At 41.6% G+C, this 72089-nt stretch overlaps 1 protein-coding gene and 1 pseudogene across 1 annotated transcript; one reads left to right on the forward strand and one right to left on the reverse strand.

The window, feature by feature from the left end:
• Positions 1-1828: 1828 nt before the first annotated feature.
• On the forward strand, positions 1829-4442 carry LOC131839685 (nucleoside diphosphate kinase, mitochondrial-like; annotated as a pseudogene).
• Positions 4443-27420: 22978 nt separating this feature from the next.
• On the reverse strand, positions 27421-30355 carry OTUD1 (OTU deubiquitinase 1). The gene has a single exon (XM_059183931.1). The coding sequence runs from the start codon at positions 30084-30086 to the stop codon at positions 28638-28640; it is 1449 nt and encodes a 482-aa protein (XP_059039914.1). The 5' UTR covers positions 30087-30355; the 3' UTR covers positions 27421-28637.
• Positions 30356-72089: the final 41734 nt, after the last annotated feature.

The raw sequence follows: 72089 nt of genomic DNA on the forward strand, positions 1-72089 counted from the left end.
GAGAGAACCACCAAGGACACTGTTCCCCTCATCCCGACTGCAAGATATTTAGGGAAAGAGCCCCAATGAGAGAAGCTCTCGGTAGAGCCAAGAAAGTGAAGAAAACAGTCCAAGGTAGTTGGAGGCCAAAGGGCATGTGTTGATCACAGAACGGGAGCTCTGGACGGCGCAGGGAAGGCTGACAGGCGTATGGAAGGGCAGCTGGAGCAGGAAGCTGTTTGGGGCAATGAGGGCTGATGGGAGGGAACTGACAGTGATCAGGGGATCCAGGAGCTACATCCCAGGCTAAGGCCAATGGGAAGAGGCTGTGAAGGCCATGGGTATATGCCCAACAGAGGCCCCCTACTGGAGGGACTTCTTAGACCCACCTGGAAGAAAACCCTAGTGAGGTCTTGAATAGCAGGTTCCTTTTTCTGAGCTTGCTCATGTAGACAACCCCACAGAGGGGGCAGGTCTAGAAACCTGGAAGCAAGAATGAATTAGCAGGAGCCCTGACTGAGGAGGCTCTTCACCTGCCTTGGGCCTCTCTTTTTTTACCCTGTGTTTCTCCAAGGACCAATCCTGATTTGAATGGACACATTTTTTCCTAAGATATGTAAATACCAATCATGCTGCCTTATTCTGGGGTAGGGTCTAATGGGTCCCAAACCACGGTGCATTACAAACTTGCCTAAGGAAACTGAAAATACAGAAAGGCACTGACCCCAGCTCAAACCTACTGATAAAGAATCTTAGCAGGATAATTGTAGGAATCGAAATTGAAAGCTACTCACCTGCCTCCCCTTCCAGACCCCAGTAATTGTGATACTTGGGCCAAGAACCAAAGTTTGGTAATAGTTGACAAGAAGTCAGTGAATCTCTTTGAGGAGACATTTATTGGGTGGGGGGCGCGCAAGCCCCTTTCCCTCACCACAGGTATCAGAATTACCCTGGACTCCTAAAAATGCAGATTCTTCACTCCTACCGAGGACTTTAAGGGTGGAGTACCTAGGGGACCAGAGCACCCAAACCCTGAGAACAGTTGTTTTAAGGTGGCGTTTTCTAAACTGAGAGAAACAAAGGAATTCTGGAACATTGGCTAAGTATAGAAACTCCACACCCCCCTCTCTTTAGGCCAGTTGAAATAGAATCTTTGGTGAGGGGCCCAGAAATCTTTGAATTCAACAAGTCCCTCCATGTGGTTTTTTATCACTAGGCAAATTAGGAAACACTGGAGACAATAATTCACATTCACTGAATGCACACTATGGTCAGGGTTCCTCCGTCTTTGCTCATTTACTTTGCTCATTCTGCTATATTGGAATTCTCAGTATTTAAGCTATTTTGTTCATTGCCATTTAGTCATTTACTTTGCTCATTTCCCAACAGCAACCGTCTATAGGGCTGTCGTTCCTTCGCAGAACACCCGTCCCTCTTCACCACCCATCGATGGGTGGATTTTTCCACTTGAATCTCAGGGCAGTCTCATTCCACATATCCACAGCCCCTTAGCCTAGATTCTGAGTTCTCTCAGGCCTGGAGATGAAGCCCGATTTCCAGATCTCTCTATTTTACAAAGCACTCCATAAGCTTCATTGCAGAAGAGAGGAGCTCCGTGTGTATCATTGCTTCTAAGAAATTGGAGTCATTCTGCTTTTTGTCCCAGTGCATTTGGCAGCATAAGAGTCTACCTTGATTTTGAAGATGTGGAGACAGGAGTTGGCAGAAAACCTGCTCTGAAAGCAGAGACCTTTTGAGTTACTCTGGCTGCGAGTCAGAGTCCTGCAGAAATTGAACCAGAAAAGGAACACAGAAAGATCATCTGGTTTGGCTGGCCCTGCGAGCCCGGATGCCGGCCAGGGAAGAGAATTTCAGTGCAGAAAAGAAAGGTAATAGATATTTCCAGTTTCCTGTCACACCCTTCTCCCACATGCTTATCCACATTCTGATCAGCCTTCTGAGACTAATAGTTTCCAGCTTTACTAAAAGCCTACACTCATCTTTCCCTTTCTAATTCCTTTTACACTTGCCTGTACTGCACATTTTGTACATTTTAGGCTTCTCTAGTCTCTGATTATTCAATAGCATGAAAGCTAACACTCCCATTCATCTCAAACCTTGAGACAATTACAACAAATGGATATGCTAACGGTTTTCTTATCTTTTCTTATCAATGGTTATCCTAACTCCTTCAACATGAGGATGCTGGGGATTGTTTCGTTTTGTTTTGTTTGCTCTGAATTCAAAATTTCTTTCCTGAATCTCAAAATGTACATTAAGTACATATTACTGTTCACAGTTTTCCTTTTTACTTAAAAAAAAGAAAATCCATTCAGGTTTTTGTTATTTAATCCTAGCAAACGGGAAGGAAAAAACAAAAACAAAACCTCCATTTTTTTTTTCCTTCAGATAAAACTAAAAAAGATGATGAGGTTAGTAATTTGCCTGAAATCATACAGTTGATAGAAGCAAGAAGCAGGATTCAGAGCTACGGCTGACTTCCAGGTCTATGTTCTTTCTGCCATCTTGGAATTCTCAGAGTTCAAGGTATTTTGTTTATTGCTTTTGCATGCTTATCTGTTATATCCTCAAATAGATGAAAAAATGTGTTCACAGAAAATTCAGTGCCTCCCTGTATTGGTGTTGTCCCAAAACAGTCAGTAGGAATAACACATAAAAAGAAGTGATGGCTTCTCTTCCCAGCCAGACCAACCTCACTAAATCATTTCCTGAAAGCTTCAAATCAAAAATCTCCTCAACCAAATTGACCTTTCAGGATGTATATGAGAATCACAAATAATTTGATGACATGGCCCAAATATTGGACTGCTGCTCAGATAACCTCAGTGTCACTTGTTGGCCTTCCCATACCCTGTGCGACTTCCTTGCACGCTGCATTTCCACTCAGTAGAAAATTGGCTTGACCAGCATAGGAACTATGTTCTCACCAACAATTATCCTGGATCATTCAACAGGGAGAAAACTTTACCTTTCTTTCTGCATTGAAAATCACTCACCTGGAACTTTAGAAAGTTCTGTCAGGACATCATTTGAAAATATTTAGTGGTCTGTTTGTTCTGTTCTGTTTTGCAAGCCCTGTCATACAGTTCTGTTCAGACACTTAACTATAGAATGGATGAGATGGCATGATTTGTAGATCTTTTTCCAAAACTTGAGGTTGAAGAATTCAGAAGAGAGGCAAGATCATCTTTCATTTAAGAAAGGAAGGTCTAGGTATTAAGTAGAGTATACATTTTCTGTTTGCTCAACTACCCGTTTCTAGACTATACAACCTGAGGCTGCCAACTTCTCTCCATTGCCCTTGACTCATCCCCAATTTATGCTGCCATCCTTTCTCGCCTTGACTATTGCCATAAACCCTTAACTCTTGCCTTACTGCAGCTTATTCTCTACTCAGCACAGAGATATTTTTAGACAGTAAATCAAATTTTTTTTTTTTTGTTTACTCTCCTGTTTAAAACCCTTCAATTTCTTTCCAAGTTGCTTAGAATTAAAGCCCAAACTCCTTGCTGTTGCCTACAAGACACTACAATTCCTGGCCACCGCCCCCACCTCCAGCCTCATCTCCTACTTCATTACTTAAATATCTGTTGAAAAAATGAATACTTCTCTTAAATTTTCAGGTATATGCCAACTTCACCACAATCACAGTGCTAGAATATAACAAATTTGCTGTCAGGTATTCATGTGGATAGCAACTAATTGGTAAATGTTACAGGCAAACATGTCTATTACCAAAAAACGTTCAGAGCCAGTAGGGGGGTCATGGGTAGCTTCTTGGGGTACGCCTCACTGCCAGGGCTGCTGAGCAGTTCATGGTGTCCCCAGCACTTGGCCAAGCCTGCTCTTGGATCCCAGCTCAGGAGGGCCCTCCTGGACCCAGGAATGGACCCTTGTCATGAAGCCAGATGGGGTGCACTGGTGACTCCTTGTGGATGTGATCCCAAGCTTTGAGAGAAGGGACTTCAAGCTCATAGAAATGAAGATATCGCAGGCACCAGAGAACATCCTTGCTGAGCACCACCGTGACCTGAGGAGGAAGACCTTCTACCCAGCCTCATCAGCTACATGAGCTCTGGCCCCATGGTGGCCGTGGTCTAGAAAGGCCCCAACATGGTCTATGCCTCAGGGGCCATGATGGACCCCCAGCTCAGCTGAGGCTGCCCCAGCACCATCAGGGAGGACTTTAGCATCCACATCAGCAGAACATCACCCATGCCAGTGACTCCATGGAGGGGGCCCAGAGGAAGACCAACTATGGTTCCAGTGAGCTGGTGAACTAGGCAGATGAAGGCCACCAGAGCAGCATCTGTGGCTGCCTCAGCAGCCACCCAAGATCAACTACCTGTGTCCAAGAACTTGAACACACTCCTATGGTCTGCCCATCTGTCCCAGACCACCTTGCTGTCTACTTTCTGCCCTACCCCAGGTCAGAGGGTTGAGCAGCCCATTTTCTGTGCCTTTTAGTATCCTAAGTCAACAAGAGATTGGACCAAAGCATTTCTGTAGCAAAGTGCCAGACAATCTTTGGGATGTCTCCCAAAGTATGTAGTGTAACCTCCCATTCCCCAGAGAGAGAGACATTAAAATTCACATATTGTTTGGGGTGGGGGGTTGCTTATTATAGTTTCTGCCATCTCTGAGGTCAGGATGAGGACTTTATGCAAAGTTAAAAGAGTTTGAGAGTAGAAATAAAGCTAAACCTCCCATAAAAAGAAAAAGAAAAAAAAAATTCAGCTCCATGCCGACCCTACCCTACCCTCATAGGTATTTGTGAAATCTCTTACTGTTTCCTGTTTAATTGACTGACAACAAAGAAGACAAAAATCTTAAAATATATCCATAATATGTTAGCCAAAGAGTCTATTCTATAGGGACACCCTATTTGTGCTAAGGACCATCAGTTACTTGATACCTATTGGTTAAAATCAATCAAGTAGTAGTAGCTGTTCTGGTAATGACAGATTTGATTATTAACTCGTCATTGTAATCAATTAGAGGGTCTTTAAAATTCATACAAAAGGTATTTTTTAAAGACTCTGCTTTTGGAATTTAAGTAAACAACCATCATTTATCATTTTTCAAAGCTTACTACCCTTTTATTCTACTAAAAACACCTAATGAGCTCAATAGCTGGGAATTAGTGAAATTTAAAGATGGGGAAGAGAAATGTCAGCACAGGCGTGACCTGTGATTAGCTGACAAACAATGCTCAATTAGTGGATTTCATGTGGGTGATGGGTGGGTTTATTAATATGCTGCTTCTATTCTGGGAGTCCTCATTAGAAGACACCACTTCGTCCTCAGCATGTCAAACTTGCTTCCAATGGATGAATTATCATGATATAAAAATAGACTGCAGATAAAGCCCTCAATTTCACTTGGGCAAATCCACGAATAAAATAACCCAGATTGTTACTTAAACTTACATTTAGAAAGGTAAGAGATTTCAAATAAAAACATAAAATTAGCTGGAAAACATGGACTGTTACTCTAGATTATGATTTTCTTACCTGTCACTTAACAAATATTTATTTATCCAGGTTAGGTAGGTAAAAGAGCTATTTAACAGTAGACTCTTCAAGTCATGCTTAATGGCTCAAACTGAGTACTTACTTAAACAGCCAGGGATAGATTTTCATGACCCAATAAGAGGTATGGTCCATAATGTCTATCCTGCATCCCATTTTGTTTACTAGAGTCACCCAAATCTCACGTTAGCCCATTCCGCTTGGAAATCCACTTTAACGGGGCACCTGGGTGGCCCAGTCCTTAAAGCGCCTGCCTTCAGCTCAGGTCATGATCCCAGGGTCCTGGAATTGAGCCCTGCATTGGGCTTCCTGCTCAGCAGGAAGCCTGCTTCTCCCTTTCCCACTCCCCGGCTTATGTTCCCTCTCTCTGTGTCCCTCTCAAATAAATAAGTAAAATCTTAAAAAAAAAAAAAAGAAAAGAAAAGAAAGAAAGAAAAGAAAAGAAAATCCACTTTCACATATGTTATAAACCAACTAGGTTATCTCCCAGAGGCAGATGAAAAAACATGCAGAGTCATATTTCCCAGAGATCTTTAATCTAGACTAAAACTAAATCCAAAGGCTTAAGTATTTTAACATAATTGGAAAGGATCATTTCGTTCCTTACTTTCAAAATATGATCTTTTATATTTAGATCTGAATGACTCAAGTGTGCAGAATCAGCAAACACATGCAGAACACTAAGATAAATTTACACTAACAGGTTTTATTATATTAACTGAAAGTCGTAAGAGCTTCACATGCTCTAATAAGCCCAGGGAATGCACAAGAACTAACAATGCCAAGAACAAATTAAAAAGAAAGTTCAGATGTCAGACTGAGTTCAAAGACATCTTTGGAAATGGTTTATTTTCAAGCTGAAAATTTTCTAACAGACTTGAAAATAAATCTTACCTTATTTAAAGAGAATTTGTAAAAATAATTATTAGCATAAGGAAAGGTCTTGGTTTAAAAAAAAAAAGCTGAAGCCTAATGATAACTCTTTTTTAAAAAATCAAATGAAGAAATAAGAGATGGAATATATTCTATAGGCCATAAGAACTTGGGCACAAATTAAGCATTCTTAAAAACTGAAGCATTGACACCTCAGTAATACTCTGCTCTAGGGGTAAATTACTCCAAAGTATTTCCTTTCCCTCACAGGACCACAGCACAACTTGGACATAAAGGAGAGAGCTGTGTCAGAAACTTCCTTCACACTACAATTTCTCCTCCAAAATCCATTCTGCATTATGTATAAATATTAATACGATGAAATGTGAAAAAAAAAAAAACTTAATCAGGTATACAGAGTGAATCAAGAGAACCTTTTCTTCCTAAAATCAGTTTAGTGAATTTGAAAAACCAAGCAGGAATAAACTATTGGTACCTAAAGGAGCTGGGCCCTGGCTCCCACTTTTTCCTCAACCAACTTAATTAACATAACTCTGTATTTTAAATTAACATTAATTTATTTTTTAAACTAAGCTTACGGTTTAAAATGTCTTAATTTAAATTGTTACAAAGAATTTTTAAAAAGATTTTCTTTATTTATTTGACAGAGAGAGCAAGCTGGAGCACAAGCAGGGGGAGCAGCAGGCAGAGGGAGAGGGAACAGACTCCCTGCTGAGTAGGAAGGCAGATGTGGTTCCTGATACTGCACTTGATCCCAGGACACTAGGACCATGACCTGAACTGAAGGCAGACGCTTAACCAACTTGGCCACCCACGCACCCTTACAAAGAATTTTTTACTAAGAATTATCCCAAAGCCAAAGTAAATAACCCCCACCGTGAAAAAGGGATTTAGTCACTGTTGCTATTCATTATTTTTTCACTTAATACTTACCAGCCTACTTATGTTTTCCTCATGTTTTATAGAAAAACATGTATAAGGTATATTTCATTTGACAAAAATCCATATATATATATACCGCAATACATTCCCCCCCAATAACCTAGAAGTATTCAGCGACTTGGCCAGAAAACTTCTGTGTCGTCCAGTCCTTACTTATTACTTATCCAAAAAAACATTGTGAGACCTGGCTCACTCTTGAATGTTGAGGTCCATCTTGCATTAATTAGTACTGATTTAACTGTAAGCATCACAATGAAAGAAATGTATCCCTGAAAGCTGGAGCATTCCACCACCCTGAAATAAGTTTGAACTTTATAAAGCATCTTTATGCTTTACTGTTATTCTAATCTCAACCTGGGAATTTCATGTTCCTTTAAAAAGATCATCTATTTGATGGCCAGTGGTATGCTCGTTAACAGCAGCTCTGTAGAAAAGGAGGAGGAGACAAGTGCTCTGATTTGTAGCCCTACCAAATGCCACGGTGTAAATACTCCCACCGTGGCTGATTTCCAGCTGCCAATGAGGTGTCGACAAATGCAGAGTTGCAAAGAGATGCTTGGGATTTCCACTCTACAGATGCAATTGGCCTAAATAAACTCAAGAGCATATATACTAGCAAAATGACCTAAATTAGTTAAGAAGTAACAACTTGAGTATTTAACATTTTTGTTTTTAACCCAAGTTACTGAAGTTTATTTAATGTGATTCTTTAGTGCTGGCTACTTAACAACCACCTCCCCAAATTCCTAAAAATCGACTGAGCAGCCAGTTAAGGTTGGACTCCATTGCACCTCTGTTATTTTGGTAACCTCTTTCCTTGGGTCTGTTTTATGTCCTTTTTCTAATCTCTTAAGTAGAATACTCACTTTAGGTCTTGTTATTGTCTTTTTTTTATTATTATTATTTATCAAGACCATTAAGGAATTTAATTGTGAGAATGGTTTTGGCTGTCTACCATGAAGATTTCTAAACATTAATTTTCCCTTTTCACTTACTTTGTAAATAGTCTGTTGTTTGTATTATTGACCAAATGCTACTTAGGAACGTTTGAGGTTTTGTTTTTGTTTTTCTTTTTGTCCATCAAATTAGAGTGTTTTAATTTCTAGTTTTACTGCAGTGTGAATTGAGAAGGTAGCTTGTGTAATTTCTAAGGCATACCTTAGACATATGTTTTAGACCACTGCAATACAGCAAATGTATTTTGTTAAGATTTTATTTATTTAGTTGACAGAGAGAGAGAGACAGGGAGAGGGAACAAAAAGCAGGGAAAGTGGGAGAGGGCAAAGCAGGCTTCCCACTGAGCAGGGAGCCCAACGTGGGGCTCAATCCCAGGACCCTGGGATCATGCCCTGAGGTGAAGGCAGACACTCAAAGACTGAGCCACCCAGGCTTCCCTAAAGCAAATATTATAATGAGTCAAATGAACTTTTTGTTTTCCCAGTGCATATAAAAGTTATGTTTACATTAAGTGTGTAATAGCATTATCTCTAAAAAAAAAAAAAAAAAAAAGCACCTACCTTAATTTAAAAATGTTATATTGTTAAAAAAATGCTAACTGTCATCTGAGCTTTGAGCAAATCGTAATTTTTTTTACTGACAGAGGGTCTTGCCTTGATGTGGATGGCCGCTGACTGATCAGGGTGGTGGTTGCCGAAGGCTGGGTTGGCTGTGGCAATTTCTTTAAATAAGACAACAATGAAGTTTGCCACATCAACAGACTCTTCCTTTCACAGATGATTTCTCTGTAGGATGCAGAGCTGTTCGATAGCATTTGACCCACAGTAGAAGTTCTTTCAAAATTGGAGTCGGTCCTCTCAAACCCGGCTGCTTCTTTGTCAACTAAGTTTATGTAATATTCTAAATTTTTTGTTGTCAGGTCAACAGTCTTCATAGCATCTTCACTGGGAGCAGATCACATCTCAAGAAATCACTTTCTTTGCTCATTTCAAAGAAGCAACTCCTTGTCCACTCAAGCTGGATCACAAGATTGCAGCTACTCAGGTCTTCAGGTTCCACGTCTAATTCTAATTCTCCTGCTGTTCCACCTTGTCTGTAGTCACTTACTCCACTCAAGTCTTAAGCCCCTTAAAGTCATCCATGCAGGTTGGAATCAACTTTTTCCAAACTGTAAATGTTTGATATTTTGCCCTCTTCCCATGAGTGAGTCATGAATGTTCTTAATGGTATGTAGCGTGAGGAATCCTTTCCAGCAGGTTTTCAACTTATTTTTCCAAGATCCATCAGGGGAATCAGTGTCTATGGCAGCTGTCTATGGCCTTATGAAACATATTTCTGAAATAATGTGACTTGAAAGTCAAAATGACTCCTTGACCTAAGGGCTGCAAAGTGGATGTTGTATTAGCAAGCATGAAGACCACATTAATCTCACTGTACTTCTCCATCAGAGCTCTGGAATGACCAGGTTCACTGTTGATGAGTAGTACAATTTTGAAAGGAATCTTTCTTTCCTGAACATCAGTTCTCAAAAGTGAGCTTAATCTATTCAGTAAACCATGTTATAAAGAGATGTGTTGTCACCCAGGCTTTGTAGTTCCATTTCTAGAACACAGGCAGAGTAGATTTAGTGTAATTCTTAAAGGCCCCAGGATTTTCAGAATGGTGAGTGAGCTGTGGTTTCTACTTAAAGTCAATTACATTATCCCTGACAAGAGTCAGCCTGTCCTTTGAACATTTGAAGCCAGACATTGACTTCTCTCTAGCTATGAAAGTCCTAGGTGTATCTTCTCCCAATAGAAGGCAGATTCATGTATATTAAAAATCTGTTATTTAGCATAGCCACCTCCATTAATGATCTTAGCTAGATCTTCTGGATAATTTGCTGTGACTTCTACATCAGCATTTGCTGCCTCATCTTGCATTTTTATGTCGTGGAGATGGCTCCTTTGCTTAAACCTCACGAACCAACCTCTGCTAGCTTCAGACTTCTCTTCTGCAGCTTCCTCACATCTCTCAGCCTTCATGGAATTAAAGAAGGTCAGGACACTCCTCCTGATGAGGCTTTGGCTTAAGGGAATATTGTGGCTGGTTTGATCTTCTCTCCAGGCCACTCGGACTTCCTCCATATCAGCAATAAGGCTGTTTTCCCTTTCTTACCATTCATATGTTTCACTAGAGTAGCATTTTTAATTTCCTTCAAGAGCTTTCCCTTTGCATTCACGACTTAGCTAACTGTTTTGCTCAAGAGACCTAGTTTTTGGCCTATCTCAGCTTCTGACATGCCTTCCTCACTAGGTTTAATAATTTCTAGCTTTTTTTTTTTTTAATTTTTTTATTTTTTATAAACATATATTTTTATCCCCAGGGGTACAGGTCTGTGAATCACCAGGTTTACACACTTCACAGCACTCACGAAAGCACATACCCTCCCCAATGTCCATAATCCCACCCCGTTCTCCCAAACCCCCTCCCCCCAGCAACCCTCAGTTTGTTTTGTGAGATTAAGAGTCACTTATGGTTTGTCTCCCTCCCAATCCCATCTTGTTTCATTGATTCTTCTCCTACCCACTTAAGCCTCCATGTTGTATCACCACTTCCTCATATCAGGGAGATCATATGATAGTTGTCTTTCTCTGCTTGACTTATTTCGCTAAGCATGATACGCTCTAGTTCCATCCATGTTGTCGCAAATGGCAAGATTTCATTTCTTTTGATGGCTGCATAATAATTTCTAGCTTTTGACTTAAAGTGGAGATATGAGACTCTTCCTTTTCAGTGAACACTTAGAGGCCACTGTAGGGTTATTAACTGGCCTAATTTCAATATTGTTGTGTCTCAGGGAATAGGAAGGCCCAAGTAGAGGGAGAGAGACAGAGGAATGGCTGGTCGGCAGAACAGTCAGAACACACACAACATTTATCAGTTAAGTTCACTGTCTTATAAGAATGTGGTTTGTGGAACCCCAAAAGAGTTACAATGGTAGCATCAAAGATTACTGAACACAGATCACCATAACAAATATAATAATAATGGAAAATTCAAAATATTGCAAGAATTACTAAAATGTGACAAAGAGACATGAAACGAGCAAATGCTATCAGAAAAATGGCCCCTGTAGACTTGCTCAGCACAGGGTTGTCACAAATCTTCAATTTGTAAAAAAAAAAAACCACAATATTTGCAAGGCACAGTAAAGGAAGTGCAGTAAAGGGAGATATCCCTATCCTTTTAAAGTCCATTAAGATTTTATTATTATGAAATACTTTGGTTAGTAATACTAACTTACGGAGTATAACCCAGAAACATTATATCCTCTTTAATCCCCTCGAGAATCTGATGTAATAGTGTCTTTGCTCAGAATACATACATACATATGAAATAAACCCAGGGCAAAGACTGTATGCAGGCTTTATTGGTGGGTACTAGCCCAGGGCAGCAAGAGTGGGGACTGAGGAGTAGGGAAGGAAGGAAAGCTATCACGACAGTTACCTCATCACACAGGACACCCCCGGGGAGCACATGTGGAATCCGTGCACCTCAGAACAGACCAACGGGGAGAAAGTAGACAAACCGATTGTGGATCTTTCTGTTCTATCTTCTAATCGTCCAAGTTCAGCCCAGTAGGCATTAAAGCTCAGTGGTAGAGTTTGCAAAAATGGCCACAATAATTCCTACCATTTCTGTATACATCCTTGTATGTATCCCTTTGTAATCTGACTTTGCAGCAAGTCCTAGCAAGAGGACAGGTCTCTTTCTCCACCCCTTGAATCTAGTTTTGGCCATATGACTTTCTTTGGCCAGTGGGACATTAGCAAATATGATGCTGAGTGGAGACTTGAAAAGCGTATGTGCATTGGGGCATGCCCTCTCTCACTGCTGGGAACCTCTGCCACCATGTGCATAACCCTAGGCTCATTGTTACCACACACAGAAGCTACATGCAATTGTCCCAGCTAACGTTGAACCAACTGCCAGATGTGGGGGAGGTTCTGCAGACCACCAGCTGCCAACTAACAGGCCTATAACTCCATTCTATACTATCCAGCCAGAAGAGGCAGCGTAGACCAGAACAGCCCAGCCACCCTCAGAACTGTGAGGGGAAAAAAAGGGTGTGTTGTTTAAAGACATTACATTTTGGGGTGCATAACAAAAGCCAAGTGATGGACTTGACCACAGTAGTGATTGGAGTTAGCTGGCCCTTTGGGCAGCTGCTGGAGAAGTGAGATCTTGTGATCCATGTTTCAGTATTTCCTTGGAGTCCAGAAATGGCTGGAGGAGTTGTGGCTTGTGGGGCTCCGAACCAGTATCACTGAAACCATGACAGTCTCCCCATAATGGGTGTGATGGGTGCCATACTGAAGCTGTACTATGGGGGCAGCAGAGGCCACCAGTGGTACCAGGAGAAGAGATGGTGACTGGGATCTCCATCCAGCAAGGACCAACATCAAAATTTGGAGGTTAAGCCAAGCAATATGGGGAAGTGCGTAAGCTATACAAAGAGCTATTTTTATCTCATGTGACTCTTCATTTTAAGTCAATAAAAACTACCTTGAATTAGCTTAAGGGAGAAAGGGTAACTTACAACAAGGCTACAAGACAGCAACAGAGCCCTCAAAAGAGGTCAGGGCTGGAAATGAACATCTGGGGATTCTTGTTCGATCACCCAGCTCTCTCAGCACCTGATTTCATTCTTCTCCTTGCTTTCTGCAAACCAGCTACCTCTTCTGTTTCCCCAGGACTCTGGAAGAGGTTACACACAGGGCCTTCTAAATTCAAATGTTACCCTCCCAGGCCGACAAATTTGCCAAATTTCCAAAAGAACTAAACTGATGAACACAACTTCAGTCAGATGTGTACTCAGAGCACTGGGGGTATAAGGCTTCCCAAGGACTGATCCCTGCAGATGGGGGCACAGGAAAGTTTCCAGGGAAAGGGGGAGAGAACTGAGAAAATCGAAAGTGTCTACCACATTTGTCCAATTTAAAAGATGAAGAAATCAACCAAAGTTCAGGAAGAATAAGGAACTCTTCCTAAGGTCACAGACTACTAGGGGCCATGTTATGACTTTAACCTAGATCTAATCTCAAACCTCAAGCTTTTCCACTTCTAACAGAACTGTCCCATCGGACTCTATATCAAAAAATACCTAAGATGCATGTATTTTCTATAATTAGTAGGTTTAATCCTATAATAAGAAAAAACTAGAATTCTATTTTAAGTCAAGATACATCAAAGAAAAATCACTCCCTTGTTTTAAAGTTGACCATCTTTGGGGTGCCTGGGTGGCTCAGTGGGTTAAAGCCTCTGCCTTCTGTTCAGGTCATGAACGGCTCAGGTCCTGGGATCGAGCCCCACATCGGGCTCTCTGCTCGGCAGGGAGCCTGATTTCTCCTATCTCTCTGCCTGCCTCTCTGCCTACTTGTGATCTCTGTCTGTCAAATAAATAAACAAAATCTAAATAAATAAATAAAGTTGACCATCTTTAATGCATCAAATTTAACCTCTTTCTCCAGACTGTCATTACCTTCTGTAATGTAGCCCTGCCCCACCTATCCAACCATTTCCCCAGTGCTCCACAGGAACTCCTTAAGGGAACACAGAACTGTTTTTCTACTGATCTGAATGCACCACAGTCCTTGCAACAGCCGGCATTCACGGGTGTGTGGGCCCAGTGATACCTCCCCTCTTCCCCCTCTTACCATTCGAATCCTTTCTCCCTTCAAGGTTGCTCTGAGTCCAGCCTCCTCTGTGAACCTTTTTTTTTTTTTTTTTAAGATTTTTATTTATTTATAAAATAAAGATGCCTCAGTGACTAACTGGTGACAACCATTACGGGGGCTTAATTGATCCAGCATGGAATTCTCAGCCTGCTGGACATGGTGGTTTCTTTCTCCTGCCATTTCTCCTAGAAATTTTAGTTATTCTTATGCCCTGAGCATATGTTTTGATCTGTATCAATGAGACCTGAATCTAGCTTCATTTAAAGTTTTTTAAAAATTTAATTTATTTATTTGACAGACAGATATCATAAGTAGGCAGAGAGGCAGGGAGAGAGAGGAGGAAGCAGGCTCCCTGCTGAGCAGAGAGCCTGATGCGGGGCTCCATCCCAGAACCCTGAGATCATGACCTGAGCTGAAGGCAGAGGCTTTAACCCACTGAGCCACCCAGGTGCCCCCTAGCTTCATTTAAATATAGACTGAATATAACTTTATTCATTGCTTTTCTCTCCTGTTACCCATAGATCTCTCATTTATACCATTTCTAGTATCACACCCTAGTACAAGAACTCAGGTCTGGATCATCATAACATAGCATTAAGAACAGTGCTGACAACTCAAATCTGGAACGCAGAGCTTGCAAGAATCTGCAATATATTGAATTTACTCTCAAATTATTATTTTTATTAAGTTCTATATATTCATACTTTTGAAAGTCAACTAGTTCAACACAGTTTAAAATGCAAATAGTTCCCTGCCGCAACCTCCCCCTTCCCCAGAAGTAACTGGTTTCTGTTCTTTAATCTTTATTCTGGTATATGCCTCATATTTAAAAATAATGGTTTACATGTGAATTTATAATATAAATGTAATTTATACACATATAAATATATAATGTAGTTATATTTAACAAAAATATTTTTAAACTTCTCGGTTTTTACTTTTAGATAAGATTTTATCTCTCCTACAGACATATATATACTTTCCCTCCACCTTCTCTTCCCAATTATATATTTCATTTTTACCAAACAATATCCAGGGTGTACATTTTATGATTATGCAATTATGTTTTCACAGCTGAGAATAAACATTTCATATTTTGGTTATATTTCCTTTTCCCGCACAACGTTTTTGTTCTCCCTAAAAGTAATAATTATCTTCTATTTGCTTTGTTTACTGTGTTCCTGTCACTGATCTGTCCCCAAACTATTCAACAGTAGTGTCAATCCCCCTCGTGATGCACAGTTCTCAGAGGCAGCCGCCCCGAAGCCCAGAGCCCCCCGACTCCAGCTTCTCTGTAGACCAGCCACCCAGATGTCAACTTGGAAGTTCCTTCCACCACCATTATGGGGGTTCCCTTTGCCTCATCTGAGATGGATGCCTGTTTCCTAAATCCCATGTCTTCATTTTCCTTGGTTTATACTCTTACATAGGTAGGATGCATGCCAGGAGATTTCTGAGAAAGGCCAAGGGGGTGGTACATTTTTTGAGATACCAGTGTCCAAAAATATGTTTATTCTACCCTTGTTCTTAATAGTTAGCTGGAATAGTAAATATTATTTATTATCAGTGCTACGCAAGATCTTTTGGTCACCTTTCCCTTGGTAAATGTCCCACGTCTTGAGTCTCACTTTTCCAAGGCAAAATCCAGAATGTTCTCTATGGCTAGTAGGGTTAGGGAAGGATCTGTGTAACCTATACCCTTCCAAGGACATACACTTGTGTAATTTCAGCTCAGAAGTCAGCAACAGGAGAGAGTGGCTGTTTCCTTTTTTTTTTTTTTTTTTTTGGTAAACTGTGGAGACAGAGACATCTGCTCCATAGGAGTGAGATGGCTCATTAGCAGACCTTCCTCACCATTGCTGCCAGCTGTGATGCTGTAGTGTCTGGACAAGGTGTGCTAGTGGACAGATCTCAGATGCAGCCCCACAACAGTTGTTGGGTGTGGATCCTGGCAATATGGCGTGTAGGCTGGCATTCTCTTGCTCACCTGGAAAGTCCATATACAAACTAAATAGTGTAAGGTCAATAAACTTCTTATCTGCTTAAACTAACCGTATAGGTTCTGCTGTTTACAATTAAGAATACTGAGATGGCTGGGTATAGAATTATAGCTTGGAAATCATTTTCCCTTGGAATTTGCAAGGCATCCTTCCATGGTCTCCTGGTTACAATATTTCTGTTGAGAAGTCTGATACCATTCTTGTTCTTATGGTTCTAGATATAACTTCTTTGTACTCTCTGAAAGCATCGAGGCTATTTTTTTAAAATCCCTAATATTTTGTGAAATATCTATTTGAAATGACACGGTGTGGGTTGCCTTCATTGGACTGCCACACACAGTTGTACATGTTGCGCACTCCACCATTCTGGAGAGTACTATTCCTATCTTCATGTATAGATACAGCCTATATGGCTATCCCTGATGACATTGAGGACATCCCATAGTACCTTACTGCTGAGAGACTGCTATCCTCAAGTTCTTGGAATTCATTTGTGTAATCTTTCTTTTCAACCATTGTCTTCATTCTTTCTCTCAAATACCTATTAGTCAAATATTGGGCTTTGCAGATTAGTCTCCTCATTTTCTTATTTGGTCTTTATTAGTCATTCCGTGTCTCCTTATTCCACTTTCTGAGAGATTTCTTCCACTTTATCTTCCGAACTTCTACTGAATATTTAACTTCAGCTATGCTATTTTTAATTTACAAGAGTTCTTTTTAAAAATAGCAGCTCTCTGTTCTCCCAGATCCAAGATCTTGTCTTATTTCTCGGAAGATATCAATTAGGAATTTAGTTACTTTTTTCCTCCTTTTAGATTTTCTTCTATGCACTGTATTCGGTTGCCTTTCTCTTTCCTTCTTACTTAACCATTTCTTTTTCATTTACTGGCATCTTGCTTTGATTTTAGAGATGATATGAAATGGCTCATGATCAGTGGCACAGGTATTTCTGGATGAAAAGCTGTTTGGGATGTGTGTGCAGAGTGGCTTCAGGTGGTGACTTCCCTGTAAATCACCTTGCATGCCTGTTTTCCTGAGGATCCCAACTGGGAGTCTCTGGAGGCCTTTTCTCTGGTCTAGTCCATTCTCCCAGAAAGAAATCTGCCTGTGGTTGGCCGTAGCAGGCGGGGAGACGTGTCAGCCTGGCCTGTAGGCCAGGACACTCAGATCCGAGTTCAGGTGGGGGCTGAGCTGTGTTTCCATATACACTGGTTTTAGCCCCACCTGTGCTGTCACCAGCAGAGGGGGACTAGTGCCTCTAGCCTTTGCTCTCTGGGATTCTGCAGAGTGGGGCTGCTTCTGGACTTTTCCCCCTCAAATCTGGTAAGGTTTTTTGGCTCTCCTATCTGCTGAATTATTTACCAACCCTGTTTCCAGTGTCCACACATTTATTTTATTATTGTCATCTCGTTTTCCAGGTTCTTCATCCTTGTGAGATTATGATTCAGTCCCCCTCCCTGGTCATTTTTCACGAAGTATTCTGAGAGGGAAAGGTGGAAAATATGTTGCAAATGCCATTTTTAAAAAATCTAATATTCCCTCTATATGTTGAAAAACTTACATAAGGCCAAATGTATGCGAGGCACTCAACTCTTCTCTTCTTCATTTATACATAATCATAACTACAAATACAATAACAACCTACTGCATGGGACTATCCTGAGGAGTAGGTGAGAAAAGCAGGTGAAGCCTTGAATTTGACTATGATGATGGTGAAAACAATGAGGACGAAGCAATGCAGAGCAAACAGCATGTGCCAAGCCCGGAGGAGAGGAAAAGGTCTGCCCCGCAGTCCTGGCACGACCAGCAGCATCAGCAGTGCCCGGAAACCAGCGGGATATTCAAGCACTCCGTCCCCATCCCAGAGGGACAGAAACAGAAACTATGAAGGTGACTCTGAAATCTGCCCTTTAACACAAAATTTATATGATTCTGATGCCCACGGCAGTTTGGGACCCACTGATCTGGACACGAGGAAATGGACTCCTTTCACTGGAGGTGCTAGCTGGGCGCCAACCGCAGTCACCGGTGTGTCTCAGGTACTAGGAGAATGAGACCAGCATTTAAATAACAGCAGAGGTTTGCGAGATGAAAGCCAGAGAAGAGCCAGGCTTGTACAGGGAAGACCTCATTGTAGGCCCGGCGGGCCCGTCCTGCAGCCGCCTCTTCAGCTGTGAGCTACACCAGGATCCTAACTAGCAACATAGGTCAGTAAGACCCTCCTACACACACACACACACACACACACACACACACACACACACACACACCTGCTTTGCTTGTTTTTCTGAGGCCAGTTGGAATGAAGTGTCTGGCAGTTGGAATCCAAAGGATCCTGACAAATATCAGACCCTTCCTTTTAAGAAGCAGAATGAACCTGACCTTCCCAGGTTGACCATCTCCAGCGACACAGGAGTGGTGGCCAAGGGTGGCTCCCAATGGCCATCCAGCTAGTAGAGTCTGCCAATAGGGCTCTGACCTCGACAGGTTTCACAACGCTCTGAATTCCATGTTTCCTCTGCTTACATATTTTGGACAAATATGATCATGTTTACACATGCAAGAATCAAATCGAATCAATTTACCTTGTTTTGTATTTCAAGATTTGGTGAGCACCACCATATTCACCCTGTTTGTAACTGTCACGATTTTTTGCATTTTCATCAGACTCTTTATTCTTCCTCTTATCTCACTTGATCTTTCTCAACTTCACAGAGCACTTGCTTGTCATGGAGTGAGACTCATAAGATCTGCCTATAATTTAAGGGTCCCTAAACCTAGCTGAGCATTAAAATGACCTAGGAGATTTCTAAACCTATAATCTGCATGCCCCACTCCAGACCCACCACACCTCTCTGAGCCATTTTCTGCACGCACACACACGCGCACAAATAAAATGAAGATATAATAATATACATATACCTACATATAAAAAAACTAATGACCCTTCACATGGCTTCATTTGCATTGCCCTGAAAATTATGTTTTCTTAATGTGAAGAATTTCATTGTCTGCTTCCTTAACAATGAAACGGTGACAGGTGAAGCATGAATATTTCCTTTTTTTGAGAGTTACATCATTCAGCAAAGCTAATTTTTCATAGAGAATCATTATAACTGAAGCTCTCCTCCTCCAGTCTGCAAAGTAGCCACAGAAAAGGTCACAGAGGGGGCGCCTGGGTGGCTCAGTGGGTTAAGCCTCTGCTTTTTGGCTCAGATCATGGTCTCAGGGTCCTGGGATGGAGCCCTGCATCGGGATCTCTGCTCAGCAGGGAACCTGCTTCCCCCTCTCTCTGCCTGCCTCTCTGCCTCTTGTGATCTCTGTCAAATAAATAAAATAAAACAAAAATCTTTAAAAAATGGTTCCCTCCCTCTACTCCCCCCCTACTTTAAAAAAAAAAAAAAAAAAAAAAGGTCACAGAGACAACACAGTCTAACATGGAAAGAGCAAATACCTGTCGTCATGTGGGTTGCCCCTTCCTTCTGCTCTCATGAACTGTGGATTCCTCCCTCCTGAGCCTGAGAAGGCCTTTTCTCAATTCAGGGCTTCTGTCAGTTCAATGGGGAAAACACAGATGCTGTCACCTAAAACGTTCCGGTTTAAAGAGGCCTGGGTCTTAGTCCTAACACTGTCATGGTCTAGGAAAAACTTCTCTCTTTGGACTTCGTCGTTTTTAGAACAGAGATTAGCCCCCTTTTTTTCTTCCTTCTCAAAAGGTGGGGAGGGTAAAATGAGATTTGTGAATATAGGAAATTCAAAATCATGCCTCCCAAATATAAGATCAAATTTGGTGGGTGAGACATTATACTAAAGAGGATATAAACAAAGCAGAATGTTGTATCAAAGGATGGAATCCTGCAGTTCTGAAGCACATGTACCTACATGGTCAAAATTTCACTTAAAATCCCTAGTCCGAGGGAAAAGAATGTATCCATTTCAAACAGTTTTGATAGTTTTCGGCAAATGGAAACTCTCAAGTATTGGTGAACAGAAGATATAAATGTCACAGTGGAGCTATACAATAACCACTCTTTTCGGAAGCACCCTTCAAGTTTTGAAATAGAATGTGGATATTACATATGCCAATGAAATAATATTAAGAGAAAATACTTGTATAAATAAAGAAAAGCAAAACCCTATTCATAAATAATAATGAAGCGTAATACCGGTCAGCAATCAGTATTTAAAAAATCATTTAAATCAGAATAAGTGTAAAATGGAATTCAATGTAAATCAACATAAATCAGAATTCAACCTGAAAGCAAAACTTCAAGCCAGGTTTGATGCACATAATGAACGTGTCCTGTGATTCTAAAGGTAATAATTCTAGAGGTAGCTAACATTTACTGAGTGCTAACTCTATGCTTGAGATATATGCATTATACATTATTTCTAGTTTAATCTTTACTCAACCTTCTGAAATAAATACAGTAACTGTTTCCATTACACAAATGATGCAGGGTTAAAGAGGTTAACTAACTCACCCAAAGTCATTCTTACAGTAAGTGGTTCACCCTCAGATTGAACGCCTGCTAGCTTGACTCCAAAGACATCTCATGAGCAAAATAATATACATAAGGTACGATTATGATAGCCTCCAGTTTTTACAGACCTATTACCATATAGCCTATGAGTTCCCCTGCTACTTAGCACAGTACTTACTTTCAAGGTAGTCGATATTTGTTGGATGAATATTTACCTCATATTTCCAAGAAGTATTTTCCTTTATTTTTCTTACCTATTTGGTGTATTAGTGTGGCTTGCCGAAAACAGTCTCTTATCTAGATAAATGCAGCCACATTAACTAATGTATTGTTCTTTGGCTCTCTTTTCTCTAAGCATCGTACAGACAACTATCCTTCTCTTGTGACAATACATTTCTGTAGCCAACCAGACAAATAATTTGGATATGGACACTTTCATCAACTATGGCTTTCTTTACATCAATTTTTTTTTTTTTTTTTTTTTTTTTTTTGAGAGAGGGAGGAGGGGCAGAGGGGCCAGGAGACAGCGAATCTGAAGACTCCTCGCCCAGCATGGAGACCCATGCAGGGCTCAGTTTCACAACGCTGAGATCATGAACTGAGCCGAAATCAAGAGTCAAACACTTAACCGAGCGAGCGCCCAGGCTCCCCTACATCATCAGTTACTTTCGATTAGTCCCTGCCGAAGCTATGCTTGTAATACAGCTGCCCTGACTCAACCAGGAGGGCCACCTTCTTGACAAGAAATTTAGCAACCATCTTTGGGGTAAGTTATGCTTACAGTTGGCTGCTCTGACCCATTTAGGATTCTTATGGATTCCCCTAAGAAAGTGGGTAAGAGTTACAAGAGTTATACAGAAGGTAAGCCTCATCTTTTGTTTGTTTTACAGATTTTGACCTGATTTTATTTATTTTGATTTTATTTATTGAGAGCGAGCGAGCGAGCAGGGGGAAGGGCAGAGGGAGAAGCAGACTCCCCGCCGAGCAGAGATGGACACAGGACCTGGGGCTCCATCTCAGGACCTCGATATCACTTCCTCAGCAGAAGTCAGACACTGAATCGACTGAGTCACCCAGGAGCCCTGCTTATAAACCTCATCTTTAAATGATACTTCTATGGAGCTTCTAGCCCACAAGAACCCCCTGGTGGTAGGGGGCTTTCCCCCCCTTCTTTACTGGATGAGGTGAGCTTTAGACATTTTCTTTTAAAGGCTGAGTAAATTAGTAAAATCACCAAATTAGTAAAACTTAGTAAAGACTACCTTACTTTAAGCGCAGTAGACCCCATACAAATTTTCTAAAAGAAAACCAAGGAGGACAATGTAAATAAAAAATAATTAGAAAATAGAGAAAGGGAGAGAGGTAAAACCAGCAATATCCGAAAGAAGCAAGATCTATAAAAACTTAAGAGGAAAAAGTTTCATATTGTTCTTTTTGAAGAAAACCAGGGTTTGTGTCAAAGGCCAGATTTTCAAGATATTTCTATATACTAAGGAACAATTAAGAATGGAAAGGAAATAGAAAAATATCAGCCTTCTCAAAATGAGGAGGGCTCTGCATATGTATATATTTAACCCGTGGCAGATGCTTTGTTGAGGAGCTGATAAGGAACCCAAAATTGTAGCAACTATTAATCCTACTTTTGTCTCTTCGTAATGTGAAACAAGTTCAGGCGTATTTTATTCCCTTTATTCCCAGATACTTCCAAACTAGCATTTTCTTCTTAGAGATATTTTCACCCTAACCCATTCCTGACGAATAAAGATTTGGAGAAGATTGCTATTTTCCTGCCAAAAATCCATTTACCCTTCTTCCTGGAACAGTCTGGATGATATTCCCCAGTTAGATAAGACCATCTGACAAAATTCGGGCCAAGGGACGAGAGCAGAAGCGAAGCGTGCCACCTCAGGGTGTGCATGCTCTTTCTAGGAGGCATGGGATGGGCAGGGAGGTGGCCTGGCTTCGAACTCTCTTACAGTGACAGGGTCCTGGGGGATGTGTCTTCTTCTGAGCACAGCTGCCCCACCAGGCTGGCCTGCTCCCTTGGGAACAGTCAAGTGAAAAGAGAAATCAACTTCTGTTAGAAGCATAGCTTAACTATTAAAATCACACTGTCTATTCCTGTAGGTTCCTGTTGCTTTCTAAACCCATCCAGCCATCTCTCTGCAAATTGCCACACTTCTGAGCAGCACTGACTTCCGCCAACAGCCACTATCAATGCTGTGGAGAGGTAATGAAAAATCTGTCAGAGGAAACGACTGTATATTGAAAAGTTCAACACACATCTTCAATCTCTCTTCTAATTCCGTCCTAGAATTCTGTAGACTATGCAGTGATTGAAGTTTCCGTTTCAGGTATCTACTGTTTATTGAGATAGGAGCGTTGTTTAGATTTTAAGTAAAAAGATCTGTTAACTCCCCCTAGGTCTGGCACTTTTCAGCAAGATGACAAAGACAGTGAAGTGACAGCTAAGAACTTCCTCACGATGTTCTCCCACTTCTTCATTCCTATTACATCACCACGACAGGTCAAATTTCACTGTAAGAAACAAAAGGTAAGAATGTCTCCTGTTGGTCCTTAGAACTGAAGGCTTTATTTGAGTTTATTTTACAAATTGGCTGCACAGGTGTTACACGACCCACTGGTATAAATTTCCTTTACAATTACCTACTTTACACACCACCCTTTTGTACCTTGATAAGCTACGAAATACAAGCACGGAGTCTACATTTACCCAGTGGAGACATAATGCACATTCATTATGGGAGTATACAGGAGGAGTTCAAAAGACAGAAGTCACGTTTCTACTAGACCTGTCTATGTGTACTGGAATTTGGAGTCTTCGATGAAGAACTGATGCTTCGATGACCTCATAATTAGCCCATCTTGGTGAACCAGAAAACTAAATAAGAAAAGCAAAAGGCAGGCACTGGCAGGTACCTACTAAAAAGGATTATGTATGGCCCAGAGGAAGCGCAAAGTATTAGCCAGGCAATGGCAAGTCAAGCACAGTTTTGAGGACTGATAGATAACCTCCCGCTGTCTTGTTTTTAACGCAGCACTGCATACATACAGAAGTCCCTTAATTGGACAAACTCACCATTTCCAGGATACCACCACAGAATGCAAAAAAGACAAAGATGAAAGCAAAAAAAAAAAAAAAAGAAAAGAAAAGAAAAGCTGTCTCGTTGACCAAAAACGAAAGCTTATACACGTTCCTCATAGCAGAGCATCCTAGTCTCAAATTAGAAACCCATTTCCTATGATTTTAGAGTCAATTCTGACAAGCACGCTTGTTGGTGTTTCAGACAACCTAGGAAATCATGATGGGCTGTAGGGAGGAGACAGGAAAAGAATAAAACACAAAGAGAACAGTCCTAGCGCTCTGAGGTCCTTTAAACTACAAAGCAATCTGCCAAGGCTTCCGGGCCATCCAGCCAGGCCATCGCGAAAGCCCTCAGTCATTAAAGGGAGATTAAACTATATTTAGTTATTTTACAAAGGCAAATCAGTGCACCATAGATTGCTTCTTAAAAGAATTTTATCAAAAGCAGTTTTGTTTTATCTTTTACACATAAATGGACTGTTCAATTAGAAAACTCACTTATGAAAACCAGGCTAGCTAGGGTTTTATGTGATGACAGTGAACTCTCTCTCTGACCTCTCCTCGTAGAATAACTGTCGCTGACCTAATTTACAGCATGAGGTAATAACACTGCCTCTTTCCCCCCAATAGCTCTGTTTGGATCTGATTTGCGGGCCTTGTCCACGCCCCACTGACCAAGGGCGTAAGCCTGCTGCCCGTGCTGTTGGAACACAACAGTCCTAAGCTTGCTTGAAATCAGTCCAGCATTTCCTTCCCAACCGGGCTGGAGAAAGGAAACAGCAGAACCAGGAATTTCTGCAGACTGGACTTGAGGTAGGTGCAACCCCTAAAGTCAGAGCAAGTCCCTTCAGGCGAAGCAACACTTTTACTGTCACTTCAGGTTAATGGAAGTTCGATTTTTAAATAATGTTTCTTGGTTTAGTTCTCAAGATGTTTGGAAGACGACACAAAGAATCAAATTCAACTTTTGGGTTTCAAATCTGTTTTTTTCATTACAGACTTTACTGCCTCTCCGTAACACTACTTCTCTTTAAAATGCTTGGAATTACTTTGTCAGTGGTAATTCCCAGTAATTGTCAACTCCAGTTATTTTTATTTGATTTCACATCCACCAAATAAGTATTTCCCAAAGCTCACTATTTCCTTCAAGTCATTCGTTGTTCATTCAACAAGTATGTACTGAGTGTTTATTCCGCTAGTTATTGGGTTGGAACTAGGGGATCCAACAGGGAACATAATATATAGTTCATGTGTACTGTACTTAGTATATTTAGGGAATGAAACTGAATTAAATGCCATCCAGTTTTTTGGTGCCTCTTTGAGATGGTTATAGACACCCCCGGAATGTCAAAATAGTAGTAAGGTCTGGACTAAAGATTTCATGTGACAAACAAGTGTTAAGTGTGAACACGTTACACATTTGAAATATACACTTGAATTTACCAGTATGTTTACCAGCATATTAAATTATCAAATGTCCAAAGGTTTTAATCTATTTTTATTCTGTAATGCTTTTCCTCCATATGAGCACACTGAATACCATGGTAACATTCTAAGAGCTCAACTTTCTCACCTTTTAGAAAAAGAGGGGAAACAAAATAAGTTTTAATGAAGCAGTGTGATTAGCTCAAGATCCATTTTTTAAAAAATACAGAAGTACGAAGAAAACACTGCAGCATAAGGACTATTTACCCAAGCTGAGGCTAACCAATTCTGATGTTCAAGGAATCCTAAGGCATCTCCCCTCCTCTACAGAATATGATATCTGAAGAAAGCCTTTCCACCTAATGAAAATTTTAGCATATAAAACACATGGACTACAAGTTTAAAAAAATGTAATTAAAAGAATCACATGTAAAAAAAAAAAAAGAATCATAAGTACATATCCTTCTGGGCCTCATCAGTAGGTTTACTGCTTAGTCCAATTAAACATGAAAATGAGTACATTTTCTTATTTTAGAGAAATATGAGTGGAAAGTGAACTAAAGGGTCAGGAAACTAGGTTTTTGCCATTTAATTTTTAAAAATGAAACAGTTGTTGGGGTGCCTGGGTGGCTCAGTTGGTTGGACGACTGCCTTTGGCTCAGGTCATGATCCCGGAGTCCCAGGATCGAGTCCCGTATCAGGCTCCCAGCTCCATGGGGAGTCTGCTTCTCCCTCTGACCTTCTCCTCGCTCATGTTCTCTCTCACGGTCTCTCTCTCAAATAAATAAATAAAATCTTAAAAAAAAAAAAAAAAAGAAACAGTTGTTTTAAAAAAAAAAATCACGCTAATAGTGGTTTGTATCAGTTTTTATCCATGGACCACCTTAGTAAAACTTTCAAGTTAATAGTGTGATTTTCACACTAATTTCCCTGAAACCACAGTTGGATTGACTTAGAGATTTTTATCCTCCTCTCCCATACTTTCTGGGGAAGGAAATGCACTAAAGAGACTTTAGCTCACAGCCATCAGGTGTTTGCTTCATACAGTTTTGAGCCTCTTGGCTGCTATAGAGAGTATCTGAAGGAAGAAACTGTTTAGTAAAATCTGTTTGCTAAAAGAAGTTAAGAGTCAACCACATTTCCAGCTCTTCACCTGCTCATCTTCAGTGATCCAGGACTGCTGCTCATACATAAAGCTGGTGCTGTAGTAGAGAATACATACTGAGCCTAAGGGAGTGGCTAATACTGTATTTCTCTTCAAAAAACCAAGCCATAGAAAGAGGACATTAAGACATAAAAACCTCTTAGGCAAGACAACTAAAAAAACATGCTGCCATGCAGTACCACCTTAGGATTCATTACATTTTTTTAAACATACCACCCTTGAGAATCTAAATCAAGGACTTGGGATTCTAATTCGAAAATGAAACAGAACCCAGAATTTGTTTCTTCAAAACAGCAATGAACTTCTAGATGGCTTTTTGGGAAATTCTATCTAATTGGTCTATCCATTTGTGTTAAGTTTTAAGCATGCCCAAATTTTATACATGTCTAAATAAAGAAGGAAAGCAGCATATTTAGACAGGTAATTCAAATAAAATAATTTCTTTCCCAAGTTAATCAGTGAACCCATGAAGTAAACCTCTTCTTACCCCAAAAAAAGAGATGCATGATTAGCTAACATCTAAAAGAAATTCACTAATTAACATATAAAGCAAATTGTCCTGATAACTAATGGCATTCTTGCAAAAATGTGGTTAAAGGATGAACTCAAGTTCAAATGTGTCTATAACCATGAAATATAAACATATGAACTATCAACTGTAAAGTAAAACATCCGAACTAGCTGTTTTTATTCTACAATAAACAAGATACTCAGATTATGTCTACAGGTGTACTTACCCACTAAATCCATTAACACATCTCAAAATTAAGAGATTCACATGGTCTCAAGATGCCAGACTGGATAAAAATTACAACAACACTGTTTTGGTCACCCTCTGAAACATTTAAATCTGTACTGAGAGTAAGTGAAACACAAAACTATGATACTTAAACGCTGTGCTGGTTAACACAATCTTGCATCTCTCTGTTTATTAGCGACGGTACTCTAGTTTTAAACAGGAATTAGCATTGGAAATAAGGAGAGCAATGTCCTGAGTTACTCCTTTGAAGTATAGTTAACTAAGACTTATCCTTTGAAATTACTAATGATTATCCTACCCTGTTCATGTGAGAACTTAAGAAATCCCCCTCAGAATTCCATGACATCTTTACACATGAAATAAAAATGGATACACGTAAGAGATGCTCCTACAAGTGTCACTTCTTAATTGAAAAACCACCTTGGCCAAAGAGACATTGTAAAAGTAAAATTACGCATTTTATTCATTCATTCCATCAGCTGAGAATCGCTCTATTGTACAAATACAGTATTGTACAAAAAAATCACAAAATGTTACAAAATAAAAAAGTACAAACTGCAGTACTTAATAAATATGACTAGTAGTTAAAGTGGAAATGAGATAGATTTTAGGTTGAGAACATTGTTTGACCCAGCAAACCATACAAGATTTGTTTACAGACATTTTTATTTGTACATAATACAGGGCAATCCTATTTTGCCTTTTGAAAGAATTTAAAAGGAATAAAATATTAAGACAGTATTCTCCTGCTATAGAACAACTGCCAAGGTTGATTTGAGCATTTATGCTAGTAGTTTTTTTTAATCTTAGTTGAATACAAGCAGCAGGAGGCTTATCTTGTCACAAAGTTAAAATCCTTTTATAACAAAATGACAAATATAAATAAAAACAATTCAGAGCACCAGACAATCTACTCTAAATGCCAACCAAAGTACAGAATAGTCATCACACTGCCATCTGCAAATATCAGACTCATTCAAGTAAGACCTGGTACTATCCCTTAAAGAAAATTCTTCCCACAACCTTCCCTTAAATATTTCTCTTTAAAAGGTTGACCATTTCTAGAAAAATAATGATTTCCAAAACAAACCTGTTTTTCATTAAAATGGAATGGGCCAATCATCTGGTAACACAAATGCATCAATATCCATTTGAAATAATTATCTAAGGATCATAAAATCCAAATCGAACATAAAATAACTACTAAATCACAAAGTCTGTCCAAAGGAATAAACTTCATATAAAGCACTTCTCTGGATTTATGCTGGAAAGCTGTTTGTCAAAATGGAACACGTCATAGATGAAGTTACACCAATTTTTAAAAATGTTGTGCAAAAATACATTTTTATAGAAAACAGATTACCAGGAATGAACAAATTTACACCGTGAGAAACTAGCTTGCAAATTAAGTAGTGCCAACTTTATACAGCAAATTATAAACAGCAGTAGGATCACCCAAAGCCATCATGAAACATCATTTAGGTGCCCAGCAACCTTCAGCTCTGAGGAGAAAACATTCAAAAAAATGATTAAGGCATTACACCTATGGTAAATCTACTAGAAGTTTGAAAGTGCTATTACCCTGATTAGAGTTCATAATTCTCCCAACACATTATGTATGCAATTCTCCCAGGGTGTACGTTTTCAGACACTTCAAGAGCATGCATTTTGTTCAATATACATTTTGGAGAGGGATATGGCCATGGATTTGGCAAGTTCTTCATCGCGTTTTCTTTGCACTTGAGTCTGTTTGCACCAATTGTCATACTCTGGGTTGGGGTAGGAGTGATCAAACACCGCATCATAATGTCCATTACTGAGCCAACTGAGCCAAATACTAGGCCTTAGGGAATCCTCTGGGCCCAAATAGTGAATCATGGTAGATACCGTAGGGCTCTCCAACCTCCCTCCAGTAGTTAAATGTATATTCACATTCAGCATCTGCCCCATGGCCAGCAATTCCGGGTACCCGGCCCACGCCCCGTCTTGAGCAGCATTGATGATGAACTCCCCCACGTCGCCCTCAATCAGGGGGCTAAAGTGGTCGAGATGATCGGCAATGTAATGCACCGTCTGCTCCCTCAGCTCCCGGTGCAGGCTCTGGTCTCCGTACACTGTCTTGCTGACCGCGCGGTAGAGGCAGTTGCCGTCGGGAATGATGTGAAATCGGTACTTATTCCTCTGTCGCAGGTACTTGTCCTGCCTCTCCACCTCCGCCAGGTACAGGGCCAGTTTCTCGTCTCTGGGATCCGACCTGGAGACGATCACTGCCTCGGCAGCGGCGCTCGGGACCGCCTCGCCGCTCCGCGCCGGGGGCGCCTCCGCCTCCGGGTCCGGCCGCCGTGCTTCGTCCGCGCCGGAAGGGTCGCTGCGGTCGCCCACCTTCTCCCAGCCCCGGAGGCTCCTCTCCGCCGGGTGCTCCTCGCCCCACGGCCCGAGGCTGGGCTCCGGGCTCCCCGGGGGCGGCGCGGGGCCTCGGTGCTTGGCGGCGGCCAGGGCCTGGCGGTGCTCGCTCAGTCGGAAGTTTCTGTCGGGACCCTCCCGGGCCGCGTCCGGACCCGCGGGCTCGGGGCAGTCGGGCCTCAGCAGCTCCTCCAGGAGCCAGGCGGAGGAGCCCCGGCGCGGCGGGACGGGGGCGCCCGGCGCCGGGGCCAGCAGGAGGCAGCGGCCGCGCTGAGCGGCGGGGGCCGCGGCGCCGGGCTCGGGCCCGTGCAGCAGGAGCCGGTCGGCGCCCAGGGCCCGCACGGTGATCTGCGCCGTGGACGTGTAGTGCGGCGGCAGCGGCGGCTTGCAGGACCCGCCGGGAGGGCCGGCAGCGGCCGAGGCGGGGGCGGCGGCCCCGGACACCATCTCGAAGCAGGAGGAGAAGGCGGGCATCTTGGCGGCGGGGGCGGCGGCGGCTTCTCGGGGCTCGGCGGCCGCGGCAGGCTGGCACTCACCGGTCTCGGGCTCTGGCTCGCCGCTGGTGGGTCCCGGGGGCTGCAGAGAGACCTTGAAGGGGGCGGCGGCGGCGGCGGCGGCGGCTGGGGGAGCGGAGGCTGCGGCCGTGGGACCCGGTCCCCCGGCTGGGTAGTGGGTGCAGACGCTGCTGTAGAGCTGCATGTCCCTGCCCGCCGCTCCGGCCCCTTATAGGCGCGGCGAGCCCGGGTGAGGGGGACACACCCTCCGGGCCCGGCGGAGGGGGCAGGCCGGGCGCGATGACCCAGTGCCCCTAGAATAGAAATGACCGAAGGGCCACCGGCCGCCGGCGCGTCAAGAGCCGCAAATAGCGCCCGGGTCCCCGCCAAATTCCTGCTGCGCCACAACGCGCGGTGGGGGCGGGGAGGGGACGCGCGCTCGACCCCTGCCGGCGCGCTCGGCCCGCAGACTCGGGGCGCCGCGCCCGCTGCCGCTGCTCCGACCGCGGCGGCCGCTGGGGACTCTCGGAGAAAGCCGCCCGCCCCGCTGGAGCGCGTCCCGCCGGCGAGAAGCAGTGCAGGGCGCGCGGAGGGGCCGGGAGGCGGGGCCGCGGTTGTTTACCTCAGGCAGCGCGGCCGCGTCACGTGGGCCCGCTGGAATGTGCGGCTCGTCGCGGCGCCCCATTCAACAGCGCGGGCTCGCCCCGCCCCCCCGGCCCACGCCCCGCCCCCCGGCCCGTTCGGCGGACGTCACGGGCGTGGCCCGCGGCGCTGGGAGCGAAACCCGCGCGCTGGTGGGGCCCCGGCGGGAGATCGCTGCGGCGCGGCAGCCAGCGCGGTTAAGGCGGTTCTAGAAGCTGCGGGTGGGGAGGCGGCGGCCGTCCCGCGCTTTCCGCTCTGAGCCGCGGGTTACGGCGCTGCGCCATTCTGCGCTGCTGCTGCGCTGGGGGTGGGATGGGCACTGCCCGGGGAAGCTAAGCCGCTTTGACAGCGTGCATTCCGGAGGAAGCTTCCGGGTTCGCTATGGACGACGGAGCGCTGCCTTAAAACCTGCATGCCCTCTGCAGGGCCATGGCCCCACCGCCGACTTTTGATTTCAGTTCTTTGGATTAAAATGTTAAAATAGCGTGACGCCTCGCGTCCTCACCAAGACCTTGCTACCCTACTCAACCGAAAGCAACTTTTCTGCACCCCTGTCCCGTGTCGACTAGCGAACGCATGACTTGGGCGAAGGAAGCCTAGCAAACAGCCTTTCGAAACACCAAATGCTTAACCACATCGGGTCTTTGGAAGATTGGTGTAGCCGCTAACCATAGGTCAGAGTCAGATGCTGCTCATCGAGACCGAGTAGAATACTGAAAAGAGTTAAGCCCCACTGTGTTTGTGTTAGTTGTACCCTCTCTGTAAAGGAAAAAGTATTCATAGGATGAACCATGTACTGATATTATAGAAGCGGGCAGCTTTTGCTGTATTCTGAGTTTTAACCACAGGCCCTAAACGTTCAAATTGAACCTGGCAGCTATCCCACCGTTTTAAGAAATGGGGAAATAGCTGTAAGCTACGGTGTGGAAGCACTCCCCTTCACACACACACACAACCTTTCGTTGACGTGTAAAGTCCTTGAAATGAAAATACTTTGTCCTGTTTGCTGTTTGGGTGACATCCCCTAGCACTGTACCTGGCGTAGAGTTAAAGCTAATATTTTACTGAATGAAGTAATTAACGGAGAATGAGTTCCCAAGGGCTTTCAGTCTGCAGAAACCAGAATTGGGATCCCAGTCTCCTGACGCTGGCCACCTGGCCATGGCTTTTAATTTGCCATGGCAGAGGTGGGGCATCCGTGACAGGCAGGATCCCAGCATTTAGCCTTTTGCTTAGGTCATTCCAACCTGTTCCTTAAATCATTAAGGAGGAAATACAAACTTCTGGTGACTACCCAGCTGGGATCTAGTAGTCCCCCTGGCTATCTAGAAAAGGGAGATTACTTCGATTTCATTATTGCTTTTGAGGGAGGATCTGTTATTCTGTGTCCTAAACACTACACTGAGGTCTGCCTTTAGCCTTTCAGTAGCTGGTTGTTCTAAAACAGAAGACAGGACAATTAATAAAATACATCTCAAATAATATTTACTAAGTACCCGTTATGTGCCTAGTAGAGCTAGTATAACAGGAACCTGGAGGGAGATAAGGAAACTTCCATTTAAATCCTAAAGCAAGATGCATTTTAACAGGTTGTGGTAAACAGAAAAAATGTACCAAATTAGGAACAGAAGGATATAAACAAAAATATGAAAATACAAAATTTTAACATACATGAAGGCTCTTTTTTCCCCCATTTTATCTTGCGGGATTGGGGGGAGGGTGTGGTGGGCTGTCCAAGACTGCATATTCACGATGGAATCTGTGTCCACTCTATATCTCAATCTGGAAAGTCTTCCCCTGGGGGAAATGATACCTAAGGGAGGTCAAAGCCAGAATGATTTCCAGTCTTAGAAATGGCAGTTGTTTTTTGCCCTAGAGAGTCCAGAGAAGGCAACTCCTTGCAAGTGCTAGCAAAGCATGAGGGTAGGAAAGAGAAGGACAAATCCAATTCCTTGATACTCCATCTGAAAAGAATTCCTGATGATTCCATCCTGGAAGATCATCTGCCTAGCATATTTTGGTGTTGTGAAGAAAATTGGCAGAAGTTTAGGAAAATAGGATTCTAAACCAAAATTACAGAATAGGCAAGAAAAACAGGAAATTTTAGCAACTACCAACCAAAGGATAGTAACCAGACAAGCAATAACGGACTCCACGATCAGTGAGGACTCTGAGATTCTCTCTCCCTCGCTCCCATCCTCCCCCCATCCTTCCCCTTGCATGCGCTTGCTCTCTCTAAAATAAACAAGTAAATAAATAAATAAATAAGTAAATACATAAATGACTAAGTAAGTAAAATCTTAAGAAAAAAAACCTTACTCTAAAGTTATAGACATGGGGTGTCTGAGTGGCTCAGTGGGTTAAAGCCTCTGCCTTCGGCTCAGGTCATGATCTCAGGGTCCTGGGATCGAGCCCCGCTTCGGGCTCAGCGGGGAGTCTGCTTCCCCCTTTCTCTCTCTGCCTGCCTCTCTGCCTACTTGTGATCTCTCTCTCTCTGTGTCAAATAAATAAATAAAATCTTTAAAAATAAATACATAAATAAAGCAATGGCCATCAAAACCATGTGGTACTGGCATAGAGATCAGTGGAATAGAGTCCGGAAATAAAATCTATGTTTATGGTCAACTGATTTTGCAGGGGGCCGAGACTAATCAGTGGGAGAAAGAATAGTCTTTTCAGCTAATGGTGCTGAGACCACTGGATATCTGCATGCAAAGCAAGGAAGCTGGACCCTTACCTCACAACATATACAAAAGTTAATTCAAACTGGATGAAATGTAAGAGCTAAAACTATCAAATCCTTAGATGAAACTAGGAAATCCGGGGTGCCTGGGTGGCTCAGTGGGTTAAAGCCTCTGCTTCAGCTCAGGTCATGATCTCAGGGTCCTGGGATCAAGCCCCGCATCAGCGGAGAGCCTGCTTCTTCCTCTCTCTCTCTCTCTCTCTCTCTCTCTGCCTACTTGTGATCTTTGTCTGTCAAATAAATAAATAAAATCTTTTTTAAAAAATTGGGAAATCCCAGGACCCTTGGATCGGGGGAGGAGGGTGGTGATTTGTTAGATGTGACACCAAAAGCACAAATGACAAAAGAAAAAATAAATTGGATTTCATCAAAACTAAAAGCTTTGTGCTTCAGAGGATGCCCCAGGGAAAGTGAAAAAACAAAGTGAAGAGTGAGAGAGTATATTTACAAATCATGTATCTGACAAGGCACTTCGTATGTAAATGATATGTAAAGAAGTCTTGGAATTCAGTAATTAAAAGACAACCCAGTTCTTATATAGTCAAATATTTTTTTAAAAAGATTTATTTATTTGTCAGAGAGAGATAGACAGCAAGAGGGGTAACACAAGCAGGGGGAGTGGGAGAGGGGAGCCAGATGCGGGGCTCAATCCCAGGACCCTGGGATCAATACCTGAGCCAAAGGCAGATACTTAAGGTTGAGCCACTCAGGTGCCCCTAAATAGTCAAATAATTTGAATAGACATTTCTCCAAAGATAATATTCAGATAGCAATGAAAAAAAAAACCCAATCATTAGGGAAATGCAAATCAAAACCCACAGTGAGATGATAGACTTTATACTGATAAGGTGACTCTAATTTAAAAGAATCAGACAATAGCAAGTGTTGACAAAAATGTGGAGGAACAGAACCCTTATACATTGCTTGTGGGATCTTATAAAGTGCAGACCCTTTGTAAAACAACAGTTCCTCAAAAGGTTACACAAAGAATTATCACATGATCCAGCAATTCCACTCCTAGTTATATAACCAAGAGAAATGAAAGCCTATGTCCACACAAAAACTTGTAAGTCAACTTTGTCATGGTAGCATTATTTGCAATACCCCAAAAGTGCTAAGGACCCAGTATCCATCAGTTTATGAGTAGATGAACAAAATATGGGAGATCCACAATGAAATATTCAACCATAAAAAGAATCATGGTACTACATTGGTGAACCTTGAAAACATTCTAACTGAAAGAAGCCAGACATGAAAGGCCACATGTGTCACCTAATTCCATTATATGAAATATCCAGAATAGGCAAATCCACAGAGATAGAAAATAGATGAGTTGTTGCTAAGGACTGGGGAGAAGGGCAAATTGGGAGGGACTACCAGTGGGAGTGGATTTCTACTTGGAGTATTGGAAATGCTTTCTATGGTGATGGTTGTACAACTCTGGAAATATACTAAGAAACAGTGAGTTGAACATTTTAAATGGGTGGGTTTTATGGTAGTGAGTTACATCTAAATAAAACTGTTCTTAAAAATCCTACTAGGAGTCACACATTTCACATACCTTAATGGTTTTTCTGACAAATTCATGGTACGTGTATGGCAGCTTAAGTGTAATTGTTAAGATGATATCAAGGAGTTGAAGCTTACTAAAACCAAATTATTTAGGGCCAGGTGAAAGGATATTTGAAAAGCTGGGCTATTTGAATTTATAATTTTGTTTTTGTCTTAAACTTTTTATGTAATCATCTTGGTATAACAAATAATTTTACATTCTGTTCAACTAACAGTTATTGGGAACTAATACTCACAAGGCATATGGAAATATGTTCCAACTTAACCATATATAGAAACAACCAAACTTAAAATATGTAGAACGTTGTTGAAAAATTCTGGGGACCCCTGGGTGGCTCAGTTGGTTGGACGACTGCCTTCGGCTCAGGTCATGATCCCGGAGTCCCGGGATCAAGTCCCGCATCGGGCTCTCAGCTCCATGGGGAGTCTGCTTCTTCCTCTGACTTTCTCCTTGCTCATGCTCTCTCTCACTGTCTCTCTCTCAAATAAATAAATAAAATCTTTAAAAAAAAAAAAAAAAAAAAAAAAAGAAAAATTCTGAAAAGTGCCTGAGACACAGCAGGCTCTCAATAAATATTTTCTAAATATTGTCAAGGAAAAATGGAACTTAAGCAACGAAGGCAGGCATCTTGGGAAATATTGTGTGGGTTGACATATATTCATTCTATTATACTGACAATTTAAAGTGAACAAATAAATAAATAAATAATTAAAGGGCAACATAGCATGCAAACAGCTCAGTGTGCTCTCCCCAGCACATTTACTGCTGCTGACATGCCACTGGCTAGAAGTGAAATTTCCAGGCAACAGTGGAAGCTCCTCTTAATTATTTACACCTTATAGCTCTTCTGAAATTGTATTTATTAGTATCACTGAAAATCCCGTTATCTAACTGATCTTATAATTCCAGGAACTCTAAATTAATTCAGGATAACTAGACCAAGTAATCAGTAGATTTTTGCTTTTTTTTTTTTATAATATGAGGAAGATTTTTGCTTTTTATAGGAAAAGAGAAATAGGACAAGGAATGGAGAGAAGGCTGGGAAGTATGTGTAATCATTTCCCAAGCTTAGGCTTGGAAAATGTGCTGACCCTTTTGATAAATAGTCCAACAGTTCCCCTAGTGACTAGCAATATGGCTCAGGTCCCTGTTCACGCAATGGCATTTTTCTTGCGGATTCAATGGACTATTGAGAGAACAGAAGGAAAGCCAGGCCTGGTATTCACAGGGAGGTTCAGATGACATAATCTGAACAGAATTATCGGTTCCCACACACAGCTTTGAATCATTCCAGCATGAAGGGGAGGAGCTCAGACACCTCAGGTGTTCCCTGAACTGTGTTCATCAGATCTGGTATTATATTAGCAAAGGAGCAGTTAAACCAGAAATATCTTGTTCTGTGCTCTGTTACCTACTTCTGATAGCCTTAATATGATGATTAGGCCTCTTAATAATAACTAGGCCTGCTAGTTGGAGAGGTAGAAATGAAAATGTAAGATTAGGGCTCCTAATACGGTTTGGGTATCTGTGTCCCCCGGAAATTCCTCTGTTGAAATCCTAACACCCTAACCTGCAAACATGATGGTATTAGGAGGTGGGGACTTGTGGAAGAGTTTAAATCACAAGGGTAGAACCCTCATGAATGGGATTAGTGCCTTACAAAAGAGGGTCCAGAGGTCCCTGGCCCCTCCCACCATGTGAGGACACAATGAGAGGTTTGTGACCCGAAAGGGGGCTCTCACCAGATCTGACCATGCTGGCACCCTGATCTCAGACTTCCAGCCTCCAGAACTGTGAGAAATAAACTTCTTTTTTTTTTAACCCATCCCCTTTTTTAAACTGCCCCCCCCTTTTAACCCCACCCATGAGAAATAAATTTCTGTTGTTTACAAGCTATCCCCACTAGCCTACGGTATTTTGTTGTAAAAGCTGGGATAGATTAAGACAGCTCCTGCCTATAAAGGGCTTAACATAAAGTAGCAAAAACAAGGCATTACACATAGGGTGCCTGCGTGCGTGCATGTGCACACACACACACACACACACACACAACATATATACACACACACAGTAACAATGCAGTGAGTGCTGTAATCTGTTGCCAAAGGTGGTTTTAACATTACTCAGTCATCTGGTTGTTTGCCCACACTTTAAATATCCACAATCTTCCTTGTTTACATAGTTAAATACCGTAAAGAAGTGAACAAGGTAGCAAGATGGCTCACTGGCTCGTCCCTCCTAGGGACCAATGAGAAGCAGGGAGGCGCCTTCATACTCTTCCCTGTCTCCACAGAGGTTCAAGGCCAGGCTGGGAGACACACCCTTTTTACTAAGAGGTCAATTGTGAAAATGCTCAGCCATTATAGAACTATATTGCCAAAACTTAAGAAAAGGAAAGAGTGGAGGATAGACATTAAGCTACTTTTTTTTTTTTTAATGTGTTATAAAAGGGACACCTGGTGTCTCAGTCGGTTAAGCATCTGCCTTCAGCTCAGGTCATGATCCCAGGGACCTGAGTTCAAGTCCTGCATCCAGCTCCCTGCTCAGTGGGGAGTCTGCTTCTCCCTCTCCTTCCGCCCCTTCTCCTGCTCACGCTCTCTTGCACGTGCTCATTCTCTCTCAAATAAATAAATAAAACCTTTAAAACAAAACATATATATACATATATATGCATTATTTGCTGATAGCATTTTAATAAATCAGTTATCCTTAAGTCTTTTAGAAATCTTGTCATATCTTTGCATAACGGTGTATGTAAGTGCCAGATAGTTTTTGTGGCAGGTGGATCTGCATTGTGTTATCTGCTTAATTATACCTTAAAATATGAAGATAACTAAAGAATATACGCTTTAAGGTGATTATTGCTTCCTCTGACTCTATACTTATAGTGAAAATTTTAATATTCCTTACCAGGTCTCAAAGCCTGTCAATTCTGGTTACCTTATTGATATAGCTATTTCATCTAGTAGCTTACTGCAAAGTGGTATAAACTATGATGAACTTCCATCTTCTTTTTTAGAGTTGTTTAAGTTCTGGATTTCTTTATGCAGTGACTTTCCACTTGTCTTTTTACTACAACCTACAATAAGAAACATGTTGGGACCACGTATTCTACTGCGTATATACGTAGAACTGAAACAAGTCTCCTAAGATGCTTATATTTACTACATACATGCGTTCTCTTCTATTCCTTCTTTTAATTTTTAACAATTTTACTTATTGATTTAAGAGAGAGAGTGTGCACACGCAAGTTGGGGGAGAGAGAGACAGAGGGACAAGCAGACTTCCCACTAAGCAGGAAGCCTGACATGGTGCTTGATCCCAGGACCCTGAGAACATGACCTGAGTGAAACTCAGATACTTAAACAACTGAGCCACCCAGGCACCCCTATTCCTTATTTTAAATGTTGATGATAACCCCAAATTCATTTCATGGCCTACCAATGGTGGTGACTTGGAATTTGAAAACAAGTATGGCCCTAGTTTTTCTCTGATTAATCATTGTATTTACAGTTTATTCTGATCCTTTTCCCTCGATACATTTGCTGAGCAGATGGAATCATTGAAGGACAATATAATTTTTCATTAAGCGAACTAACCTTTTTATGTTAATTTTATGTATGTTAATTTATGTTCCAGCATACTTTTAAGAGTGAAAGGGGTTCCTCTTAATAATTATTGCAGTTGTCAGGGATAAGCCAAAAGTGTCCTAGACAAAATCGCAGGTGGGGTCACCCCATCAATTAATGACAGAAGAGAAATAGTTATTTTCATATTTTTCCCTATTTTCTCCTAAAGCATCCATTCCTCTGTCATACTCATGAAAATCTAAGATCTCTGATGTTCGGCGTATGAGTCTTATAATTTGCTAGTATCTGCTAGAATCAGAAGCTCTGGTTTCTATCCTCAACTTCAAAACTAAACAATTGGTTTTGAACAAATCTTTGTAACTCCCCGGCCCTTATTTCATGTAAAAAATGAGGGTTTAATGATCTCAACAATTCCTTTCAACCTTTTTTTTTTTTTTTAAAGATTTTATTTATTTACTTGACAGAGATAGAGCACAAACAGGGGGAGCAGCAGGCAAAGGGAGAAGCAGGCTTCCTGCCAAACAGAGAGCCTGACATGGCGCTCAATCCCAGGACTCGGATTGTGACCCCAGCAGAAGGCAGATACTTAACTGATTTAGCCATCCAGACGTAACTGACCTAGCCACCCACGTGCCCCTCAACCTCAAAAATAACTGACTTTGGGGCGCCTGGCTGGCTCAGTAGGTAGAGCATGCGACTCTTGACCTTGGAGCGGTTGAGTTCCAGTCCCACATTCGGTGTAGAGATTACCAAATAAATAAATAAATAAACAAACAAATAAAGTTTAAAAGAAATTAAATGACTTTATGCCACAGGAAACAATATGAAAACGGCCTTAAAAAGCTTATAGTATAAATGAGGTAACTCGGTCATGTAATACCCCAAAGTATTGTTTCTTAGAATGTTTCAATATAAATGCCTGAATAAAATAGCAGGACTGGGCTCAAAGAATTAGCAGCCAAATATGCAGCAGAGTTGGAGGCCTCAAGGGTATCCCTTCTTTTATCTGCCCAGCCACAATTCCAAAAAAAGGACAAGATGATTCAGTTAGAGTAAGTTTCCCAGAGGAAACACAGAAAAACATGTAGGAAGAAACAAGAGTCTGGGATTGAAGAAAACCATGCTAAAAAATTAAATGGGAGGTTAACGACATTCTGGATGTCACAATTTTAAGAGTAGATCCTATTTAAAATTTTGGTTGTGGCATTGTGTGTCAACTAACACGTAAAAATAAATAAATAATAACATAAAATCAGGGCAGCTGAATAAGTTAATCCTCATAATTTCATTCAAAGTAAATGAAACCAGCACATCTGGTTTTAAGAGTTACTGACTAGAGAGGGCATTTGTCATGTTTGTCCCTGCCCAGCAGCTTTTGAAACATCCTTTTCATCTGGTTAAGAGCCCTTCCTCCCCAGCGAGAAGACTGGATTGACTCTCCCAGAACCGTGAAATGAGGTCCAGTATCTGACCAAGGCTCCAGCCATTAAACACCCCACATGCCCAGGACTTAAATTCAGAAGAGAATAACAGGAACGAACGGATGCATGGGAGAAAGCCTCTCTTGCCAGGGTCACCAGCACCATCTGTGCAAGAGTGGAGCCCGTGTGAGCACTGGTGGGGTGATGGAGCCTCCCCCCGAGGGTTAACGTGGGGGCTTGTTCCAGCCCCCCTCTGACTTGCCTGGGGAAGTCTCTGCACCTCCTGACATTATGCAATGTATTCAAAGCTACTTAGAGTAAATGCTGTTGTACCATCAACAATACTGAGGGCTATTGTAGCTACAGTCTGTTTGGTCTAGCAAAGTTTTACTAAGGAGAAAGAGATTAGTTTTGTCCTAAAGGACACAGGCTGGTATGAGACAATGAAGACCCTCTTCTGGACAAGGAATATGCTGGGGCAGGAGAATAATAAGGCTGGTTCTGGGGAAGTCGACGCAGAGCCGATAAAAGACTCTGAAACCTAAGCCTACTGACATACGTGTTCACGATTTGGAGAGCAAAAGGTAGTCATTTTAAGGTTTTCTTCCATGTGAAGTGATTAGAGCTGATGTTGGCAACAAAGACATGCACACTTTCACAATTAAGTTTGAACACTTCACTTTAGTGGTCTCAATATTGTCATTCCATTAGAATTCCCGAAAGATGCATCTAGAAGAAAACAAACAAACAAAATCTCTTGAGAATAAAGAGACAGTTGGGAAGAAAAGTGGTGGAGGAAAAAAAAGTGGGGGGGGATTTTTAGATCCTAAAGATGGGCAGCCGTGTTGTGAAATCAGAATCTTGTGCATGAAGCTATCATGGCCAAGCTGATTATCTGACTGTATTAATGAGTTGTACATACCAATACATGATTGTTTCAATTATATAACTGATGCATGTAATATTACCAGGATTCCTGGGTTAGGCATCCCACAGTCTGTTTAGTGATCTTATATATATGCTGTCCGTGCTATGACTGTCACTATGGATGGGAAAGATGGAGACAATATAGGAGAAGTATTTTTGTTTGTTTGTTTTTAAATATTTTTAAAAAGATTTTTATTTATTTGATAGAGATCACAAGTTGGCAGAGAGGCAGGCAGAGAGAGAGAGAGGAGGAAGCAGGCTCCCTGCCGAGCAGAGAGCCCGATGTGGGGCTCGATCCCAGACCCTGAGATAACGATCTGAGCTGAAGGCAGAGGCTTAACCCACTGAGACATCCAGGTGCCCTAAGAAGTATGTTTTTTATGTGAAATTTAATCTGAGTGTTCTCAGAATGGATTCTCACTCTCTCTCTCTTTTGGAATATGTAACTTTCACAAGTGTTACACTCCCATGTATATACTGAGATTTGGCGTAGGTGGAGGGGTAATATGAGGAAGTAAAATATGGAAGTAAATTTTTTAATCCCTACAGCTCTTTTGTGAGTGGGGGAGGAGCAGAGGGAAAGAGAGAGAGAGAATCTTAAGCAGGCTCCACGCCCAGCTCAGAGCCCAACTCCGGGCTTGAGCACACAACCCCGAGATCATGATCTGAGCCAAAATCAAGAGTTGGATACTTAACTGACTGAGCCACCCAGGCAACCCTTTATAGCTATTTTACTTTATTTTTTAAAGATTTTATTTATTTATTTGACAGACAGAGTTCACAAGTGGGCAGAGAAGCAGACATAGAGAGAGGAGGAAGCAGGCTCCCTACTGAGCAGACAGCCCAATGTGGGGCTTGATCCCAGGACCCCGGGATCATGACCTGAGCCGTAGGCAGAGGCTTTAACCCACTGAGCCACCCAGGCACCCTGCTATTTTATTTTTTAAGGCATCTCTCTACCCAACATGGGGCTCGAACTCTGAACTTGAGAGTTAACATGCTCTACTGAATGAGCCAGCCAGGGGCCCCATCCTATAACTATTATCAAGGCACTGTAGCTATTTCTCGTAGGTGAGGCAAGGTATGAGCCATGAGTCCTTCTGTCTTGTAGCCTGCAACAGAGGCTTTTTATGAAAAAAACTGGGATAAATTAAACAAGAAAACTCTATGCATAACTTTGAATTCACTCTAGTTTATATATTAAAAAAGAAGTAATTCCAAAAGAAACTTACTATTATTAACAGCTGATTGCAATTGCATCTGTATTATCTGTCAGTACAGAACTACTTTGCACCCCTCTCATCTGGACTAAAGAATCATAATGATTCACCCTGGAAAATGCACAACAAATACAGTGGAAGATTTGAGGGAAGAGATGCGTGACTATCCCCCCCAAATATAAAGATCAGTAGTATATTAGTTATCTTTTTCTGTGTAATAAATGAGCTCAAAACATAGTAGTTTAAAGGATCAGCCCACATTTATTATCTCTTATAGTGTAGATAGAACATAAATGCAGTAATAGTTTGGCTTAGTAGTTTATAAAATCAGCCGCAAATGGTGGGAGAGGCAAGTTCAAGAAAAACTTGCCTGGGACTGGAGGATCTGTTTCCAAGCTGGCTCGCTCCCAGGAGTGGCTAATTGTTGCTGGCTGTTGGCACATGGGCTTTTCCCAAAAGGCTCCTCATGTCTTTATGGCGTGGTGGCTCACGCCTCCCTTTTGCTCAAAAAAGGAGCAAAGCAAAAGCTTCCATGACTTTGATGACCTGGTCTTGATGTCACACTCCCTTATCTCCGCTGTAATCTGTGAATCACACAGGTCAGTTCTGACTCAGTGTGAAAACAGACTGCTGGAAAGTGAACTCCGTGAGGTGAGGACTGCTGGGGGCCATCTTGGAGACAGAATATTACAGAAATTAGGGAAATAGGATTAGGAAAAGAGCTGTGTTTCCCCTTTAGGTAATAAGAGATGAAAGAATGGAGAACTTTTCTTTATAGAAAGGGTCTCCGGGGGCGTCTGGGTGGCTCAGTGGGTTAAGTCTCTGCCTTCAGCTTAGGTCATTATCTCAGGGTCCTGGGATCAAGTCCCGCATCGGGCTCTCTGCTCGGCAGGGAGTCTGCTTCCTCCTCTCTCTCTGCCTGCCTCTCTGCCTACTTGTGATTTCTCTCTGTCAAATAAATAAATAAAATCTTAAAAAAAGAAAAAGAAAGAAAGAAAGAAAGAAAGAAAGAAAGAAAGAAAGAAAGAAAGAAAGAAAGAAAGAAAGGAAGGAAGAAAGAAAGAAAGGGTCTCTGGAACCTAGGACCTGGGTAGAAGAGAAAGCTTGGTCCCCAGAGGAGCCTAGATCCTAGGGATATATTTAGGAAAGTAGAACATGGGGGAGAAAGAGCTGAATGCCTGGCAATGTGGGATTTGTACCAGGCTCTTCCTCAGAGCTTAGATCCCAAAGGGATCCTTCAGGTTTCCTAGAGAAACTTCCTTAGGTCATTAAACTCATTTCATCCTGGGGCTCAAGGGAGAAATTACTTAAGCGTAAAGCCTGTGAACTAATATAGTGGTCAACCAGTCAACCTCGTGCCCTAGTAGACCTCGTGAGCACGTCTTCCTGGATGTGGCAGAGAATGAGGAACAGTAACAGGACTGGCACCACATGGCTGTGCTCACACCAGGTCTGCATTGTCACTTAGCTGGGTGCTCTGTAAGCATGAATCCCATGAACACTACTAGGCCACCATTGCGTGAAGACCAGTAGGGAAGGAACTAATTATTGTTGAGCATTCCAACCTGTGCTGGGCACCAGGCTAGGGGGTTTCTATACACTTATTGTTTAATACAACTCCCTGCATTTCACAAAGGTGGAACTAAGGATCAAAGTAGTTAAAGGGGTCAGGGTCTACTAATTGTTTCCCAACATCCATGTTTTCCTTCTTCCTTTTAGTATTAGAACCTCCGTGGTTTCAGCTAGGTACACAGCTGGCCAGCTAGAGACTACGATTCTCAACCTCCCTTGCAGCTAGGTAATAGCTGGTAATAGGTAACAGGTAATAAGACTAAGTGATTCAATAATAATCAATGGAATATGACTAGAATAGATGTATGTAACTTATAGGTCATACCTTTTGAAAGAGTGCCGTCCACTGACCTATATTTCCCCCATCCCCAGCAGGCGGGAACATAGATGTGGAGCTGAGTCAGCTTCCACAATGCAGATAAGACCACAACCTTATTACGGCATGGCAAAACCCAAGTTCTTAGATGACCGCATGAAGCTGCCTATCAGCTTGGACTTCCTGCCATCTTGGACTTTTAAATGTGAGAGAAATAAAGTAATTTATATTATGTCAGCCACTGTTATCTTGATCTCTAAGAGAGCAATTAAACCCATATTACTAACCAACACTTGAACTTGTCCGAGATCACCCGGCCTTAAGTGGCAGATCCAAAACATTTTTGCTTTCAAGCTTCTTCTCTATCACACTTGAACCAGGAAGGTGTCCTTGTCAAGGAGAATGTTACTTCTTTTTTTAAGTAATCTCTACACGCAACATGAGGCTCAAACTCATGACCCTGAGATCAAGAGTTGCATACTCCACTGACTAAACCAGCCAGGTGTTCCAGGAGAGTGTTACTTTTGCTCTCGAATGCTTCTGTGTATTCTAAGAGCTCAATAAATATTTGAAAATGGGAGAGTTCATTTGGACAATTTTATGCCCTTATTTAGTGAAGAACCAAAACTATGCTTCCTTCAATGTTGAGCACAATCCATCTCCATTAGGATGAATGTTACACTTTTCAAAATTTGGGCTCTGCTTATGTTCTGTTTTGGGGTTCTGACTCATTTTTCTTTGGAAGAGAAGTCTATTTGAAGGATGTTAAATTTACTGATTGTTTTCAAATGCAGTGTTCTCTGAGCACATTTTTCTGTAGCTTATACAGATGCCTACCATCTTGCCATCATCTTGCCATCTTTATATAGCTCTTCCTATTCATCCTAAAAATAAGAACATGTACTGCTAATATTAAGCCAATACCTACTGGTCTAAGCATACTGGTTGCTAATAAATATTGAAATAGTTCCATATTCCTTGGTAAACAGCCAACACCCTACCACTTCAGAGGTTTCCCAGCTGTTCTAACAGCTATGGTTCCTTCTTCACCCAGAAACCAACAGGGAGCCTCCAGCTCTGTGGCCTGATTCCTTTCGGATTGATGAGTGCTTCTATTCTATTGGTTACTAAATATTTTTAATGGCACTTCTGGAAGCACGTCCAGCCTATGGCTTACAAAGTAACTTTATGATAATTTTTGAAACTCTTTGTTTCAACAATGCCTTTAAGAAACCTATAAGTGTAGGGGCACCTGGGTGGCTCAGTGGGTTAAGCCTCTGCCTTCAGCTCAGGTCATGATCCCAGGGTCCTGGGATCGAGCCCCGCATCAGGCTTTCTGCTCAGCAGGGAACCTGCTTCCCTCTCTCTCTCTGCCTGCCTCTCTGCCTACTTGTGATCTCTGTCTGTCAAATAAATAAATAAAATATTTAAAAAAGGAAACTTATCAGTATAAAGATACTATTCTGATAGTTTCATGTCTGCTCAAAGACTTTATATATATTTCCATAATTCAAGGTATACATTTGTAACATTCTTCCAACACCTTCCCACCAATTCCACACTTACCTTATTAGGCATACACACACGCACACACAGAATCATTAAGTTAACACGAAACAGCACTATGGGGGATGTAAATTAAACATAATCTAAACATATTCAAAACTACTCTGTAGTTTAACCACTTTTCCCAAATAACTCTATATTCTCAAAATGAAAAGTATCCTGTTTGTTTACACTGTCAAATGACGTTCTCTAAAGCTGAGGTCCACACATCACATAAAGCCTCACTTGCACTGGTAATCATAGTTAAGCCCTGTTTAAAGTGAAATATTTCTCCTTTCCACTTTCTGACAATCTTAGCAGAATGTTTATAGCTTTTATTGTCAGCTACAGTAACTGTACTTGACAAAGGTATTAGAAAATATTTGAGATATAAAACATTAAACACCATGTCTGACATGTGATCAGTGCAAAAAATATTAGTAATGATGATGACGATCATGATGATATCTCCAAACTGCAGATCTTGTCCTGTTACCCTCCTCTGCTTAAGATTCTGTGTGTCTCAGGGACGCCTGGGTGGCTCAGTTGGTTGGATGACTGCCTTCGGCTCAGGTCATGATCCCGGAGTCCTGGGATCGAGTCCTGCATCAGGCTCCCAGCTCCATGGGGAGTCTGCTTCTCCCTCTGACCTTCTCCTCACTCATGCTCTTTCTCACTGTCTCTCTCTCAAATAAATAAATAAAATCTTAAAAAAAAAAAAAAAAGATTCTGCCCCATTGATTTTCTCAGCACAGATTAGGGGACTTGGTGGTCAGGCTCTTCTTGGCTTTCTTTTCATCCCTCATCTCTCAAAACCCATGATCTGTTTCCCCTTTACCTTCTAATCATAGGAAACTTCATTAAGTCCCCTAACGAGACCAGGTCTCTCTAATCAGTAGGCTTCGGCATGCTCGAACTGCTCCCTTTGCTCGAACACTTTGCCTGGGTAATTCTTATTCTTCCATAGGGTCTCAATTTAGATGATGCCTCTCCCTTGCAAGTCCGGGTTGGATGTCTTGTCGATATTTTCATAGTAGCCTGAGCCTCATTATGCTGGGGTACTGTGTGGTTACTTGCCCGTTTCCTAGATCACAGGCTTTGTGAACATCAGGAAAAGATCGGTCCATTTTCCCTGCTGTGTCTCTATGCAGGCTGCAGGTTAATAACATAACTGCTGAATAAATCAATGTTTTAAAGAGGAATATGTGCTTCTCTCAAAAACCCTTCTACTTTAAGGAAGTTCACATATAACTAAAAAGACTGAAAACAAAACAGAAATCTCTATTTTTAATTGAATTACTACATGTAAATATATAAGTATGTCTTCTATGTTTTAGACAGCAACCTATGTTTTCATATCATAGCCTATAAAATGGGTAAGAATATTTACTCAATTGAAGTGAACTATGCAGCAAAGGAGATTTTAAAAACTATGTATTGGGGTGCCCGGGTGGCTCAGTTGTTAAGCATCTGCCTTCGGCTCAGGTCATGATCCTAGGATCCTGGGATCGAGCACTGCATTAGGCTCCCTGCTTGGCGGGAAGCCTGCTTCTCCCTCTCCCCTTCCCCCTGCTTGTGCTCCCTCTCTTGCCGTGTCTCTCTCTGTCAAATAAATAAAATCTATTAAAAAATAAAAAATAAAAATACTATGTATTATAAATTACTAATTTTTAGTAGTAATCTAATAGGCTTCTTGTATACATTTTACATCTTTTCTCATTAAACACATCTTTAATAAATATTTTTGAAATTAATGAAGTGCCCAGAATAAACTGAATTATATTTTAAAAATATAATCTATATTTAATTTACCTCTTTCCTAAATCTCTTAATTATAGTGTTCTTAACTAGCTTCACTATATGTTTTTTTTTTAATCCAAGCAACCTGTAATCAAATCTATCTTGTCACAAGATAGAGACAAATATTCCTATGTACCTATAGAATGAAAAGGGGCAGATGAATCTTAAACCTTAAAGTAAGTACAAATAACTAGTATAATTATATCATATTTAATTAAGAATCTTTTTCAAATGAACTTATATACACCATACATACCTGGTTCTATTTCTGTTGTTGAGTGGTAAAAACCATTCTGTACTCTTGATGAAAACAATGTTACAAGCACTCAGATAAAGACTTACTTCAAAACTAAAGTCCAAAAAGGGGAGAAGGCCTTCAACCTTCTGAAGGAAAAAAAAGTTGAACCAAATGTCTAGAACTCTTTCCCAAGTGGCAAATTAAATAGATTCCTTGTTACAAGTAAAGGAGTGTTGTTGCTTTTAGATAACTGTCACTGCTTTTAGACGACCTCAATCTGTGGTCACATTCTCTGACGGAAGCCAAAGCTTTAGTGCAGGCAAATTTACCAAAACTACCTGCTTTTAGGCAAAAAGAGGTATAGAGAATTGGGCATGGATTTTTAGATTGCATGGGCAAAAAACGGAAAGAGATTGCTGGTCAAGGTGCTCAACCAAGTTGAAGGAAGGAGAGGGGACACAGATCTGTAGAAGCAGCCTCAAGCTAGATGGAAGATGGGGAGTTTCCGGGAATCAGGAGTGGTCTAAAGAAATGAATCTCTAAGTGAAAAGCCAACTGTGGGATGGGAGAAAATACTTGCAAATCACATATGTGATAAGAGATTGACCCAGAATGTATAGGAATTCTTACAACTCAACAATGATAAGACAATCCGATTTTAAAAATAGGCAAAGTGTTTTAATAAACATTTCTCCAAAAGGAATACAGGGGTGGCTAATAGGCCCATGAAAAGATGTTCGACATCATCAGTCTATACAGAAATGTAAATGGAAAACCACAATTGATTAAAACTTCTTTCTGGACTGTTTTTAAGGGAAATGAACACAAATATATAGAGACAGGAAGTAAATGAGTGACTGAAGGGGTGGGGGTGGGGGAGATGGAGAGTTACAGCTACTGGCTGAGAGTTTCTTTTGGGGTGATGAGATGTTCTAAAATCGGTTGTGCTGGGGCGCCTGGGTGGCTCAGTGGGTTAAGTCTCTGCCTTCGGCTCAGCTCGTGATCTCAGAGTCCTGGGTTCGAGCCCTCCTTGGGCTCTCTGCTCAGTGGGGAGCCTGCTTCCCTCTCTCTCTGCCTGCCTCTCTGCCTACTTGTGATCTCTCTCTCTGTCACATAAATAAATAAAATCTTTAAAAAAAAAAAGAAAATAAAATTGGTTGTGCTGATGGTTGACAAGTGTGAATAGGCTAAAAACAGTTGACTCATACTCTTGGAATAGGTGAATTGTACTGTACGTGAATCATATCTCAACAAAACGGGGAAAAGACAATAAGAAATGTTAGCAAATATGTGGAGAAATTAAAACCCTCACAATTCACAGGTGACAATATATAGTGGTAAAGCCACTCTGGAAATCAACTTGGCAATTCCTCAAAAGGTTAAATATAGTTACCATAGGGCCTGGCAATTCTAGTCTTAGGGATCTATGCAAGAGAATCGAAAACGTATGTCCGCAGGGAAACTTGGAAATGAATGCTTAGAGCAGCAGTATTCCTAACAGCCTAAAAGTGGCAACAAACATCAGCAGCCATGAAAGGATAAAGAAAACACAGCACACCAGCACAACGGTGTGTCAGCAATAAACAAAAAATTAAATACTGATACATGTTATGACATGGATGAACTTCAAAACCCTTAAACTAAGTGAAAGAAGTCAGTCACAGATGACCACATTTGTGGAATCCCATCGATACGAAATGTTCAGCATCGGCACATCTATAGAGACAGAAAGTAGAGTCGCGGTCGCCTAGGACTGAGAGGTAGAGGAATAAGGAGGAAAGTGAGGAGGGATTGTTAACAGATCCAAGATTTCTTTGGAGGACGGTGCAATGTTCTAAAATTAGTGTGTGTTAATGGTTGCACAACTCGGCAAATATATTTTAAAACATGGAACATGGGCTTTAAATGGGTGTGCTCCCTCATACATGAATTATATCTCCATCGAGCTTCTAAAAAAGAATCAGTTGCGAGGTACACTATCCACACTTGGTTTTCATCCTCTTATCCACTCCCTCAACGTGTGGCTTTTTCCTTTCACTGGTTATCTTTCTTGGGTAGGATGTATGTTCCTTGTACCTAGGGAGCTAAGTTGAACGCTTGCTATTTTTTGCCTAAAAACCAAATAACTCAGTTGGCATGCTGCCTCTTCCTCTTTCTGGTGTCAGGGATTACTGTTCTAGATAGAGTCTAAATGAAGCAATCTCCAGAGAGATATTTGAGTAATCCCGCAAGAATAGTCAAGTCATTCTCACTGTGCCAGGAGACTTTCTAACCTACACTGCACTGAATGTGCTTGTGCTGCAAAATTTCCGCTGTCGCTGTGTAAATCTCCCTAATGTAAGGATTTGTCATTCATTAAAATAGCTTCTGGTTAGACATTTTGGGATTGTGCAATCTTTTTTTTTTTTTTTTTTAATCTGAATGCAACCTCTCCTTTCTATTTCAGGCATTAACGCCCCTCCAAAGCTAAGCATAGCAAACAAAGATCACAGGAATAGAAAAACAATCTCAAAATGGTGGTGGAAGATAGGGACTTCTCTTTTTTTCCAAAGGGCTTGTTTTTGACTGTTTTTTTCTTTTCTTCTTCTTGGGTTTTTTTTTTTTTTTTTTTTTTTTTCCCAAGAGAGGAATTTCCCCTTGCTCTCTGGCTCTTAAAGTGAGGTCAGAGCCTCAAAAATACCATACTGTATCATTTACTTGGACGTTTTCTTAGAACAGGATTAACTTTGGGAAGAGTTTAGTCGGTTACAAATGACTCAGAATGATAAAAGATGAGTCACGGAGCATTGCTGAAACTGTGGCCTCTTCACTACAACCTTAGGGATATTGGATTTCTTTGCAGCTTGGCAACTATAAACATATATTGATTAGTTTAATGGATTCCTTCTGAGTCTGGGAATGAGGACATAGGCAGAAAGTTCTTAGTACACCAATAAATTCTATCAATCATTTTTTGATACTTGGAAAAAATACCAGACTCAGGAAGCAAAGTTCAACCACATAGCAATTTTTGCATTACTGGAAAACCCTTTAAGAAGAAAGGCACTCTCGGTTGAACCTCTCCTTACTCAATAATATACAAAGATCAAGTGATTTTTATTAAAAAACAGAGTTAAATTTTAGGGGAGGGGAGCTATTTCTTCTGAAACCACTCCTTGAGAAACTATCTGATTATCTCTACCTCAGGAAATATCTGTTTAACAGAATACTTTTTGATAAAACCACATGATAATGACTAAGATCCTTTGTATATTCTAGGCACTGTTTAAGGATGTTAACCTGTATAAACTCAGTTCAAACTTAAAGCCCCTGCACGAGATAGGTACTATTATTATGGCCACTTTATAGATGATGAAATTAAGGTACAGAAGACACAGGAAGTGGCAGGGCAGGGCCTTGAACCCAAGACAGTCCCACTCCGGTGCAAACGTTCCTCATTGCTGTGCCATATTGCTTTTTCAGGTTACAGTCTTTAATGGGAAGAAAGGAAATTCATTGCAGTCTCACAAAAGGATCTTTGCAATGAAGCTGAATTCAGTTAATGTTCATTCTGAGGGTCTTTTGGCCCTTTTTTTTTTTTTTTGAGTGAAATTTCTGGGATCCATCTGAAATCTTGCGCATCAGAAAGGAGAATGCGTTGCTCTGTAAACGTGTGTATCTAGTTGACTCGGATTGATCACTCACTGCTGGGAGAAAGCCAAGTAGACGGAGGAATGACACCTGTCAGGAACAGAGAACAGGCTCTTAATACGCAGCTCTTAGATAGTATCTTCATTTAAAGAGTGACTTCAAGTTAATTCCAGTGATAACTGGAGTTTTGCATGTGGAAAGAAACTGAAAGGACTTCAGCATCTGGGGATCAAGGCTGATGCTACAAGGCATTGCCTCACTCCAGGTTTACACATGATACTCCTTAATTCAGATGTGCTTCCCAACTTCAAACTAGTTTGTCATGTTTTTCCTCATGTTAGAACTGATTACTAAAAGCCTTCCATATTTCAGACATTTTTAAAACCGCAGGAAAGTCATAATAAAACTGAGAAAAGAGATTCTGATCTCTTGGGACATTAGTGGTATTTGCTGAAATTTGTGACATAACCGGTGGTTTCCACCAGGAGTCCAGGAATATAATAATAAGGAGTTAGAGCTACTTTCAGTATTCTTAAAAGTTGAGTAAAATCATAATTCTGTAAAGATACACAAGCTAATTAAATATCAATGTCTCTCTATTTTTTAATTGGAATATATCAACAGTAATTCATGTGGAAGTTCTTTAGAAAGGGCCTGTTTCATTCATTTTTCTTGGGACAGTGCTCAGAACATGCCTGGCACGTGGCAGGAAGGAAACAGTTATCTAGTGAGGTGACTACATACCAACGGAAGCTCTGATTGGCTGCTGATGACATCATAGAGATTCCAGGGATTTATTAAATGGAACAGATGGTTACCAGAGTGTTTCAGCATGTTAGGTTTTTTTTTAACAACCCCAATTTTATCAATCTAACACATAATTAATGTCATGCATAAATACAGAGCGACTGCTAAATTTTAGTGAGCAATAATAACCATGAAGAGCACTAAAGTGTCTGGATATTACTTATGTTCTTGCTTGTTAGTATCAACTACCATTCCTGTTTATTAGCATCAGAACCACAGCACTGATCTGTGTGATCTTCATGTTTTAAAATTTGGGATGATTTTTATCTGATAAATACATGGCTCAATTTTGCAAGGAAAAAAAAAGGAGATAACGCTATTGAAACCAGTGCTCTTCTGATATAGGCATTGGGTGAGATGAATTCATTCAAAAGACCTCAGACTATTGGAAAAGATGATAAGAGGAATAACCAAGGGTGGAAAAGGTATTTTTGGTGGTGATGGGAAAAATCCTGGGGTAGAACTATGTATATATTTCTGAGCTTGCTGGTCCTGGCTATGAGGTCTTGAATTATAAAGTCATCCACATAGTGGTAGGAGCTCAAGAGTTGGACTGGAGTCAGAGAGATAGGAAGCGCCCCCCACTGCCCCCACCACCCCCTCTACCCCTCCACCTCCATCCTGTCCCCTCCACGCCTCTACCTCTTTCTGTCCCACTGCTCTGTCCTCATGGCAAATTCAAACAGCCCTTCACCCAGATTCTCTGGAACTCAGGCACAAGTAATAAAGAGAAACTTTTTTCCCTGGGGCCATTTTTCAAGGTGGAACTCGCAGGCCTAAGAGGCAGAAAAGGCGATTGGCTCTTTGGCGGAGCAGGGTTTTGGCCTTCCCGAGTCCTATCACGAGTCCTATCACGAATACCTTCGAAGTTCCTTTCTTCACCACTTAACATAATTTACACTACTCTTTCAAGCTCTAAATATTTAAGCATTGAGTCTCAATCTGCAAATCATGAGGTGACATCCACTTGCATCTGGGGGAAAGCAGCCTGCTTTAAGAACAGGACATGGCTGTATTTTCTCCTTTATGTTTGTCTGTATTCTTCAGTGTTTCTAAATACCAAGTTCCAAATACCAAAATAAACTGTTCCTTTTGTAATCAGAGAGAAAACCAATGAAACATTAGGGAAAAATGGACTGTAGGAGGGAGGCATAAGCTAACATCTTCACAACAGTTGTTGGGATCCATAGAAATCCAAACTCTGGAGGAAAATCTTTATTACCATTAAGATGAATGTTCCAAGAGTCAATACAGTTTACAAAGTGCTTTCATGTGCATTTTCCAGTATGTGTTAGTAGTTCCTAACAAGAGGCTGAGTGGTCCGTGTTTGTTTCCTTGCCATATAGGAGATATATGAAGAATCCAAGGAATTTGACTCTACTCCCAATTTCCCCCATAGTCATTCATTTATTCAGCAAATATTGAACTATAGTCCAAATAAAGACCAGGTATTTTAAATATAATGGAGGACATGATAGGCTTGGTCTCTGTCTTCTGGAAATCTATCTTCTATTTGGGGAGAAAGAGAAAAAAGTAAACATAAAATAATTGAAACATTTAGTCTATGCTATGGGGGTCAATTTGATCTGGCCAAAGACCGTCGAGAACACACTTAGAGTTGAACAGATTGGTTCATTATTCACTGTCGTATGGAGAACATACCATGTGGTCTCGGGCGGTGTCTCAGTGACAGGGTGTAGAAGGGAGTCCGAAGAACCTGGTTGGATGATTTGGGGGAAGGCCTTAGGATGTAGGGTTTGTCCCACATCAAATGCTGTCAGAGAATGTGTGTGTGTTGTGGGGGCAGTGCTTGGGTCCAGAAGCAGCAGACACTCATTTCGTAAGAGAAGGGAAAGTTTGGTATTTGGGGCATTTACTTACAGTGGCCTGGTTTTGTCTGTGCTTAGCCAAAATGACAGAGTGGCCTCGCCTTGTCCTATCTCACCCTCGTCTCAGAGTAACCTTGTCTGAATCTGATATTCTGTGACACTGTTTATGTCTCCCGAGCAGAATAACATGGCCTAGCTGTGAAGGCCAGGAGAACTGCTCCTTTTTCTCTCCCCAAAGTAAATGAGGGGGGGACTGCGGCAGCAAAGAGCAGGGGAGAGATCTCTGTTCCCTGGGGAGTGATCAGAGATTGTCATTATCGTCCCCAGAACGGTACCATCAGGAATCCTGGTAAGGGCTTCTAAAAAGGTATGCGGTTGTTGCTGTCATATGGTAACTCTTCATCTCCTGTAGAAAGAAGTGCTGTGTGTTGGGGGCGGCAGGAAGCAGTGGAGAGAAAGAAAGTGTTTATGTTGAAGGGTCTGGACTGAGTAATTCTAAAGTCCTCGTACCTCAGCCAGGTGTCCCTGCCCCTGACAAGAGCATTCACACACGTGTAATGACTGAGGAACTGCTCTAACTGATCAATAAGGAGTTTTGAGGGTCCTCTCTCTACAGCTGTCAGAAACGCAGGCCTAAGAAACAGAGATAAATATCAGTAGAATGGTGACCTATGATGACAGCTGTCCTGTTGGCTGCAGCAGTTAAAAGAATGGCTTCGAGGGGTGCCTGGGTGGCTCAGTGGGTTAAGCCTCTGCCTTCAGCTCAGGCCCTGGTCTCAGGGTCCTGAGATCGAGCCCTGGGTTGGGCTCTCTGCTCAGCAGGGAGCCTGCTTCCCCCTCTCTCTCTGCCTCCTTGTGATCTCTCTCTCTCTCTCTGTCAAATAAATAAATAAAATTTTTTAAAAATGGCTTCGAAAATGGTAAAAAAAAAAAAAATACAACAAAGTATGTTTTATTCCCCCAAACCCCTCACCCGACTTAAAGCCACTGCTCTCTCGGCTTTCTGTTTTTATTAGAGGAATGATATCAGGAATAGGCTTGTGCGTCGCGAATGCTGTCTGGAGCGCTATGGCAACAACTTGCCCTCGGGCATTTTATATCCAGATTATACATTTTGGAAATGTTTAAATGATGCTTAAAATGATGGATCTATCTCAGTAATAACGTTACACGTGGAATTCTCTGGCTCGGATCGCCACGAAGTTAAACATATGTGAGAGCAGCGTGGGAGATAAGGAACTGATGATGATCTAGAGAGAAGCTGAGTGTCTTTTTCCAACAACGAATCCTCTGCTCGTTCTCCTGTTGGCAGATAGCCCTCCCACCGCCACCACACAAACGTCTGCAAGGATCCGGACAAGTGGCCAACTAGTGGCCTTGAGTCTGGAAACACGGGTTCCAGACCCTGGCTCTGCTCCCCAGCACGTGACCAAGAGCTGTGGGACTCACCTGGCCTCACCTTCCCTGGAGAAGGAAGAGGTTGGTCTAGAAGTGGGGTTTTCCTTCTTGAGGCCTCGCTCTCAGGACCTTTCCATCCTATTTCTTTATAGATAATGCAGCACGGTGAAGAGTTCAAGTTGGGAATGTAAACAAGTCCAGTTTAAACCCTGGCTCAGCGGCCTTACTCGCTTCATCCATGAACTTGAGAGGTTCTTCGTTTGTGAAACGGATCTTATAATAGTAACCACCTCATAGGGGAGTCACGTGGACAGACAGGAGTTTAATATTAGCACCTACCTCATATATTGTGTGGATTATATGAGACAATACACATGAAACTGACTGAGCTCTGTGCTGGACCCATCCGAAGCAAGCAACGAACATGAACAAACCAGCAAATATCAGGAACAAACTGAAAAGGCATCTTTCCCTTTCACGTGCCTTCCGTGGCCCAGTCAGCCAGTCAGCCATAAACCCTCTAAGATAAAGTAAGAGAATCTTGAGATACAACGTATCTGCAAAAGATTTATATTGCCTGGACTGTCTTGAAATGATTTAACATCCATTGACTAAAGGTAATTGGTTCTTGCCACGAAATCTCACCCTTGGGATCAGTCAGGCTTGGGTTCCAGAGCAAATCACTCTCCACTTACCCATCTAAACACATGACTCTAGGATTGTGTCTCTGGTCTACCCCCAGGTCAAGATAATTTGTCTCTGGCCAGTGAAGGTTTACCTGTCAGGCACTCCGGCTTATATACATTTTTAAAGATTTTATTTATTTATTTGTCAGAAAGAGAGAGAGTGAGCAGGCACACAAGCAGGGGGAGCGGTTGGCACAGGGAGAAGCAGGCTCCCCACTGAGCAAAGAGCCTGATGCAGAACTCGATCCCAGGACCCTGAGATCATGATCTGAGCCAGAGGCAGATGCTTAACTGACTGAGGCACCCAGGAGTCCCTCTAGCTTTTACTTTAATCTCTTAATCTGAATGTTCAGTTTCCCTAAAAGCAGCCTTGTATCTTTATATCATTTACATTTTTTATATCATGTATCTGTTTCCTGCACCATGACCTACACACGTGGGCAGAGTCATAGTTGCATGGTTTGACCTCAGGTGTATATGGCCTGTCAATCATGTATATACAGCTGATCAGTAGTAGTAATACATAATAGCACTATATATTAAACTCATATCGATACTGTGATTCCTTTCAATCCCTCTGGATTTAGTTTAAGGAGACAATTACAGACTTACCTATGGGGGTGGCTGGGTGGCTCAGTTGGTTAAGCCCCTTTGGCTCAGGTCATGATCCCAGGGTCCTGGAATCAAGCCCTACCTCAGGCTCCCTGTTCAGTGGGGAGTCTGATTCCTCCCTCCCCCTTCTTCTTCCTCTTCCCCTCCCTACTCCCTCTCCCCCCAACTGCATCCCCCCCCCTTCTCCATTCTGCTCTCCCTATTCATGCACACACATTCTCTATGTCTCAAATAAATAACACCTTTTAAAAAAAATAAATAAAATTTAAAAAAAAACTACTTATGTCTGTATGACTTACCCAGTCACAAAATTATAGGTCACCATTAAAGATTCAAATATCATAGTGTTAAAGAAAAAGTGATTTGTGACACTTGTTAAAGACGGTAAGGCAGACTTTTCAAGGGGAGGCCACTACAATGGAGCTTGGTAGCAGGGGAGACTCCAGTGTAACAAGGATGAGTGGGGCATTATATGCAAGGAGATGGGAAGTCAGTGGATGGAAAAGGGGAAATCTCAAAGGTAAAAAGGATTCTTACCAGACCCAACAGAATTTCTTTTTTTTTAAATTTATTTTATTTTATTTATTTATTTGACAGCGAGAGAGATCACAAGTAGGCAGAGAGAGGGGGAAGCAGGCTCCCTGCTCAGCAGAGAGCCCAATGCAGGGCTGGATCCCAGAACCCTGAGACTATGACCTGAGCCGAAGGCAGAGGCTCAACCCACTGAGCTACCCCGGCGCCCCTAGAATTTCTGCTGGAGGCAAGCCACAATGATAAAATGGGGGGGGGGGGCATGACAGATGAAGAATTTGATCTGATGCCAAGGGTGAGGGGGTTTCTTTGAACTTAGCAGGGGCTCTTGCTGAAACCAGACTGTGCAAGGACAGAGAGAGAAGCCCCAAATCAGGCTTAGTCAAGCAATGGGTTTAGAGACACCAGATTACAGTTAGGTCAAGGAGAAACTCTTTGTCGGTAGAAATAAATATCCTAAAATGCTTTAACCCCACCCAGGGACAAAGTCTCTATTCATGTAGGTTACAGTCCTCTAAACTTGTTCTCTGCCTGCACTAACTTCATTAGGATAAAAATTCAGCTGCTATAATTACAAAGAACTAAGTGACTTTAAAAGCCCTGAGGCTTTTCTTTCCCCTAAAAATGCCAACGTGAGAAAAAACTATAAACTTCATGATTCCAAATATATGACATTTTGGAAAAGGCAAAACTATGGAGACAGAAAAAAGATCCGTGGTTGCCTGGAGTTGGGGTGGGGCAGGGAGAGGGATGAAGAGGTGAAACACAGGGCATTTTTAGGGAAATGAAGCTGTTTCGTAGGATACTGTAATGGTTATCATATGGCATTATACACTTGTCAAAACTCATAGCATCTCTAATATAAAGAGTCAACCCGAATGTATCCTAAGGACTTCAGTGAATGATAATCACCCACTGTGACACACAGACCACACTAACACATGAAGTTACTAATAGAGGAAACTGGGGTGGGGGGGGGTCGGGGGAGGGCTTGTGGGCAATCTCTGTACTTTCTGCTCAATTTTCTGTAAACTTAAAACTGCTGGAGAAAATAAGTGTTGTTATTGTTGTTGTTTAATGTGAAGGTAGAAATTCCAAGCTGTTAGCGGAATTCTGCTCCATAGGGTCATTCAAGGACCTGGATTCCTAGTTCCAGCTCTGCCATCCCCACAACGTCATCATTGTCTGGACCATAAGAGATAGGTCCCCATCGAATCAAATTCCAGTTGATGCGGAAGAAGACAAAGTGGAGGTATATCTACTCTCCAAGAGCCTAGACCTACGCACTCCCCTAAGCCATATTCTATTTTGAGAATTTAGTCATTTGACCACACCTAAGCGCAAGGAGATCTGGGAAATGTCTACAGAGATTCCCAGGAAGAGGGTAAGAAGAGACTATGGTGACTAGGCAGCCATACACACACACACACACACACACACACACTCATATTTTATGCCTCCCTATGCATTTTATATATATAACTGCCTATTATAATTATTTTCATTTACGAAACTAGGATAATACTACAGCAATACTATTTTGCAGCTTGTTTTTTCAACTTATATAATAGTTATAATTTATCTTAGACAAATGTACAGCTGCCTAATTCTTTTGTGACAATTATATGAGGTTCTATTTACTGATTTACTATAATGTGTTAACCTATCCATGAACTCTTAACCCCTCATGAAACCCCTTTATGTGGCTTCAATTTTTTTTCTATTTCACTTCTCCAGGCTGGCCCACATCCTTTAATTACAATATTTGTTACATATAATTTGAATAATTTGTCATCTTTTTTTCTTGTAAATTAAATGTGTAACGAGGGGCGCCTGGGTGGCTCAGTGGGTTAAGCCTCTGCCTTCGGCTCAGGTCATGATCCCAGGGTCCCGGGATTGAGCCCCACATCAAGCTCTCTGCTCAGCAGGGAGCCTGCTTCCCCTTCTCTCTCTGCCTGCCTCTCTGTCTACTTGTGATCTCTGTCAAATAAATAACTAAAATCTTTAAAAAAAATAAACGTATAACGAAATCATGAATTCTTAGGGTGCCTGGGTAGCTTAGTCAGTTAAGCATCTGCCTGTGGCTCAGGTCATGATCCCAGCGTCCTGGGATTGAGCCCCACACCAGGATCCCTGCTCTGTGGGGCGTCTGCTTCTCCCTCTGCCTCTGTCTCTCCCCCTACTCATTCTCACTCTTACTCTCGATCTCAAATAGATAGATAAAATCTTTAAAAAAAAATCATGAATTCTATGACTTGTTTCATATCTATGCTCTCTTCTGGCATATAAACTTTGTGAGAGTCTGTCATTAAAATTAGACTACAACTCTCTTGTTCACTAACATATCTCCAAACCTAGCCCTGCACCCACTATAGAGTAGATCTCAGTCAGTAAATACAGGTCAACTGAAAGTCAAGTGTATGAAAGACTAAATATCAAAATTGCCTTAGACTTCTCAGTGTATTTCTGGGGTAATTTTTGTTTGTTTGTTTAAGAGAGTACACATGCACACGGGACTGGGGGACGGGGAGGGGCAGAGGGAGAAAGAGAATCTCAGGCAGTCTTCCCGCTGAGTGCGGAGCCTGACTCAGTGCTTCTTGATCTCACAACCCTGAGATCATGACCTGAGCTGAAATCATGACCTGAGCCACGCAGGCTCCCTGTGGGATAGTTCTTACAGCAGAGCTGCTGGATCAAAATTGTGAACATTTTGTATTTTTATAGGTACTGCCTCCAGAAAGCATTTACCAATTTAATTTGTAAGATCTTTACAACAAAGAGACATTAAGATTGAAGAGAGGAGTTATTTTAAAATTCAGCGTATTATGCCTCTATTGTTGCGAGATGAGCAATGTTATTTTTCGTCTGGGGGGAGAAATTTTAAAAAGATCAAATAGAGTCCCATTTAAATGAGAGATTTAGGTGTGTAAAACTTCATAAAAATTTCAAACGTTATTTGATCTTTGCAACAGCTCAAATATGTATTGTCATGTTTGTATGGTACACGATTGCAATTGCTCACTTATTCCTCAAAAAAGTGAGATGAAACAGGAAATGTTTCGAACTGCTTATTGAAATTTAATACAGCAACATTCACGTATCATAAGTCTTTCACTTGCTGAATTTTCACAAATTGAATACACTCCAGTAACTAGCTCCCAGATCAAGATACTGAACACGGTGGGTGCCCCAGCCGCCCATCACCTAACGGTGTTAATCTACACAGGTATTGTGTCAGCAAATTGATTGTATCTATAGTCATCATAGCAATAAGATGCATTTATATTAATAGATTTAAAATACATTTGCGGGACGCCTGAGTGGCTCAGTAGGTTAAGTGTCTGCCTTTGACTGAGGTCATGATCCTGGGATCCTGGGATCGGGTCCCCCGCCAGGCTCCTTGCTCAGTAGAGAGCCTGCTTCTCCCTCTGCTTCTGTTCTGCCTCCTTCTCTAACAAATAAATAAATAAAATCTTTAAAAAATAAATAAAATACATTTGTATGTACCTACATATATGATTGCGAAGAGGGTTCACGCCAAAGTCTTCTGAATCTCCTTCACCGTGACACTCCGTATTTTAAAGACAGGTCAATGGAGATACAGAGAAGATCCCTCACGTCATGCGTAGCTAAAATTAAAAGCACTGATTACCCTGCGCATTCTTAGTGGTTTCCAGCTAGTGTTGAAAGCCAACCACACCAGTCGTGGAAACAGCTGAGGACTCTGTATGACATCGCAGTGACACGGGATGATTCAGGTCCCCAGGCTATTATTAGAGTAAGCCGGTGTTATATGTGTAAACAGACTATTAAATAATCCCCCTTGGAAGAGGGAGGAAAAAAGGAAAAGTGAATCTGAGTCCCTGGCACTTGGTCTCTCCACACTGTACTAGTCCCAACCCAAACGTCAGGCCGGCCAGGATCGGGGTAGCTCGGATTCCTGGGCTCTGCATGTCTGCGGCAGAATTCCTATGGGCACAGCCAAGCTCCGTGTGTCTGTTTGTCCCTTTGGGTGGACTCGAGGTTATTGCTCTTGTTCTGGACACTTCAGTGAGCACATACGCTTCTTTTTCTCAGATCTTCTGTCACATTTTACTTTGACTTCAAGTACGATCACTATTTTCTTTGGCTTTTAAAAAGAGCCAGAAATGACATGGTATTTTATGAGTTTGTTCGGGTGATAACTCTTACATTTGAAGGCCCAGGGATGAAAGATAAACATCTGTCAGCAGCATAAATGGAATCAAAGCAGAAGCTAACATAACTCTCCATTGAAAAACAAAACCAGTCACACAACAACAATTTAAAAAAAAAAAGAAAAGAAAAAGAAAAAGTATCTGTCCCGGATGTAGCAAATAATTACAGCCAGATTTGATTTTCGTTCTGCAGACCCCATGGACATTCAAAATGTCCCAGTAAATTAAAGAAATTGTCACATGAATGAAATTCAATAGAATAATTTTACACTGAATAAAACTCAATTTAAGTTTGAAGTATGACATGTTTGAAGATAATCTCCTTCCTGTATGACAAACATTTTCGTGTGTTTTTCTCCTCTAATCCTTATAATGGTGCAATGAATTAGTTACTACTAGCACTGCTGTCTTGTAATTGAGGACACTGGGTGTCACAAAGGTTCAGTGGCTGACACTCAGGTACACACCTCGTAGGGAATAAGAAGAGAGCAGAACCCAGGACTATTTTGATTCCAAAGGTTCTCCTAACTGTTATGTTAACAAAATGACTACATATTCTTTCAGCTCAGGCATTCTAAAGTCTTGGCCCAAGATATGAATGACAATGTGGAAATGGCTCCAAGACCAAGGTTTTGACTTTCAAGACACTCGTCCCCATCACTGTCATTAATCATCTCTTATGGACCAGATATGACGCCAAATGGTCTTCATCCATCAGCTTCCAGATGAGGCTCAAAAACTTGCTCACGGTCAAGCAGGTAAGGGGTATGGTGGTGGGGTTGGAACCAGGCTGGTCAGTCTGAGTCCAGATTTCTATGCAGATGAAGATCAAAAAAGTCACACTCTGACTTGTGTGCTTTTGTGATGGGGTAACCCTGATGAACCTGGGAGAGGCATGGCTCTCTGCCGTCACCCCTGAGGCTGCCCCAGTAGACTTGCGAGCTCACGGCCCGAGTGTACGGTAGAGGTTCACATACCATACGAAGAAGTATTTAAATATAAACCAAGTAAACATTTGTTAAATACATTATGTTTGATCTTCCTACCTAGATGAATATACCTTTAGGATAATCTGAAAGGCCAAATATCAATTTCGGGTTCTCTGACTCCTTGGGATTACAAGCCAGACGCTGACTGCACAAGGCCCAGGCTTGTCCTCCTCTTCCCACACAGTGAAAGGTCTTGGGCTGGGTTCCTCCCAGTTCATCGGAACTCTGTGCCCTGCATCACCCACAGGGCCCTGCGTGCACATCTAGTGGCTCAATCTACTCTTGGGAAGAAGGACCCAAAAGTGAATCAGGGACCAGCCCTGTAAATCAACCTAAGGTCATTTGGGCAGGAAAATCTGGGGTCCTGGGTGCTTTGGTGCCTGATCTAGAAGGAGGAGGGGTGGACACATCTCATTGGTCTCATCTCTTCACCTAGAGGTTACCCCTACAGGAGATCCAAGTAGGGCCCCCTATGGGCCTCCTGATGGGTAGGAGGTACTCCTTACAGTACCCAGAGACTTTCAAAGAAGCATCCTTCCAACAGCCAACATTACCTTTTAAAATGAATTCTAGTTTTTTAACCTTGCCTAAGTTCTAAAACATCAAAGGCTATCCACTGCATAAATCCCAGCCATAATTCTTAAAACCTCTTTTCTCATTTATACAATTTTATACCACCTTGCTAGGCTGCAAAGCCCCACCAACCACCCATCCTTCCAAGAAAAAGAGAAAGACAAACCCCTCCCCTCAGCTCCCAGCTGTATGGAACTTGACCTCCACCCTCTGATCAGTTGCAAAGTACTTGTTCCCTGCTCATATCTAGCTAACTGCTTTCTTTTGGGGGGAAAAAATCCCTCATGTGTACACTGAAAATCCGACTTATAGCATTAAAATTCAAGAAAATCATTGCATACGTATGATGACATTCAAATAATGTTATTTTTCTACTGATTAATTTGATATCTTGCCTACTGTGTGTTTTTGTATCTATGGCTTCTTTTTTAAGTAACAATAGAAAAAAACATTTTTAGAAGTCAGAGGCCCCACTAATTCTTCATAATGTACAGCTCAGGCAATCCAATATATATTACTGGGTGCGGAAGAGCATAAGACATATGAGACACCGGTGGGGAGACCCTGGCGGGGAGAGGACTAACAGAGCTTCATTTTGTTAAGCTCAAAGGAGTTATCAACGGTTGCTTTCCTTTCACATCTTAAATATTTTTCTAAATGTTAAATAATACAATTATTTGCATTGGCGCTTAGCTTATATGAATGTTAATATTTTAACTAACAAATATCGTTTTCCTTAAAGCGTATCCTTTCAAAGGTTGACACATTAATAGGTGAACTTGCACTCTTGCTGAGTGATGTTTTTCTTCCTGGCAAACATCTCTTAAATTTCATTTTGAATGACACTGAGGAAATAAAGGTTGATGTATGTTTTATAGATAATATTTTAAGAATATATTAGTTGTATAAATTAAGGTATACCTGTATTCTTTTAAAGTTTTTAATTTGTGTTCTGAGGAGAGATTTATGTATCTGATGTAGGTTTCTTAAAAGCGTTGCTAAAAAGGGGACGTCTGCCTCCTATGACATGAAGCCAAAGGCAACATTTTTCACTATGACTTATTTTCTTTTTACAGATGAAACACACCTATTATTTTTTAGCATTAAACACTGTAAAGCTATATACCGTAGAAACTGAAAGCCCTGTAGTTCCTCCCAGAATCAGTCGCTGTGAATTATTCAGGTGCCCATTCCTCCAGATTTGAATACTTTGGCAAACCAAAATGGACCCTATTCTAAATACTGTCTTACAACTTGGCTATATTTGTGTCAAATGTGTATTGACATCTTACCATGCATATATGCATGTGAGTTGGAGTGTGCCATATTGTCTCAAAAGATAGAACCCAAATACAGTGGCTTAAAGAAATTATTATATTTTTGCTCTGTTAAGAGTTCTGGTTTTCAGGGGAGGGGAGAAAGGACTGGGCTTTTGTCTTCATGAAGTCATTCTAAAACTTGGGCTGATGGCTGTGCCCGCAATTGAATTTCAAGATCACTCTGCATGTAGCCCCAGTTGGCCAAGAGAAGAGCTTGGAGGTCTGTGCAGGGGCAGCTGTGGGCAAATATCCCTCAGTCCCCAGGCCACAAGGAAGAACATCTTCCTACAGCCAGAGTTAACTGAGGGAAAGGCAGTCAAATGCAAGCCCAGAAAAGGGAAGGAGGCATGTCATCAGCTGATGTCTCTCCCATGCCATGTCATTCTAGAGCATTCCATATGATTCTGACTGCTGTAGAGCAGTGGTTTTACAAGGGTTCTCCTGGGGCCAGGAACTCATCTAAAAATGGTGGTCCTTCCTTCTCATTTTGCACATGAACATTGTACCTCTTCAGAGAATTTTATTTCATTTCTTTTTTTTTTTAAGATCTATTTCATTTATTGTTTTAGAAAGGGAGAGAGAGAGAGAGAGAGAATGGGAAGAGGGGCAGAAAGGGAGGGAGAGTATCTCAAGCAGACTCACCAATGACCACGAAGCCCAACCCAGGGCTTGATCTCATGACCCTGAAATCCCAATCTAAGCAGAAACCAAGTCGAAAGAACTTCATTTTAAAAGAAGTTCTACCCTTTCACTTTTTTGAATGAGTTCCCCTTTTAGAACACTACTGGGGTGCTGATATTTAAAATACATAGGGCAGCATAACATAGTAATCATAATAGGTGAGAAATACTTGGGTAGAAATTCCCCACTATGACATTTGCTAACCATGTGCCTTTGGGCCTCAAGGGGCTCATCTATAAATAGGGTATAATAATAATAAGATGTCCCTCACAAAGGTGATATGATTCAAAAGAGGAGATGTGTACAGAGGGCTCAATGGACTGACACATAGTAAGCATTCAAGAAATAAAAGCTTGGCTTATTCCTAGAAAGAAAAATTGACATCTTGTTAGAGGTTACCAAGGCAGGCCTTGAGTTATCCACCAGGAATTTTGCCTGCTGTGAGGCAATGGTGTCAAAGCTCCCACAGTAAACATACACTCACAGATGCCTGGAATTGCCACAGTTTTCCAAGAAATTACTTTTTCATCAGGCCATGATCAACAGAGTTTTGACATCCTTGCGATTTTTAATTTCTATCATCTTCCTTTCAAGCATAAAACGCTTCGATGTGGCTTCTCCAGAATGAGTGCGGTGCTGCCATTGTGGGTGGTTGGGTTAGCCCTAGAGTGAACCGTGATGTGAATTTGCATCAACACTCTGGGCCTCTCACGTTGCAATAACTAGGCCTTACGACATGAACACGTGATGGCTCGAATATGAGTTGTCCTGACTCTTCTTCCTAGGATCTGTTTCTGCAAGTTGGAGGAGATTTTCCCAGTAACACTGGGTGGGCTTGGAGGCCTTTTGTCCCACGAAAGAGGACCATGGTGAAAAAGAGTTCCAGAACATGAGGAAATAATATTCAAGACTGCCCCTTGGAAGCCTTGTTGCTGTTGCTGTGTTAAGAAGTCTGATAGTTTTTGAAAACTATTAACAGATCTTAGAGCACAGCATGTAGGGGACTGCATAGCAATTGTCCTCTAAGTTTGGTACTAATCATATCCTTTCAAATACTATATTTAATTCTGGGCTTTGTATCTAAAAGGAGACCGAGAACTTGGAGAGAGTTTAAAGGAAAGCCATAAAAATGATTAAAGGTTTAGGAAACCAGACCCGTGAAGAAAAGCAAAAGAGAAGGCGCTTCTTTGGTCTACAGCTTCAGAGTTGGAGCCCAAACTGGAGAAAAGCTTTCAGATGGAGGACAGCTCTCATGTCTAAGGTACCCCATGGAAAACAATTTAAGTTGAATATGAAATATCCTGACCACAGGGAGTACTTTACCCAGAAGGCCATGGTACAAAGGGTTATTACAAATAGAGTAGATTTGCAGCTGCCAGAAAGGAGAGTTTGGGCCCACTGATGATAAGACATGTCCACAATGTCCTTTTGAATTTTCTTTTCAGTCTCATGATCCTAGGATTGTTTCTGTTTCTGTAAGTGACTAGCCCATGTTAAGGTGCAAATGGTGAGATCCCAACCTCAGCTGTGTTTAAGATCCCAATCAGACCCTGATGATCCAGGTGAAAACTGTACCTTGTAGTAATTCAGTGAATGTGACTCAAGAATGGCAATGACAATACCGACAAAGGTAAGAATCCAGTTCTGTTGCTGTTTAGATCAACTCATTAATTATTGGAAGATTTAAACTCACCAGTTGCAGCCTGCTCCATTAATAACTCTAGAAAACTAGGGAGAAGTCATAGGGAATTGTGTTTATTTTATAGGTTTAATTGCAAAGGTAGATTCCTTCAATACACATGCCGGCAATTTTAATAATCAAGAAAAAGTAGTTAAGCTCAGAACATCATAAGCTAACATGTACCTCAATCTATAGTTCTTTTTTTTAAAATTTTATTTATTTATTTATTTGTCAGAAAGAAAGAGACAGCACAAGCTGGGGGAGTCGCAGGCAGAGGGGGAAAGCAGGGTCCTTACTAAACAAGGAGCCCAATGCAGGACTCGATCTCAGGACCCTGAGCCGAAGGCAGACGCTTAACCGACTGAGCTACCCAGGCATCCCATACCTTTATCTAAAGTTTTTTGCTTGTTACTTATTTTGATCATGTCTCCCTCAACAACTTTGTAGACTCACTGAGGTACAGCTGATAAGCTGTACAAACATGCTTATTAAGTAATTACTGTGCAAGCCTGGTGAGAAGCTATGCACAGTGAGCATTTGCATGATATTAAGAAGGTTTAAAATAAAAGTTTACAAAATATACCCCGTCCTTACAGAAACAAACATATCAAAGAAACATGTTGTATTTGCTAGTAGCACCAAGCTATTTATTATATAAAATAATTTTTAAAATCAAAATGGTTTAAAGTCTTGGTACACCAGAATTTGGGAGAAGCCATAACGTCAAGCAAGTAAAATTCAAAAATTGACTTTAAATATTGCTTTGACAGCAACTTAAGTATATTTGCCAAACCTGAGTAGCCTAAATCCAATAATGAGGAAAGAAGGAGAGAAATCCAGAAAGTGGGACATTGGTCAAGATTCTTAGGGAAAAAGTCACTAGTGTAGAATATTTTTTTAAGGCAGGGAAATTGTTTCAAGTAAGAACTAAATAATAGCCAAGTGGAGTGTACAAACCTTGGTTGAAACCCAGATTGCGGGGCGGGGGGAGGGGGCGGTGGAGAACAAAAAACCAGCTAATAAGACATTTTTTGGAACAACTGAGGAAATTCAAATATAGACTGTATATTAAATGGTACCATACAATTAATGTCAACATTCTTAAATCTGGTCATTCTATTCTGATTGATTACGTAAAAGTTGCTCTCAGATGAATCTCCCTCTCTTCCCCCCATATGTGTATATGTGTGTATGTATGAATAACCAGCTGAATTCTTTTTTTTTTTTGCAGAACAAAGAGTTTAGTCAAAAAAAGAAGTCAGAATATTCCAAATACATATTTGTATATATATGTGTGTGTGTTGTGTGTGCATAGATATATACACAAAGCAGATGTGACAAAAATATTAAAAAGTGGTGGAATTGGTAAAGAGTGTGTGTTCATTATACTGTTCTTTCAACTTTCCTATAGTTTTTTAATTTTCAAAATAAAAATGGGGAGGGTATGGAATAGTTTCAAAACAGGTCAGTTAGCAAACCCCAGTATATGATGAAGAACACATATATTTTTTGAAATAACCAAAAAAGTGAGCTTCTTTTTGTGATCCTTATTTTCTTGCAGCCTCTCTTACTCTCAAATTAATACTTGCCATTCAAGAAGTATTTGCTTTAAATACAAAAACTTTCAAAGCTAAGAAATTAAGGGCTATGGAAATTCAAAGCAAACAAAACCTAAGTCATTCTCAGTGTATGTATGTCAAGTCATTATGTGGATTATCTTAAATTTATACAGAACTGTATGTCAATAAAACTGGAAAAAAATAAGTCCTATAGAAGTTAAAATGTATAACCATTGTCTTGTGATTCACAAACCCCTATATCCTGAGTTTTCAGACCCCCACCCCCACATCTGTGTTTATCTGTGTGATCATATCTAATAGTGGAAAAGTTGATAAAAGTTAAGGGCCTAATTATAAAAAATGCTTTGAGTTCCTATTCTTTTAGAAGCCAGAATATAGCCCCTAGGCTCTAATTTTAGTAATAACCTTAATGGTACATGAAGTTTATTTAAGCAGATTGTCCCTTGAATGGATCCCATTAATCCAAACTGTCACAATTTTAAAATGTTTTTATGTCCCGGTGTCCTCAAGTGCAAATAATCGATGAAACTGCACCAAATTCAATTTAATTTGCCAGCACTAGCCTTTTCACTGTCTTGTTCTATCACAATCCTCCCTATGTTCATGTGTGATCTGCCAGATTAGTTGTAACTTGCGTATTTTATATTTAGATTAGGGAATCCTTCTGGAATGCTACAGACTTGTTTTGCTTTGTTCATTGAATTCTTTGTTGCATGTCTTGCAAAAAAAATAAATAAATAAAAAGGGTTCAGCTGGATCGTCAAGGGCTCCACCCCGTAAATGCTTCAGAAACACAAGTTGGACAGAGCATTTTGTTTTCTGTTCTGAGTCACCAGATGACTTGTTGGATCTTGAGAGCCCGCTGGAGTGCAACAGGCTTGAGGCATGAGTCACAGCCGCTGTGCTCAGGGTGGGCTCATTTCACATCAGGTTCAAGAAAGGCTCTGTGTATTTTTTTTTCTTGTGATCTTCATGTTACAAGATTTCCTTTGAAGCATTTATTATTGAAGCAATATTGAAATTCTTTTGTGTTCTCATATAGGTACTAAACAATTTGGGAGAATTGGAGTCCGGTAAGATATTTCTGGGAACATGCAGTCCATTCTTGCAACAAGAAGGGAAACACTCTACAATGGTCTTCGGAAGTCTCCCTTCCCTCTGTGCTCTGTGGAAGGCAGGTTCAAAGTTCTCCGATGAATCACCAAAGTGAAAACTTAGTAATTACAGTGCACAGTCTTTCTGGGTAAAATCAAGAAGGTTTGTGTCATGGATACATTTGTAGCCAATCCTTGTCACACATATAATAGGATATAGACAAGATCTGAGGAATAACGATTTTGCGCAGAAATTTTGCACACAAAGGTTTATTCTTGCCCACATACGGTTTTGGTATCACCCTAAAAGGTTACAGAGAAGAGGTGGATTAACTGAAACCATTTCCCCTCCTGGGTCATTTTGACATTAGTGGGTTAAGAACGACTCAGAAGGAGTCACAGTAAACATACTTTCCCGAACAGAATAGACATCCCCTTTTCAAGTTTTATTCAATATTGTCTTTGGCAGAGGACCTCGTGTACTACCTTGCATATGGGAACGTCTCAATAAATGTTTATTAGTAATGAATTGGGGAGAGAAAAAGTGAGAAAGTGAAGGATAATTAGATTCCGAATAAAATGTGTTGCCTGGCCCGCTGAGTGAGTGAAAATGGCCCTTCCTTGTCCTTTTGCTCTTCGCTCTGCTGCCTCCCAGAACTTCTAAGCTTTGGATTCCGAGAAGCAGTAGGCTACTGGATTTCTGGGGCTGCAGGAAATGCTGAGAAGGGACTCGACGTGAAAGCCAAGGGGGCCCCCTCTGGAAGAAGGCGTTTTTATCTACGTTCTTTAAAATGAGTTGTTTTCTACTTCGTTCTATCTTCTAAACTGGCTTTTGAGAAACTCTGGACTGGCTTGCTAAGAGAACAAGAGCCTGCTAGAGCCGGGTCACCAACTCAGGGACCCTGGGCTGGAAGGATTTGCTAAGGGTCCGCTCTGGCCCTCTGCTCTGTTCCCCTGTGGAGTTTGGAGGCTTTCCAGAGAAGAAATAAAAAACCAGGGAGCTTCTGCCATCTCCTCCTACCTAGTTCTTCATCCCTCGTGTGGTTTTGCAAGAGACCTTCTTCTGTATCCGCAACGAGTCCCCTAGCCCTAGCATTACTGAGCCCAGACAATCTAATTTTTAAGATTATTAATTTATTTATTTGAGAGCGAGAGAGAGAGGGAGCATGAGCAGGGGGAAGGGGCAGAGGGAAAAGCGGACTGCTTGCTGAGCAGGGAGCCCAATGCAGCGTTCGATCCCAGGACCCTGGGATCATGACCTGAGCCAAAGGCAGAAGCTTCACCAACTGAACCACCCAGGTGCTCCCAGACAATCTACTAAAACCTTCTTGAGTAATTGGACATATTTTTAAAATTTACTACCCTTATTTTTTAATAATACTATCACTTACACTAACTTCATGGAATCACACGTCAACAGTTTCATACATAAAAGTGACTCACCCATTTCCCAGAGCATCTCCAGGTAATTATTAGAACAATGCTTATTCTTAGTACTTATTACTAAGACTATTCAGTCCCTATGAAAAGAATTCCATTGAAAAAAAAAAAGTATCGTTTCCAAGCAATGCGGTGTACTGATGCTATGGGACCCTGCTTAGAGCCTGTCCACCATTTCAGGACGGATGGACTCGTTCCTCCAGCTGCTGGAAATGTTGCTGCTGACGACTGTCCTGCAAGGGCCTTTCCGGATGTTGCCCGTGTTCTTACCATGTCACCTTGCCTCTGGCCCCGTGATTCCCGGATCACATGTGTTTCTTAGAGTCCTATTGCCTTCTATCTGTGTTGGAAGCAAGTTCTGGTTCTAGGAAAACATGGCCTATCAGTGTTCTCAGTGCTCCTGCGCAGTCCTGCCCAGAACCTGCTTTGAGTCTCACTGAACTCCCACGCATTGTGAGTTTACTGAAACTCTGTACTTAGGGGACACGACCAACACTGTATCTGGAACTGGGGGACAGACGAAATTCCGAGCAGGCAAGTGTATTGCGTTGATCTCCTCTGCTCCACACCTGCTCCGTTGTCCGTCAGACTTCACTTACAGAACACAGGTTAGGAGATAGGAATAAAACAGCAGAGCATTAAATCAGGCATGGGTTTGTATAAGCATGGAGTCACATGCTCCTGGCAGATCTCCTAGGGTGGGAAACAGAAAGAGATGTGATATTTCCCAGACCCTAGTCCCAAACCCTCACCCCGGGTGGGGCACACGCGTTCCTCCCCATCGGTTCCATGGGACAACTGTGCCGGGGGACAGATTCAAGATGGACCAGAGCTGGTTTTGTAGCTCACACTCAAAACTCTTCATGAATATAAAGTTCACTCAAAGTGGCCTTCATTTTTCCAAATGAAGAATCTGAATTGTGTCAGCCTATATTTAAATGGGAAGTGCTTTTGATTATCTTCCACGCTTTTCAGCGGTCTCTTGCTGGAACTTCTCTGGCTTCACTTTATTTTTCTCCAGATGCTGTGAACATAGGAGCACCTGTCGGACAGGTGCATTTGGCCTAAGCACAGGGTCGAAATGGCTGATGCATGTGCTACTCCAAATACTTTGTGGACGGATGCTGCACACTTTCTCATCTTTCTTTCCATCATTACGAAAACTGAGAGTCTAGGCTCTGGCGCCAGGCTGTCTGGATTTGAATCCCATTTCCACCATTTGCTTACACAAATCTATGCCTCAGTTCCTTCATCTGTACAATGGGAGTATTAATAGTCCTTACCACATAGCGTTCTTGTGAGGATTAAATGCACAAAGCAATTAGAATCTTCTTCTTTTTCTAAGATTCCATGTATAAATGAGATCATAGCATTTACCTTTCTCTCACTTAACCACATTGCCCTCAAGATCTATTCATGTGGTCATCAATTTTATTTTTTTCTCATGACTGAACAGTATCCATATATTCTTACATATTTCACATTTCCTTATCCATTCGTCCACCTGTGGACACTTATGTTGTTGCCATGTCTTGGTTATTATGAATCATCCTGCAGTGAACATGTGGGTACAGA

This window comes from Mustela lutreola, chromosome 8, assembly GCF_030435805.1.
Source record: "Mustela lutreola isolate mMusLut2 chromosome 8, mMusLut2.pri, whole genome shotgun sequence".
NCBI lineage: Eukaryota > Metazoa > Chordata > Mammalia > Carnivora > Mustelidae > Mustela > Mustela lutreola.

Bases quoted from the DNA above. Each gene is read 5' to 3' on its own strand.
- OTUD1 (XM_059183931.1), bottom strand. From the start codon at position 30,086: ATGCAGCTCTACAGCAGCGTCTGCACCCACTACCCAGCCGGGGGACCG.